Source organism: Ranitomeya imitator, chromosome 6, assembly GCF_032444005.1.
Source record: "Ranitomeya imitator isolate aRanImi1 chromosome 6, aRanImi1.pri, whole genome shotgun sequence".
Classification (NCBI taxonomy): Eukaryota; Metazoa; Chordata; class Amphibia; order Anura; family Dendrobatidae; genus Ranitomeya; species Ranitomeya imitator.
Genome location: NC_091287.1, coordinates 52,311,357 through 52,383,445, shown reverse-complemented (window position 1 = coordinate 52,383,445; position 72,089 = coordinate 52,311,357).

The following is a 72,089-nucleotide window of genomic DNA, read 5'->3' as shown; positions in this document are numbered from 1 at the left end:
GAATTTAGAAAACAAATAAAACAAAAAATAGGCTTTCTATGGCCCACTGAGTGAGAGATGACGCACACAGGAGTCAGGAGTGGCACACAAGCCCAGAGGCCAATATTTATCTCCCACTGATTGATTTAGTGATTTTTTCAGGTAGATTTTGGAACCCAAATCAAGCAAAAAAATAAATAGGCTTTCTATGGCCCACAATTGGAGAGAGAGAGAGAGAGAGAGAGATGGCACACCCAGGAGTCAAGACTGGCACACAAGCAGAAAGGGCAATATTAATCTCCCACTGATTTGATTTTTTTTTTTTTTCAAGGAGACTTTAGAAAAAAAAAATAATAAAAAAGAATGATTTTTTCAGGAAGAATTTAGAAACCAAATAAAATAAAATGATTTTTTTCAGGGAGAATTTAGAAAACAAATAAAACAAAAAATAGGCTTTCTATGGCCCACTGAGTGAGAGATGACGCACACAGGAGTCAGGAGTGGCACACAAGCCCAGAGGCCAATATTTATCTCCCACTGATTGATTTAGTGATATTTTCAGGTAGATTTTGGAACCCAAATCAAGCAAAAAAATATATAGGCTTTCTATGGCCCACAATTGGAGAGAGAGAGAGAGAGAGAGAGAGAGAGAGATGGCACACCCAGGAGTCAAGACTGGCACACAAGCAGAAAGGGCAATATTAATCTCCCACTGATTTGATTTTTTTTTTTTTTTTTTTTCAGGGAGACTTTAGAAAAAAAAATAATAAAAAAGAATGATTTTTTCAGGAAGAATTTAGAAACCAAATAAAATAAAATGATTTTTTTCAGGGAGAATTTAGAAAACAAATAAAACAAAAAATAGGCTTTCTATGGCCCACTGAGTGAGAGATGACGCACACAGGAGTCAGGAGTGGCACACAAGCCCAGAGGCCAATATTTATCTCCCACTGATTGATTTAGTGATTTTTTCAGGTAGATTTTGGAACCCAAATCAAGCAAAAAAATAAATAGGCTTTCTATGGCCCACAATTGGAGAGAGAGAGAGAGATGGCACACCCAGGAGTCAAGACTGGCACACAAGCAGAAAGGGCAATATTAATCTCCCACTGATTTGATTTTTTTTTTTTTTCAGGGAGACTGTAGAAAAAAAAAATAATAAAAAAGAATGATTTTTTCAGGAAGAATTTAGTAACCAAATAAAATACAATGATTTTTTTCAGGGAGAATTTAGAAAACAAATAAAACAAAAAATAGGCTTTCTATGGCCCACTGAGTGAGAGATGACGCACACAGGAGTCAGGAGTGGCACACAAGCCCAGAGGCCAATATTTATCTCCCACTGATTGATTTAGTGATTTTTTCAGGTAGATTTTGGAACCCAAATCAAGCAAAAAAATAAATAGGCTTTCTATGGCCCACTATTTGTGAGAGAGATGGCACGCTCAGGACTGGCACACAAGCCCAGAGGCCAATATTAATCTCCCACTTTTTTTTTTTTTTCCAGGGAAAATTTATAAACCCAATAAAAAAAATAATAAATAGGCTTTGTATGGCCCACTATCTGAGAGAGAGAGATGGCACGCTTAGGACTGGCACACAAGCCCAAAGGCCAATATTAATCTCCCTTTTTTTTTACAGGGAGAATTTATAAAACCAAAAAAAAATAAATAAATAGGCTTTCTATGGCCCACTATTTGTGAGAGAGATGGCACGCTCAGGACTGGCACACAAGCCCAGAGGCCAATATTAATCTCCCACTTTTTTTTTTTTTTCCAGGGAAAATTTATAAACCCAATAAAAAAAATAATAAATAGGCTTTCTATGGCCCACTATCTGAGAGAGAGAGATGGCACGCTTAGGACTGGCACACAAGCCCAAAGGCCAATATTAATCTCCCTTTTTTTTTTCAGGGAGAATTTATAAAACCAAAAAAAAAAAAAATAGGCTTTCTATGGCCCACTATTTGTGAGAGAGATGGCAGACTTAGGACTGGCACACAAGCCCAAAGGCCAATATTAATCTCCCACTGATTGATTTATTGATTTTTTCAGGTAGAATTTAGAACCCAAATAAAGCAAAACAAAAAATAGGCTTTCTATGGCCCACTGAGTGAGTGATGATGCACACAGGAGTCAGGAGTGGCACACAAGCCCTGAGGCCAATATTTTTCTCCCACTGATTGATGTAGTGATTTTTTCAGGTAGATTTTAGAACCCAAATCAAGCAAAAAAATAAATAGGCTTTCTATGGCCCACTGAGTGAGAGATGACACACACAGGAGTCAGGAGTGGCACACAAGCCCCGAGGCCAATATTTTTCTCCCACTGGTTGATGTAGTGATTTTTTCAGGTAGATTTTAGAACCCAAATCAAGCAAAAAAATAAATAGGCTTTCTATGGCCCACTGAGTGAGAGATGGCACACACAGGAGTCAGGAGTGGCACACAAGCCCTGAGGCCAATATTTTTCTCCCACTGATTGATGTAGTGATTTTTTCAGGTAGATTTTATAACCCAAATCAAGCAAAAAAATTAATAGGCTTTCTATGGCCCACTGAGTGAGAGATGGCACACACAGGAGTCAGGAGTGGCACACAAGCCCTGAGGCCAATATTTTTCTCCCACTGATTGATGTAGTGATTTTTTCAGGTACATTTTATAACCCAAATCAAGCAAAAAAATAAATAGGCTTTCTATGGCCCACTGAGTGAGAGATGGCACACACAGGGTTGGCACTCTAGCAGAAATGCCAATCTTAATCTCCCACAAAAAAAAAACAAAAAAAAACAGGGACTGTCCTACAATTACTATCTCCCTGCAGTAATCTCAGCCAGGTATGGCAGGCAGCAATAAGGAGTGGACTGATGCACAAATTAAATAAAAAGTGTGGACAAACAAAAAAGATAGCTGTGCAGAAAGGAAGGAACAAGAGGATTTGTGCTTTGAAAAAAGCAGTTGGTTTGAACAGCGGCGTACACACAGCAATGCAGCTATCAGGGAGCCTTCTAGGGCAGCCCAATGAGCTACAGCGCTGAGGAAAAAAAAAAAATGTAGCTTCCACTGTCCCTGCACACCGAAGGTGGTGTTGGGCAGTGGAAATCGCTACAGCAGAAGCGGTTTGGTGGTTAATGGACCCTGCCTAACGCTATCCCTGCTTCTGACGAAGCGGCAGCAACCTCTCCCTAAGCTCAGATCAGCAGCAGTAAGATGGCGGTCGGCGGGAACGCCCCTTTATAGCCCCTGTGACGCCGCTGACAGCAAGCCAATCACTGCAATGCCCTTCTCTAAGATGGTGGGGACCAGGACCTATGTCATCACGCTGCCCACACTCTGCGTTTACCTTCATTGGCTGAGAAATGGCGCTTTTCGCATCATTGAAACGCGACTTTGGCGTGAAAGTCGCGTACCGCATGGCCGACCCCGCACAGGGGTCGGATCGGGTTTCATGAAACCCGACTTTGCCAAAAGTCGGCGACTTTTGAAAATGAACGACCCGTTTCGCTCAACCCTAGTTCCCAGTTTGTTTCGAGGTTTTGGCGAGCCTTTTGTGGTAGGATGGGCATTGACTTGTCTTTTTCCTCGGCTTTCCATCCTCAGACTAATGGCCAGTCCGAACGAACCAATCAGACCTTGGAAACATATCTGAGATGCTTTGTTTCTGCTGATCAGGATGACTGGGTGTCCTTTTTGCCTTTGGCTGAGTTCGCCCTTAATAATCGGGCCAGCTCGGCTACCTTGGTTTCGCCATTTTTCTGCAACTCTGGGTTCCATCCTCGTTTCTCTTCAGGACAGGTTGAGTCTTCAGACTGTCCTGGTGTGGATACTGTGGTGGACAGGTTGCAGCAGGTTTGGACTCATGTAGTGGACAATTTGACCTTGTCCCAGGAGAAGGCTCAACGTTTCGCTAATCGCAGACGCTGTGTGGGTCCCCGACTTCGTGTTGGGGATCTGGTTTGGTTATCTTCTCGTCATATTCCTATGAAGGTTTCCTCTCCTAAGTTTAAACCTCGTTTCATTGGTCCGTATAGGATTTCTGAGGTTCTTAATCCTGTGTCTTTTCGTCTGACCCTTCCAGATTCTTTTTCCATACATAATGTATTCCATAAGTCATTGTTGCGGAGATACGTGGCACCTATGGTTCCATCTGTTGACCCTCCTGCCCCGGTTTTGGTGGAGGGGGAGTTGGAGTATATTGTGGAGAAGATTTTGGATTCTCGTGTTTCAAGACGGAAACTCCAGTATCTGGTTAAGTGGAAGGGTTATGCTCAGGAAGATAATTCCTGGGTCTTTGCCTCTGATGTCCATGCTCCCGATCTTGTTCGTGCCTTTCATGTGGCTCTTCCTGGTCGGCCTGGGGGCTCTGGTGAGGGTTCGGTGACCCCTCCTCAAAGGGGGGTACTGTTGTGAATTCTGTGGCAGAGCTCCCTCCTGTGGTCACAAGTAGGGTTGAGCGAAACGGGTCGAGATTTTTCAAAAGTCGCCGACTTTTGGCAAGGTCGGGTTTCATGAAACCCGACCCGACCCCAGTGTGGGGTCGGCCATGAAGTCGGCGATCTTTTGAATCTGGAATCGGAATTCCGATACCGATTCCCGATATGTTTAAGATATCGGGAATTGGTATCGGAATTCAGATTAAAGTGTAAAATAAAGAATTAAAATAAAAAAGCCGCGACGTCACCGCGACATCACGGCAAGGTCCTAGAAGCGCGGATTCGAAGGAGGAAGGCTGCCGGTTAGTACCAGGGCGCGTCAGAGGGTAAGTATTGCGATATTTTTTATTTTAATTCTTTATTTTACACTTTAATATGGATCGCAGGGCCTGAAGGAGAGTTTCCTCTCCTTCAGACCCTGGGAACCATGGAAACCCAATGCACTGCATTGGGTTTCGAGTTTCGTCCGACCCCGACCCCGACTTTTTTATAGGATCGGCCGATTTCACTCGACCCGACTTTTGAAAAAGTCGGGTTTCGTGAAACCCGACCCGATCCTATAAAAGTAAAGGTCGCTCATCCCTAGTCACAAGTGGTACTTCGGCTGATTCTCTCTATGAGCTTCCGTTGGTGGAGGAAAGTGGTACTGCGGCTTCTGAGTTTCCTCCCTCAGGTGATGTGGTGAGGTCGTTAGGTGCTGCTCTACTTAACTCCACCTAGTGCTTTGATCCTGGCCTCCTGTCAATGTTCCAGTATTGGCCTTGTTTTCTCCTGGATCGTTCCTGTGGCCTGCTGCTCTGCATAGCTAAGTTTTCCTTTGCTATTTTGCTTGCGGTTTTTTCTGTCCAGCTTATCTATTTGTTTTGCTGGAAGCTCTGGGACGCAGAAGGTGTACCTCCGTGCCGTTATTTCGGTACGGAGGGTCTTTTTGCCCCCTTTGTGTGGTTTTTTAGGGTTTTGTGTTGACCGCAAAGTTACCTTTCCTATCCTCGCTCTGTTCAGAAAGTCGGGCCTCACTTTGCTAAATCTATTTCATCTCTACGTTTGTCTTTTCATCTTAACTCACAGTCATTATATGTGGGGGGTCTGCCTTTTCCTTTGGGGTATTTCTCTGAGGCAAGGTAGGCTTATTTTCTATCTTCAGGCTAGCTAGTTTTTCAGGCTGTGCCGAGTTGCATAGGGAGCGTTAGGCGCAATCCACGGCTGCCTCTAGTGTTGTTGGAGAGGATCAGGGATTGCGGTCAACAGAGTTCCCACGTCTCAGAGCTCGTTCTATGTTTTTGGGTTATTGTCAGATCACTGTATGTGCTCTGATCGCTATGTCCATTGTGGTACTGAATTGCCTAATCATTACACATTTCCAACCTACAAATATCGGCTTGCAGCCACCCCAGATGTGGAACATCATATTTAATGTGTCATTTCTGGTGTCATTTTTCCAATTGCCCTGGTGTGGTGGCAATCGGGGTAATTGTTTTTAGGGTTAGTAATGGAGAGGAGTCAGTCAGACACACCCATTATTAACTTCATTTTTAACCCAATAGTAAAAATAAATAAACACACACAGAAAAAACCTTTATTTAATTGAAGACTCTCCCACACTAGCCCTCATACACCCATTTATTAATAAAATTATTCCACAAAAGTAATCCATGTCCATCTTTGTCTCCATCCGCTATGCACAGGCGCCGGCTGGTGAATACTCTCATCAGCGTTGCCTGCTCTTGCAGCTATCAGTAGTCATCAGCCAGCACCTGACCAGCAGTAACTGTGTCACCACTGGTCACAGCTGCTGACTCACATGCTGTCCTCTGTGTGACAGTGTGGGAACAGCAATACCCAGCAACTGTCCCCAGTAGTGACTTCAGTAAGGTTACCACTGGTCAGAGCCGCAGTTTCCCATGCTGTTACACAGAGGATAGCATGGGAACCGCCTGATATTCGGGCCCCTTATTGACATGAATGGGGTTCAAGTGTGGGATCAAGTTCGGATACCGTTCTGGTGTCTGAACCAAACTTTTTATTAAAGTTTGTCTGAACCCAACAAACATGAACATCCACGGGTCTGCTCATACCTACTTGCATCATATTTTTTATGTACTGTAGACACTTTTTGTGATTTGTCTGCCTAGACGATGTAATGAAAAGAGGTATGAATTATTGGAAAAAGGGCCTGGCTTAATATGTGACACCATACGTCTAAAATTATGGCACACATTTCTCGTACAAAATAAGCCAACTAATAGGTGATGTAAATTTACTAGATATTCTTAAAATTAGACAGATTTATCAAGTAACATGAATCGCTACTTCAAAGCCTCAGTAACAAATAACATTAATTCATTTATTTTAGCACATAAACAACGCTATTTGATAATTGACTACCAGCATCCATATTTCATTGATCTTGTCAGCACAGCACACTATCTACAATAAGTACAAGTAAGTACAACAACACTGTAGGATAATTGAGTAGTGCCAGATTGCTGCCCTTCTCTATATATTGCATTCACTGTGTACTCTTTACGTCTCCAAGAAACCTCAGTTTAGCGCAGGTGATCACTGTATAGCTATTCCTCAGTTCTCGCCACTACATATTTTTGAACCTGAGCTGCTCCAACTCCATTCATTGTTTACATCCAACTGGAGCCGGAGCTGAAAATAGCTAATCAAGATGAGGGTGTGGGGGTGCAAAATGTTGGACCTTCACCAGTCTCCTATTCTAACAATAGGTCATCAATATGAGTGATTCCATAATTTTTCCCCTATGCTTGGTTAAAAAAAGGAACCATTACTGACTACTACATTTTTTGTTCTTGATTTCTTTTAGCGTTTCTTAAAGCCAGAAAGTTGCCATTTGAAATTACTTTAGCTTTGTGCCATGTCTGTGATCTGCTTTTTTTTCTACAAAATTGAACAACTGAATTAAAATCCTCCAAGGCTGGTGATTCCATAATTTTTGCCAGGGGTTGTATATTAAAATACTTAGGAGACCATGTATCATTTCCTTTGCACTTCACAAATAATTACTATGTGTTACTTGCCACCTCTGGAGTCTACCAGCGGTAGCCGGTTTCCTAAGCAAGGAGCACAAGCTTGCAAGCTCTTTTCTTTAAAACCTTCACGTCCTGCTCTGAAGCTGGCCAGTGCTCGGGATACATACAGCTTTAATGACTCTGCGCTCCTGTAATGCAGCAGAGGCAAAGATGCTAATGCTTGCCGCACGGGAGGGTGCACGCTCTGGACCAGCGACGCAGCCATGCCGTTGGTCTGGACTGTTAATCTTTAGAAGTGCACCACCTTCAGCAAGCAAGAAGTCAAGAAACAGGAAAGTGATGTGCTCCTGAAGAAAGAAGTCTGGACTAGCGACGCAGTCATGCCGTTGGCCTAGACTGTTAATCTTTAGGAGCGCAACACCTTCAGCAAGCTAGAAGTCAAGAGACAGAGGAGTGATATGCTCCTGAAAAAAATTAGAAAATCCCTTTAACTTTATTGACAAACAAATTTACAACGGCTACGTGTATCCATACCGGTCTAGTATCTTCATCGGGCTATGGAATTGACCCCAATTGGTGGAAAATCACTGCTTCAATATCTTCCATTACATCAATAAAAGATTTCATTTCTACCAACCTTTATTAAATTCATTTTCCATTTCTATTATATTCGCAGCTGTTCCCTATTTAGAAAAACAAATCAACAATGTTATTCCATAGACTGGATCAGGTCCTTGTTTTGCATAGAGACATATTAACTTTATCATGAAAACCAACAAACCATGACTAATTTATATACTGCGGCACGGGCAGACTAAACTGAAATAAAGTTGTTTTTAGAAGCAGAAAGTTCGTATGTGTGTAACTATATCACACATGCTTTTATTTTACAGAGCTGAGTTATAGACAGGTGTTAACCAGATGTATCGCCTGGGCCAAAAATTCCAATATAGGGACTTGATCACCATGTGCTTTGGGTAACTGTACGCTGAGGTTTCAGGTTATAAAGTAAAACTATCCACAAGTGTATACGTATATTTTTCCAGCTAAAATAAATAAAATGTCGTCAACATGTCTTAAAAGTTCTACATTAATTCCCAAAAGAAAATGTGTTGAAAAAAAATCCAATTGATCTCTTAAAAGGTACTTTACCAGGTCAAATTACCAATAGATAATACTTGCCAACTATCTATTGCTGCCATCTGGGAGGAAACAGTGTGTAAAGCTGATGAAAATTGCTGCCATGTAGCCTAGACTATGCCTTCTGCTCATTCCATGAATGAGTCTTGCTTTCGAAGAGGATTTAGTGACCTCTGAGAGATTTGACAATTTTTCAGATAGTCAGGGAGGTCTAGTTAGTATCCAATAGATCGGCTATCGGTGTAATCTGGTTTAGCAAGTACATTTATGCCTACTAAATGGCCATAAATGTGTTAATAAGGCATGTAGGGGGTATGCCACGTGTCCCAATTGTAGTTGAATGGCTGAGAGGGCAGTAGGGTAAAGTTTTGAAGACTTTTTCAATTTCAACTTTATAAAAATCTTTGGTACGTCACTTTGTGGGTGCTTGCATCCACTAATTCAACATTATTATTTGGCCATCTGTGATGTAAATAGTTATGTAAAGATGAATAAAACTTGGCACTCAATGTGAGAAGAAAAAGCTTCTTAATTTATTGATGCATCCAGACAAACAAAACTGCTAAACGTTTTCGGTCCACACCGGACCTTCGTCAGAGCGTTTCTTTGACATTGACTGGATATGGAAGCTACAATGCATGGATGAGCATCAGACAATAGTAGACATACATCAGCTGCAGTGTGCTGGAGGATCAGAGCACAAAAGAATGTAGAGCTCCACGGTAAGGCACAGAGCCTAGAGGGGATAACGGCGCTGGATCCTGGATGAACGATGTGCAAGCAGAGAGGAGCATCGCCAACCCCGGGGTGGACACCCTACTTGAGCACCGCCAACCCCTACATTGATCGAGTGCCGTGTTTTCTAATTGTAAATAGTTATGTACCAGCTATAAGCTAAGTTCACATGAGCTTGGAAAACATCATCTTATTTTCATCCCGAAAAAACACAATTTTTCATCTGAAATGTCACCCATATGGCATCCATTTTTAAACACCGGCAGTAAAAGTAACTTACAAGACTGTATATAACAATATAGTTTCCTGCGTTAAGAATTGCAATGTATCTGTAAAAAAATGGATGTTGACCTGTATGGGATCCATAGACTGGAACAGGTGAATCTACTGTGAAATCCAGAAGAGACTTACATTTATTTGTGAAAAAAAAATTGGCTAAAGTTTTGCAATTTTCAAACTTTTATTTTTTTTTGCCCTTAAATCGGAGAATCGTGTCACACAAAATAGTTAATAAATAACACTTACCACATGTCTACTTTACATCAGCACAAATTTTTACAAATATATTTTTTGCTGGAAAGTTATAAGGGTTAAAAGTTGACCAGCGACTTCTCATTTTTCCTACAACATTTTTTTTTTAGGGACCACATCATTTGAATTGACATTGAGGGGCCTATATGACAGAAAATACCCAAAAGTGACACCATTCCAAAAACTGCACCCCTCAAGGTGTTCAAAACCACATTCAAGACGTTCATTAACCCTTCAGGTGCATCACAAGAATTAATGGAATGTGGAAGGAAAAAATAAGCATTTAACTTTTTTCACAAAAAAATTCCTTTCAAACCAATTTTTTTTACTTTCAAAAGGGTGAAAGGAGAAAATGGACCACATAGTTGTGCAGTTTGTCCTGAGCACACCAATACCACATATGTAGGGGAAAACCACTGTTTGGACACATGGCGGAGCTTGGAAGGGAAGGAGTGTCATTTGACTTTTTGAATGTAAAATTTGCTGGAATAATTGGTGGACGCCATGTTGCGTTTGTAGAGCCCCTTTTGTGCCTAAGCAGTAGAAACCCCCCAAATGTGACACAATTTTGGAAACCAGATCCTGCAGGAAATTTATCTAGATCTGTGGTGAGCACCTTCAACCCCCAAGTGATTCATCAAAGTTAATAACAAAAATGTTTTTTAGCCCCAAATTTTGCATTTTTAAAAGGGTAACAGGAGAAAATGGACCCGAAAATTCACTGTGCAATTTCTCTTGAGTACACTGATACCCCATATGTGGTTCGAAAGTACTTTTGAGACGCAAAGCTCAAAAGAGAAAAACGCCATATTAGAGGTCAGATTTTGTTGAACTGGTTTGAGGGCGTCATGTCACATTAGTATGGACCCTGAGGTGCTAGAACAGCAGGACACCCCATAAGTGACTCCATTTTACAACTGCAACTCTCAATGAATTCATCTAGAAGTGCAGTGATCATATCAACACCACGGGTGTGTGACAGAATTTTACACCATTGGTCAGTGAAGAAAAAATAATTACATTTTTACCACCAAGATTGTGTGTTAGCCCCAGATTTTACATTTTTATACAGGAAAATGGGTAAAAATGGCACCACAAGTTGTCCAGCAATTTCTGCTGAATGTAGAAATACCGCATATACAGAAGCACAGTACTGCTCAGCCACATGACGAGACTTGGGAGGGACTGAGCTCTATTTGCCTCCTGGAGCACAGATGTTCCTAGAATAGTTTGTGGACTCCCTATACAGAACCCCTAAATGCTAGAAAAGCAACCCACCCCCCTTCAAATGACCACATTTTGGAAACTATACCACTTAGGGAATTTATATACAGTGGGGCAAAAAAGTATTTAGTCAGTCAGCAATAGTGCAAGTTCCACCACTTAAAAAGATGAGAGGCGTCTGTAATTTACATCATAGGTAGACCTCAACTATGGGAGACAAACTGAGAAAAAAAAATCCAGAAAATCACATTGTCTGTTTTTTTAACATTTTATTTGCATATTATGGTGGAAAATAAGTATTTGGTCAGAAATAAACAATCAAGATTTCTGGCTCTCACAGACCTGTAACTTCTTCTTTAAGAGTCTCCTCTTTCCTCCACTCATTACCTGTAGTAATGGCACCTGTTTAAACTTGTTATCAGTATAAAAAGACACCTGTGCACACCCTCAAACAGTCTGACTCCAAACTCCACTACGGTGAAGACCAAAGAGCTGTTAAAGGACACCAAAAACAAAATTGTAGCCCTGCACCAGGCTGGGAAGACTGAATCTGCAATAGCCAACCAGCTTGGAGTGAAGAAATCAACAGTGGGAGCAATAATTAGAAAATGGAAGACATACAAGACCACTGATAATCTCCCTCGATCTGGGGCTCCATGCAAAATCCCACCCCGTGGGGTCAGAATGATCACAAGAACGGTGAGCAAAAATCCCAGAACCACGCGGGGGGGCCTAGTGAATGAACTGCAGAGAGCTGGGACCAATGTAACAAGGCCTACCATAAGTAACACACTATGCCACCATGGACTCAGATCCTGCAGTGCCAGACGTGTCCCACTGCTTAAGCCAGTACATGTCCGGGTCCGTCTGAAGTTTGCTAGAGAGCAATTGGATGATCCAGAGGAGTTTTGGGAGAATGTCCTATGGTCTGATGAAACCAAACTGGAACTGTTTGGTAGAAACACAACTTGTCATGTTTGGAGGAAAAAGAATACTGAGTTGCATCCATCAAACACCATACCTACTGTAAAGCATGGTGGTGGAAACATCATGCTTTTGGGCTGTTTCTCTGCAAAGTGGCCAGGACGACTGATCCGGGTACATGAAAGAATGAATGGGGCCATGTATCGTGAGATTTTGAGTGCAAACCTCCTTCCATCAGCAAGGGCATTGAAGATGAAACGTGGCTGGGTCTTTCAACATGACAATGATCCAAAGCACACCGCCAGGGCAACGAAGGAGTGGCTTCGTAAGAAGCATTTCAAGGTCCTGGAGTGGCCTAGCCAGTCTCCAGATCTCAACCCTATAGAAAACCTTTGGAGGGAGTTGAAAGTCCGTGTTGCCAAGCGAAAAGCCAAAAACATCACTGCTCTAGAAGAGATCTGCATGGAGGAATGGGCCAACATGCCAACAACAGCATGTGGCAACCTTGTGAAGACTTACAGAAAACGTTTGACCTCTGTCATTGCCAACAAAGGATATATTACAAAGTATTGAGATGAAATTTTGTTTCTGACCAAATACTTATTTTCCACCATAATATGCAAATAAAATGTTAAAAAAACAGACAATGTGATTTTCTGGATTTTTTTTTCTCAGTTTGTCTCCCATAGTTGAGGTCTACCTATGATGTAAATTACAGACGCCTCTCATCTTTTTAAGTGGTGGAACTTGCACTATTGCTGACTGACTAAATACTTTTTTGCCCCACTGTACAGGTGTAGTGACAATTTTGACTCCATGGGCGTTTTCCAGAAACAAACAGCAATTGATATTGCTGAGTGAAAATTGCTTATCTGCTATTGTAGTGCCCGTACATTGCAGTACTTAGTATTTTATAGTGCCTTTTTCATCCACTCCTGATTTTGGTGTACAAATACTAATGTAAAATACTGACCCAATACTGAATGTGTGAACGTGTCCTAAAAAAGTATTTCTTTGCTAATACAGTATAAACGTGACTCTTCTTGATTTGGTTACATTTAAACTTGTTATTATAGATTTTTACAACTACAATGGATTTTTTACTATATATTTGTATTAGATATTAAAGAGTAACCATCATTTTTTTTCATACATCAATAGTACACATGAAAATAAAAAACTTTGTCACATATATTATTGGAGAAACCTGCTTCTTTCTCCTTCTGGACTGATCTTTCATTCTTAAAATTCTCAAATTCTTGTGTAAAATCTGTCTTCAGTGAATTCAGATTTTCCAATCACTGAGATAGGAGATGACAGTTGGCGCTCATGAAATTCTATGAAGAACTGTAGCGGTCATTTCAGGAGAATGTCTCCATAGAGTTGTGGAGGAGGAGCACCAACTGTCCTCTCCGATCTCAGTAATGCGAAAATATATATTCACCGAATACAGATGAATCAAACAGTCAAAGATCAATCCAGAAAGGTTATTCTGCCAAGATATCTTACAAAGTTGCTTATTTTCATGTGTACGACTGACTTATAAGATAAACATTGAAATGGTAGTTCCTTGTTAAAGAAAAAAAAATACAAAAAATGTCAAAGAAAAAAAGGGCTGAGTTAAAAAAAAAAAACACAAAAAACTTAGAGGAAAATACAACAGTTTCTCTAAGTTTTAGAATCAGAAAGAAAAGTTTAAGAACTTTTTTTTGGTCTTTGTATCTGGTAAAATAAGCCTCAAATGAACTCTGTAGCTGGAGAGAGTAAAGAGATGTGCACCATTTAGGAGAAATGTGAATTTACGCCTAGAATGAGAATAGACAGGCCTTACTAAACCCTTCCCGGGAGAACCTTAATAATCTAAAGTGAGCTAAAAAGCAACCATGTAAAACCACAACAGAATTCATTATAGCCGCTTGCGGAAAAGGCTGGCGGTGCAATCATGTCATTCCCAGTAGGTGCATGGCAGGAACTTTTCAGACGCTGTGATTGCAATTGCTATGTCACTATCTACCTCCACGTTATAATGCAAAACACCAAAATCAAGTAATTTTTAGAAGTTCATATTCCTAGTTAATAAACAATGTCATAAATCGTATCCAATGTCTTCCACGTCAGCTTTCTTTATCTATGAGGACTCTTTCATTTAAAGCGTTCTAGGTTTAATGAGTTGAGACTCCAAAGAGCAATTAGCTTGATTGTGAAACTGTTTCCCTTAACATTAGGGGCTCTCATTTGCTATCTGTTTAATTAACTTTACGACTGGAGAAAAATGTTTTGTTTACTTTAAAAAAAAAAAAAGTGACAAAAAAATTGTTAAAATTTCTCTGTAGTTCGGTTTTAGCCACTGATGGGAAAAATTCTATCAAGGATGTTAATGATGTGTGCCATCCACTGCTGGAGTTGACTTGCGAAATCCAATCCCCAAGTGCATCGTAAGATAAATGTGTTTTGTATTTTTTTAACACATGGAAAAACAACATGCTATCTGCTTACAGGCCATGTACAGTTGATTACACAAAATTTTTAAAGACCGGGTTACTTTCCCCCTTAAAAGATGGAAACCTTAAAAAAATAATTGGATTTGATGTGGGGGTCTTACAGCCTTTCTACTTAAAGCACATTAGCTGCGATGAGTTGAAAGGAAGGGGTCACATGACTTTTGGATTACAAAGTTTTTCGATCTACTCACATAAATTGTTTTGCAATCAGTGGAACAACTAAAGCAACATGAACCTACTTTTATCAAATAAATATGTGAGATCATCAAAGCCATAGATATATAACTTTAGACATTTCCAAATAGGAATAAAATTGTTTTACAATTAATGTAGTTTTCAAGTTACATAGTAACATAGTAACATAGTAACATGTTAAAGCTCATTATTGTATTTTCACAATTTTTTTCAATTTTTCACTTGTGTTTAATTCTTATTTTGATTTGCACCCTTTTTAAAGTCTATATTTTAGGGTTTCGATTATTTTCCTGTTTTCTTTTTTTTAAGTTTGCCATTGTGGGTGGCAGAGTTGCCTTCTTGACTTTTTATTTTTTTTTCTAGACAGCTTATCAAAACATCAGACAGAAAATATTATTATAGATTATTATGGTTACAAGTAGTGTTGAGCATTCCGATACCGCAAGTATCGGGTATCGGCCGATACTTGCGGTATCGGAATTCCGATACCGAGATCCGATATTTTTGTGATATCGGGTATCGGTATCGGAAGTGTAAAATAAAGAATTAAAATAAAAAATATTGTTATATTCACCTCTCCGGCGGCCCCTGGACATCAGCGGGAGGATCCGGCGTCCGGCACGGCTTCTTTCTTCAAAATGCGCGCCTTCAGGACCTGTGGAATGACGTCCCGGCTTCTGATTGGTCGCGTGCCGCCCATGTGACCGCCACGCGACCAATCAGAAGCCGCGACGTCATTCCTCAGCTAAAGTCCTAGAATGAGCGCCTTCTAGGACCTGAGGAATGACGTCGCGGCTTCTGATTGGTCGCGTGGCGGTCACATGGGCGGCACGCGACCAATCAGAAGCCGGGACGTCATTCCACAGGTCCTGAAGGCGCGCATTTTGAAGAAAGAAGCCGTGCCGGACGCCGGATCCTCCCGCTGATGTCCAGGGGCCGCCGGAGAGGTGAATATAACAATATTTTTTATTTTAATTCTTTATTTTACACTTTAATATGGATCCCAGGGCCTGAAGGAGAGTTTCCTCTCCTTCAGACCCTGGGATCCATGAGGATACATTCCGATACTTGATGTCCCATTGACTTGTATTGGTATCGGATATCGGTATCGGCGATATCCGATATTTTTCGGGTATCGGCCGATACTATCCGATACCGATACTTTCAAGTATCGGACGGTATCGCTCAACACTAGTTACAAGTGATACATGTGTACAGCTCATGAGGCCACATTCACATGTTCAGTATTCGGTCAGTATTTTACCTCAGTATTTGTAAGCCAAAGCCAGGAGTGGGTGATAAATACAGAAGTGGTGCATATGTATCTATTATACTTTTCCTCTGATTGTTCCACTCCTGATTTTGGCTTACAAATACTTAGGTAAGAAACTCACCAAATGCTGAATGTGTGAACATATCCGAAGTCTGATATGAAGACATCAGCTGCAGTCACTGTTAACTATAAAATTATGATACTTACAATTAAAATAATCTGTATACGCTTTTCAGATTTTAAAAAAATCATGAACGTCTTCATTTTTTTGTGTGACAGGGCAAAAGATGCCCTATTTTTACAGACTGCCCTAGAATTTCTGATTGTTTGCAGCCCCGACAGGGTTTGGAATTTCCAGATTCCACAATTTAAACTTTTTAAAAAAGTCTAAACATTTTTGCACAAAAGTACTCCAGGAACCCCTTAAAGTTGTTTTCCCATGAGCAAAAGTTCATTTTAAGCAATACATCTTGGAATCTTTATATATTTATTATGCATTGCTTATATAGCGCTAACATAATCCGGAGCGCTTTACAGTTTTGCACACATTATCATCGCTGTCCCTAATAGGGAATAATAATAACTTCCACAATTGGCTGTGTTTAAATAAAATGTTCCTGTGCAGAGATAATCTTATAAATGTTCAGGTACCACCAAACCACCATAGCAGCTTCAGGTTGAGGTACAGCCAGAGCAATTTCTGCTTCAGGTACTGCTGGAGCACTTTCACATTCATTTTAGAATTTCAGACTAGACTAGCTCAGGTACATAGGACTGGTACTGACACAGAATTAGCTGGGCAGGTCCAGGGACCTGACAACGGGATAGCAGCTTGCAGACTTGTTAAATACTATTTTTGCTCAGGCACCTCCCAACAGGTGGAGGTGACTTAAGTACTAAGTGCCATTGGCTGGGTTAACATTAGGAGTGCGCACACTGTCTTTCTAAGAGACCGTGACCTCACACATGCACAAGTCCGGGTGCACAGGAACCGGAGCAGGAGGCGTGACAGAGCAGCCCGGCCTGAGAAAGTCAGCGTTTCAACAGGATAAGACAAGACAGGACTTCCAGGGTGGGATATGCTTTTTGTAATTGTCCTGATTAGTGACATCCCTGCACTCCTCTGCCATTACTAATAGTGTACTTTTCTCTGTATGCTTACCACACAGTTACATCAGGGAGTTTTTTCAACTTTCTGCATTACTAGTACATTTTCTCTTCCGATTCCACCTTATACATAGTGAAATTATCACCTAAAGCTTTCACTGAGCCCATTCGATGAATCTAACATTAACATTTGACACCAGAGGTAAACGGCTTGATACATCAGCTACTTGTAGTGGAGGTTTAACATAAGTACAAGAAATGTGGTTTGTATTATCAGTAACTTTTTAATACATCACTAAAAGCTTCACAACTTGAAGAAAAGCCAGATATTATTATAATACACTGTTTATTGCCCTTAGCCTGCCGGGATCCTTTACATTTCATGCTTTAAAGGGGCACTAATAGCATTTTATGTATTATCTTTTGTCTAAACTTCAACTACTTTGATGACCCTGGAACATATATTTCAGTTTGTGACGGCACATAGTGTAATTCTAAGCGTTCTAAAATACCGTAACCACATCACTATACATCTTCTTACATAAATGTCAACAAAGGAATATTCACAAGGTAGGGCGGGGGAGAAATAAGAAATGTTTCTAATTTTCCTATATAGAATATATTTCCATTCAGTGAAGTGGGGATTTGGAATGATGTCCATTAAAAGTCATAAATCATGCGTATTCCTAGAAAAATACATATTAGGTAATATTGCTCAGAATTTTATGTAATGAAAAGACCACCTAGAATATATCCCAGCTGTGGGTAGGAATGAGAAAGAAGCATACTGCTTTAATGCAGTATGTTATGCTCAGTGCACCATTTCTTGGGTGGTTTTTTAACATAATTTACAAGAAAAGTGAAGAATTTTGTATTTCATTATTCCCATGCATAAAATATTTAATGTAAAGTTTAGGTTGGGATTACAGGGTGACTTTGGCAGCAACACAAGTTGTTAGGCCAAGAATTGCCATGTGTCACTGCTACATCGCAGTGCAATACTAGTAGATGGGGTTTCTTCCCTAGGGTACTGTGAATGCGACAAGCAGGTCGTAAATACTTCAACTGGATACAATCTTTTACAACTTACTCCTTGCAGTTGCAGTACCCTCAGTGTCACAATGAAACCCCATTCACTGCGATGTAGCATTAACATCTGTCAAAATCACAGCTAGCAGCCAAGTAAGTGACACATCACTGCAATCAGGGTCTCTGTCTCTACATCTTGCTGCTCTCAGATGGGGGAGCAAAAACCTGGTGACAGATTCCCTTTTATTAGCAGAGTTTGGTTTACTATTGAAAAATATTCAGTGTAATTTATATATTTATTTAAAACCCTGCTCTTTTCTTTAAGAAGTCGAGTGGGCGGTACTAATCAGTAATTGACAGTCTTCTCTAGATCTTTTCCAGCAAAAGTGGTCATCAGTCTGCTCAGCCCCTTCTGATCTATAACAATCTGCCCACAAATGGCGCTGCAAGGGCAACGTGACAGGTTCCCTTTAAATTAATTTTCTTAAGCAAATTGATTTACTCTTTTATAGCTAGTACAACTGGAGAGCAATATGCGACACAGGGATTGACAGAGGGAATTCCTACCCATTTAGAACCTGCTGTAAAGATTTTTCAATATTGTCACAAAATACACAATGATTTTATAAAAGTTGTGAAAATTGGGCTATTTTTTTTCTTGTATAAGGGTATGCTCCTATGGTCAGGAATGGCTCAGAATTTGCTCAGGAATTTATGGAGGTGAAATCTGCACCAAATCTGCACCTGAGGTCACTGGCAGGTCACCTGCGTTTTTGATGCATTTTTACATGCGTTTTTGATACGTTTTTTCCGCATGCGTTTTTGATGTGTTTTTTCATTGCATGCGTTTTCTATCACTTGAAATAAATCTAATTGAAAGTTGACTTCTGGGAAGAAAAAAAGTGATTTCCTGTTTTCAGATGTTCCCACAGTCAGTAAGCGCTGCGGGTTGGACGCTGTGTACATCTGCAGCATCCAACCTGCAGCGTCCAGCCGTTACAGCATAGTGGATGGGATTTCAAGAAATTCCATGCCCACTGTGAAGAGCAGAACAAAAATGATTACCTCAATGAACAAAAATAAAAAAAAAAGAATTTGTGATAAATATTGACCTGTCCATTCAAGGACATTTTAGCTATAGTATGAAATCCTGTTTTTCTTGTCTGTGGAATTGCCTTTGTACTGTTTGTTGTGAAACTGCCCCCCACGAAACTGTTTTCTTTTCTTTTCTTTCTTTCCTGTTTTGTCTCTTTGTTTAAACATGCAAAACTTGTATAACCACTAAACCTACTGAAACAACTATATAAAGAAGGGATAGCACTTTGAAGGCAGGCGTGCTTCAGAGACTTCCCAGTGATACACTATACAAGACGTGTCTTGTGTATTATTTCTGGTGATTCCCCACTTCCAAAGGCTGCTCCGACTGAGTGTGATCCCGACATTTCCTGGCGCCCGAACAGGGACCCGAGGTCTGTGTATTCCTTCAAGAACACCGGCAGAATACGAACGAAAAGAGAATCTGGGATAATGGACGGCAGATGAACAAAAACCTGGCCAGGTAAGAGACACTGTTAGATCTCTTATATCTGCCCTGCACTGTCCGTAAGATTTTCTGTGTCGTGTTCTTTAGCGGGTAGTTCTAGTAGAGGAGGATACCTATAGCTCGGGTTCTTGAACTATTTAGGAATTGATCACCTCACGGAGTACGGCATTGAATGAGAGTGAATGTGAATAGAAGGTGTGTGGAAGTTGGGAATAGCCCTATAAGCCGCCCAGGGGGTTGAAACAGAAGAAGTGACTGTCCCACTGGGCAACGTGGTTGCGTCCTTTCGGGGAGACCTCCGCGCCTATGTTCAATCTCTGATCCTGTCTTTGACAAAAACCTGGTGACGGATAAGTGTATGATAGTATGAGCCCAGGACAGATAAATTAGCCTGGGACAAGAATACATTGTATGTGATAGTATAAGCCCAGGACAGATAAATTAGCCTGGGACAAGATACGTTGTATGTTCTTTTTCTTTTTCTGTCTGGTTGCATTTGTGTTGTTTGCTATAGGTGTAGGAATCAGGATTTTCTTACATCAACACAGTTTAAACATCCTAGCTCCTTAGGAAGAAGGTAACGAGGTATTCTCATACCCAAACGCCACCTAGGGCAAGAAAAAGACATCCTAGCTCCTTAGGAAGAAGGTAACGAGGTATTCTCATACCCAAACGCCACCTAGGGCAAGAAAGCTCAGGATAAGAAAATGGGGAATAAGCAAACAAAGTCGGAACCAGAAGAATTAGATATCTATACTATCATAAAGGAGAGAAGTGGTGAAGATGCCACTAAGGGGCTGAAAAAGATTTTTAGTAAGTTTGGAGTTACTAGGGCAGAAGCTTTTAGTAGAAAACTATGGGAAGGAATTCAGGAAAGGAAAAAAGGCATAATCAGAGACAAGAAATGGATAGATCAGATCCAAGCATTGATTGATGTCTCTAGGGTAGCAGAAAATGAGGGATGGACATATAATCAACAGAGTAAAAAGTGGTGTATTAGACCCACAGGCTGTGGAGAAAAACAAAATGTGGAATCTAAAAATACCCCACCCCCATACCTTAACCCACATGCCCATCTTTTCTCCAAACACCACCTCAAAGTTTAGCCGGACCAGGAGGATGGGTATGTCCGCACTGTGGACAACAAAATCCAGACTGGAAAAATGATTGCCTAGCCTGTGGTACACCTAGACATGGCGCTGTACTTGCCCCTGTTAGGGTAGTACCAAGACCCTTTAGGGAACCTGGTGCTGACGGAGTAATGGGAACTAGATATCACCAAACTCGACAATATTTCCCTTGGTCCCCCGCTGAAGGCATGTCTTTCTTGCATAACGCACCAGATCCCACCCAGTGCCCAGTTAGATTTGCACAATATATACAGCAAATTATGCAGACTCACGCTGGAGTTTGGGCAGATGGAGAAGAATTATGTAGAATGAAAATGACTCCTGGACTCTTCCAGGAGCTATTAGCAAATCTACAGGTACATAGGCCCCAAGCAGGAGATGGTGCCTTACAAACGATAGAATCAGGTACACAATTTGTAGATCACTTAATGGTTTTCATGAGGGAGAGACAGAGGCAGAGAGGAACAACGGGAGTGGTGGCTCAGAAATCTGGACAATCAGTAGACGAATATTATCTAAGTGTAGAAAATAATTTCAGAGATGAAGGCATGGATCTAACCGCTCCAGGAATGATGAGGTTAGTTACAAAAACCTTTATAGATGGATTGTCTCCAAAAGTGAAGGAAAAGCTTAAGGCCGCAACCCCTGATTGGAGAACCTTGGAAGACCCACACCTGGCTAGACAGAAAGCTGTAGGGATAGAAATGGACTTAAGAGAAAATTCTAAGCCAGTAAGAATTGCACAGGCTAATACTGGCTCTGCTAATCAAAAGTTTACTTGTCATTACTGTAAGAAGCCAGGACATTTCCAAAGGGAATGTAGGAAGAGAAAAACAGATATAGATTCAGGAACCTTTGTACCCAAAAATAGGATAAATAACCCAGTGCCTGATCAAACAGACAGCTCAGAATGACTGAAAGTTATGCAGGTCTCTCTTCCTTCTAGAAGACCAATAATACAAGTTGAAGTTGAGGGTAAAAATGTACCTTTTCTGATAGATACGGGAGCAACATCCTCCATTTTAAATCAGGACTTTTTACCATATCCTGACAATATATCCTCAAAGGTTACATATGCAGAAGGGTATGATGGTAAAATTCAGGCGTTGCCCTTCACAAAATCTTTAAATGTGAGCTTTGGCCCTAAAACTTTTGTATCCAAATTTTTATTTGCTAAAGGTGCACCTACCTGCTTGTTGGGTACTGATGTCTTAAGTAAAATGCATGCAAACATCCATTTTAGAGAAGATGGCACAGTTATGCTGACCATCCCTGAAGATGCAGAAACTCTGGAACCATATGTTAGAATACAGGCAATGGAGGATTTTCCCGAAATTTACACTCAACAAGCAAAAATTTACTTGTCTCGGGTTCCTGACAGCCTATGGGCAAAAGGAGACACTGATGTAGGATTTTTATCAGTAGCTCCTATACTGTTAGAAACTGCCCCGGGAACCATATTACCTCAGCTTAGGCAATACCCCATCAGCGCCCAGCAAGAACAGGCGATTTCTCAACAAATTCAGGATTATGTGTTACAAGGTGTTTTGGTAGAAATCAGGTCACCCGCCAATACACCCTTATATCCTGTTAAAAAGAAAGTGTCCTCCAAAGAAACTATGGTGAAATATCGCATGGTGCACGACTTACGGGAAATCAATAAGGTTTTGGCACCGGTCACCCCTGTGGTACCGAATCCTCATACCTTACTGTCTCAAATTCCCAGCACTGCTGCATATTTTATGGTAATTGACTTATCAAACGCATTTTTTTCTGTGCCACTACATAAGAACTGTTGGCATTTGTTTGCCTTTACATTCAAGGGTAAACAATTAGCATGGACAAGATTGCCACACGGTATGGTACACTCACCAACTTTGTACTCTGAAGCAATGCAGACCGTGCTAAAAAATTTCATCCCAGAACCAGGAGTAGTCATTCTACAGTATGTAGATGACTTACTTATTTGTTGCCCTGATGAGCAGACGGCAGTTACCTCAACTGTTAATTTCTTAATTTTCCTAGCGCAAGAAGGCTGTAAAGTAAATAGACAGAAACGCCAGGCTTGTCAACAAACAGTCGTGTTTTTAGGTCACTGCATATCACAGGGCATCAGACACCTCACACCTCAACTTACGGAAGCCATACGTAACATGCTTGAACCCAGGAATCACAAACAGCTGCGTGCTTTCCTAGGTATTGTTTCACACTGTAGACAGTGGATCATACATGCAAGTCAACTCATGCAGCCTTTATATGACTGTATTGCCAACACACCATATTCACTCAGTGAAGAGGCTAAACAGTCATTTTCCTCTTTGAAAACAGCACTGGTATCAGCTCCGGCTTTGGGACTCCCAGACTACACTAAACCTTTTCAATTGATGGCAGCTGAGATATCCTCACATGCTACAGGGGTGCTCACACAAAAACATGGAAACAAACAGAGACCTGTGGCATACATATCAGCTCATCTGGACCCTGTAGCTAGAGCCGCACCTTCTTGTGTAAGAGTAGTAGCCGCAATTTCACTGTTATTAGATAAAGCTTCTGAGATTGTTCTTGATCACCCACTTCTAGTTCAGACCACTCATGATGTACATGGCATTCTTAACCAGGTCCAACCTAAACATATTTCAATGGCCAGACACCTCCGTCTCCAATGTTCCCTACTACTGCCGCCCAACATTTCCTTTGCCAGGATTCAGACTCTTAATCTCGCGTCTTTGCTCCCTTTAGAGTCTGAGGGGGGTACCATACCTGAGGAAACTGCACTCTCCAACTCCTTTGAAACTGCACTCTCCAACTCCTTTGACCCATCAAAGTCAATGCATGATTGTGTACAATTAATGGAACAAGAGACTCAGGGCTTATGTAATATCCAGAAAATCTCGAAGGAGGCCACAAGTTGGAACCTGGTGATCAAGTCTACGTGAAAAGACACACCAGAAAGACTCTGGAACCGAGATTTGACGGACCTTTCCAAGTCCTGTTAACAACTCCAACAGCAGTCAAGCTTGAAGGAAAGGCATCATGGATACATGCAAGCCATTGCAAAAAAGCAGTATAAGACTCATGATATTGATGTTAATAATGTTAACCTCAACGGAGGCATGGGAAAGACTGAGTTCTCTAGCCCCTTTGAACAATAGATTCGTACAACATCATAGAAAATTAGTGCATGACTTGTTAAATAATACGCAACCCCTGGCAGATTGTTGGATCTGTACCCATTCACCAGTATCAGCCACAAGTATACCTTTTCTAGCAGTTCCCGTGTCAGCTGAAGAAATATTCGCTTGGCCTAATTGTTCAGACAACCTGGCCAACAACCAACCTGGCAATACTAGACTATGGAATACTACAATCGCCATACCAATTGTGGGATGGGTAGAATTTCCTTGGTGGCAGGGCAATCTTACAGGAAAAATAGACAACTTACAATATTTAGCATTCAAGGGAGGAAAATGGGTACCTAGGAATAAGACTGGATTAACTGATTTAGGACAGGTCCCCACTGAAAATCTACAGCTCAGTTTCAGTACAACCACCCCTTCCTCTGATGCTTTCAAACCTACAGTATTGGAAAGATACATACATAATAGAAAATGGGAACATTCTGAGTTGTTCCCCCAAGGTGATGCAAACAGTTGTACAAGTAAGCCGGGGAACCTGGTTTGTAATGAATCCAATGAGTATGTCAACGGAATGCATGTATGTGGGAATCCCGCAGCCGGGTACTGTAGCCCCTTTGGACAAAAACCCTCTTGGTGTATGCTTCAGAATGTATCTAGTTTTGTGGATTTGGCTCACAGATTGGTATTGCAGCACTCAGCTTTGTGGGATCTGCCTGAGGGTACATTTTGGATATGCGGAGAAGGAGCATATAAATGGCTTCCCGTAGGTATAAAGGGTACTTGTACATTAGGACGCCTAACCCCGGCTACTTTCATAATTTCAAATAAACAAGTGAATGTGCAAGCCGTGCCCAAGCACACACTGTATAAAAGAGCTGCAGATAACTCACCACGTCCCTCGGGGAGGCCGCATATAGTACAAATGGGAATTCCCAACAAAATTGCTAGTACCATTTTTATTTATCCTATGTTAACACAAATGTGGGATAAATTAGTTAGAGCCACGGATTATCTAGATGATCAGATTTGGGATATATTGGACATATTAAATACTAGTATAGCTGTACAGAATCAGCTTATAATAGTCACTAACCAACATACCCTGGTATTGGATTACCTAACTGCCTCACAAGGGGGTATGTGTCAAATCATCGGACCCACCTGCTGTCATTATATAGACCCGAATAGTACTATGAGTATGAGATTTAAATTAAAAGACGTACAACGACTCAGGGATCAGTATGACAAAGACAATGACCAAAATAAGGATAGCTGGTGGTCAGATACCTTTTCTTTTCTTAACTCGGCCAATTGGTTCAGAGGGATCGGTGGGTGGGTTACCGGGATTATGCAAAGCCTAATACATACAGTTATGGTTGTTGTAATTATATATGTATTATTCAAGGTTGTACTCAAGGGTATCTCGGTATGCACAAATAAATTTTGTGTAATGGATGCGAGAATATAAAGTTTTTTTTTGTAATATCACAAAAAGAATGACTAAAATGATCGACAAGGTTTTGAATGGAATATGTCAAAGGGGGGATTGTGAAGAGCAGAACAAAAATGATTACCTCAATGAACAAAAATTAAAAAAAAAGAATTTGTGATAAATATTGACCTGTCCATTCAAGGACATTTTAGCTATAGTATGAAATCCTGTTTTTCTTGTCTGTGGAATTGCCTTTGTACTGTTTGTTGTGAAACTGCCGCCCACGAAACTGTTTTCTTTTCTTTTCTTTCTTTCCTGTTTTGTCTCTTTGTTTAAACATGCAAAACTTGTATAACCACTAAACCTACTGAAACAACTATATAAAGAAGGGATAGCACTTTGAAGGCAGGCGTGCTTCAGAGACTTCCCAGTGATACACTATACAAGACGTGTCTTGTGTATTATTTCTGGTGATTCCCCACTTCCAAAGGCTGCTCCGACTGAGTGTGATCCCGACACCACTATGTGTTCACCGATACCCGCGTCTCACCCGCAGAGACAGACATGCGGTGCGTCTTTCCAGACAGCAGCATGTCAATTTATGTAACGGAGTCGCTCAGTTTCCGCTGCGTAATTTACCCATACACTTTCATTAGATGCGGTAAAACCGCATTATCTTCCTAATCACATGCCTATTAAGTGCGGGAACACAGCTTACTACGCATGTGTACTAATTTAAATAATGTTAAATCTTGTGACGCAGCCAGAAGTACATGACACAAAAAATTGAGGAAAGCACAAAGAGAGGTCCCCTCCTTTTTAATAAATGAATAATAATTTAAAAAATAATAGCGTGGGGGTCCTCCTATATTTGTTAACCAGCCAGAGTAAAGCAGCCTACTGGGACTGGTATTTCAGGCTGGTAATGATCCAATATCCATGAACCTTACCAAGCTGATAACACCAGACCACAGCAGTCTGTTTACATTTGATGGTTAGCAAAAATAGTGGGACCCCCTCCCCAAAAAATAGCGTGGGGTCTCCCTTATTTTTGTTAACCAGCCAAGGAAAAAGACAGCTGCGGCCTGGTATTTCAAGCTGGTAAGGATCCAATATCCATGAACCTTACCAGCCAGATAATACCAGGCCACAACAGTCTGCCTACCTTGAATGATTAGCAAAATAATGGGATCCCCTCCAAAAAAATGGCGTGGGTCCCCCTATTCTTGTCAACCAGCCAAGGAAAAAGCAGACAGCTGTGGCCTGGTATTCTCAGGCTGGTGAGGCCCATGAATCTTGGCCCTCAGCAGCCTAAAAATAGCAGCCCCAATTGTGTCACTTTACCCGGCTCTTCCCACTTGCCCTGTAGCGGTGGCAAGCGGAGTAATATTTGTGGGGTTGATGTCACCTTTTTATTGTTCGGTGACATCAAGCCCATGGCTTAGTAGTGGAGAGGCATCTATAAGACACCCATCCATTACTAATCCTATAGTTGTATGGTAAATGAAAACATGGCCAGAATAAAGTCCTTTAGTTGAATTAATATTCTTAATTAAACCATACTTACTGCATCACCTAATTCCACCGAAGCTCCCGATCTCCTGTAATGAAAATGAAATAAAAATCCTTACCTGTCTGCCAAGAAGATATGCATACTGTCCCACGATGAGTCCAGCTTTGCTACATCTGGATACCTTTGGCTGAACGGTGGCAGTATGCCATCATCCAGCCTGATATCCTCACACAATGGAGATGATCACCGGAGATAACTCGCGACCGCCGAGGACTGTGCAGGGCAGTTCTTGCGGTCAGCTGACCGTGAGAACTTGGCTAGTGACCAGAGATAACCCTGAAGGTCACGTGCATGACAGTTCTCGAGGTCAGCTCAGCTCATCACGAGAACTGCAGTGGACATGAACTTCAAGCTGAAAAAAGGTAAGACATTATTTAAATTAGTACACATGTGTAGTAAGCTGCATTTTCGCACTTAATGTGACTAAGAAGATAATGCGGTTTTACTGCATCCAATGATAATGAATGGGTAAATTATGCAGTGGAGACAGAGCATCTCCGCTACATAAATTGACATGCTGCAGTCTGCCACAGGGCAGTCGGATGCGTCTCAGGAGGCATAGTGGAGATGGGATCCCATCCACTATGCTGTAACATCTGGCTGCTGCGGGTTGGACACTGCGGATGTACGTGTAAGGAGGAAGACCGGACCGCAGGTACCTTTGCCGAGATGGGTCCGGAACTGTTGGGACTGCCTCCCTTGTTGCCTCGGGTAGCAAATGAGGAGCGGGACCAACCTCATGACCCTGGTAGGAAGGGCAGCTGAAAAATAAAAGCGCGTGCAGCGGCGGGCAGTTTGGTGGGAATAAGCAGCAGCCGTGCGCAGCCGGGTGAGCAGCGTGCTCCGTCCTCTGAGCACCAGCACCGCGGTGGTCTGCATTGTTGGTCCCCACAACTTCCAGTGGGACTGCTGCAGAGAGAAGTGCTGTGCGCTCAGTAGCTACCAGAGACAGAAGCGCCGTACGCTCAATAGCTTCCAGAAACAGAAATGGCGTGCGCTCCATGACTGTGAGTACCACGCACGTGCAGAGGAGAGAAGGCCGAGTACCGGACAGACTTTTGCAGCCTAACTTGCCACTTACTTCCCACCCATTTACTTTGGACCCTGAGAGTGCCGTGGCCTTGTCTATTTCGGCCAAAAGTGCTTATGGACTAGGGGCTCAGCAGAAGGTACCGGAGACCGCCTGCTGCCACCAGAAGATGGACCATCACTTAAAGGACCCTCATCTGCTGCAGAAGACCATACAGGATACAATTAGTTCTTTCATTGCACTGCTATTGTTTTACAATTGCTACCCCTATTATCCCTCCTTTAACCATTAACCTCCCTGCGAGGAGTGAAATTCCCTGTTTATTAAATTGTTAAATCTTGTTAACCTTTGCTCTGCCTCTTGTCTGTCACTGCATCCACCATCCTGCTTACATACACAGCGTCCAACCCACAGCGTTTACTGTGATTTGAAGCTTATCTTTTCAGCACATTTTGTATATCTTACATGAGGTGCCAAATGAGATGAACAAATGTATTTTAGTGAAATTGCATTGTCCTCAAAGTTTGCAGATATTTGTATTTCCAGAATATGAATTTTTTTGCAAATCACAAATTCAGCAAAATGGCAGCCAGCTATGGACAATTGGAGAAAATTTTACAGGGAAATTCCATTCGCAGCAAACTTATTGCCTGGGAATTGAATGTTCCTTACTATTTTCTGGGTCTCTGCAGACCTCAGATCTTAATAAATGTAGTATCTAAAAAAAAAGAATTCCCATCACTCACCTTTCAATCATTTCCTACTCTTCTTACTCTTTTACCCCTTCCCCTGTTCCATGCATTCTCTTGTGACTTTTCACTCCATGACAGGAATTCTGGACGTCACTGCGCACTATGCTGTCGTGATGCACATTGTAACGTCACAACGACATGGCAAACAGTGACATCAGACGCCTAGTCGAAGAATTGAAAAGGCCGAAGGAGGATACACAAGATGAGAGAACAGTTAAAGAAGAGGAAGAGACAATCAGACGACGGGCTGCGCGATGGGAGGTCAGGTGAACCGTGAGCATTAGGGTTTTTTTAACAACCTACATTTACTGTATTATGCACTCAGGTCTCTCCAGGACATTGTAAGGATCATTCAATTTTCGGAGAATAACTTTAATGTTTTGCTGCACATAAAATTTCCCTATAAAATCTACGCAATTTGGCAAATTTGAATATTGGTAAATTCAATCTTCTCTAGGTGCCCACAGAATCTATTAAAATCTCTTCCCCAGTTCATGCATATACGTACATACAGTGGGTATGGAAAGTATTCAGACCCCTTTAAATTTTGGACTCTTTGTTTCATTGCAGCCATTTGGTAAATTTAAAAAAGTTCATTTTTTTCACATTAATGTACACTCTGCACCCCATCTTGACTGAAAAAAGCAGAAATGTAGAAATTTTTGCAAATTTAATAAAAAAGAAAAACTGAAGTATCACATGGTTATAAGTATTCAGACCCTTTGCTCAGACACTCATATTTAAGTCACATGCTGTCCATTTCCTTGTGATCCTCCTTGAGGAGGTTCTACTCCTTCATTGGAGGCCAGCTGTGAACTCCATAATCCTTAAATGGAATAAGTTTGGGACCACCACAATTCTTCCTAGACCTGACCGTCCATCCAAACTGAGCAATCATGGGAGAAGAGCCTTGGTGAGAGAGGTAAAGCAGAATCCCAAGATCTGACCTAAACCCAATTGAGCATCTCTGGAGAGACCTGAAAATGGCTGTCCAACAACATTCACCATCCATCCTGACAGAACTGGAGAGGATCTTCAAGGAAGATTGGCAAAGGATCCCCAAATTCAGGTGTGAAAAACGTGTTGCATCATTCCGAAGAAGACTGATGGCTGTACTAGCTCAAAAGGGTGCTTCTACTCTATACCGAGCAAAGGGTCTGAATACTTATGACCATGTAAGATTTCAGGTTTTCTTTTTTAATAAATTTGCAAAAATTACTACATTTCTGTTTTTTTCTGTCATGATGGGGTGCAGAGTGTATATTAAGGAGGAGAAAAAATGAACTTTTTTGAATTTACCAAACGGCTGCAAAGAAACAAAGAGTGAAAAATTCAAAGGGATCTGAATACTTTCAGTACCCACTGTGTGTATATATATATGTGTATATATATATATATATATTTTTTTTTTTTCTTTATGATAAAATGATCTGTGGGGAGAGCAATATACTGTAGTAACTGTTGAGTATAGTTTCACTCAGTAAGTACAGCTACCAGGATATGTTCTGGCTCTGGACAATGCCTAAGTATTTCCTGTTTTCTGTGTTTGACAATTTATAGGAAGGGAAATCTTGACAAAGAAACAGATTAGTAGATCCTAAAAGGAGTAAGGCTGGAGGGAACATGCATCTTCAGGCTTCAGTTTTTCAGCAACAGGGAAACAAATAGTAACTTGTTCAACTGTGCTCGAAATAGAAACCCATGCCTGAATCTAACTTCCTGAAGAAAAGTCCCAGGAAGTAAACTTTTCCCTGAAATGTGTGCTTTTGCTATTTTACAACTGCATAATAGTGAATATTCTGTATAGTGTCAGTGTTTTTCTTTTTGTTCTCTGGTTCGTACAGAAATTTGTTTTATGAGATTGTTTGAAAAATACTACAGTGTTATAAAAAAAAAGGAAAACTTCGTCTTTAAGTGTTATGACAGTTAGGAACTTTACAGAGATGTAGTATTGTAGTTCTAATGATGACTCATGCAGGGACAAGAAACTTCCAGTTTATATATAGAGCTTAGAAAGATTCAGCTAGTCTGTTTTTCATAGTGTGATTCATTGAAAAAGAGAACAATTAAGTTACCAGAAGGGGAAAATGAGCAATTGTTATTTCACAGTGCTATGTAATATGATGATTGCAATATGTTAAGAGGATAAAAACTTTGATGGGAGTGCTTCATTAACAAAGTAAAAGCCCCAGTCCCCATGTCATACTATGGTAATGTTCAACCTGTTTTCTGCCATTTACAAATGTGCAAGGGCCGGACAACTCTATTCTCGAGATCTGTGAGACTCACGCTGGTTAGTCTCTCACTGGTTTGCATTTTTGCTATATTCATTCAATAAGCCAAAACAAATTTATGTTAGCCCAAAACTAGATTGCTAACAGTAAGCACCATTTCATGAGTACACTATTTTATTACTATGGATTATGCTGATGTTATAAAAATATAAGGAATATTTAATAAAACTCTATAAAATGATCTGTGAAAATTCTGCAATTTTCTTATTCATGCAGATGTAAGCAACAGAAAGGAAAGTTTGGAGATCGTATGAAAAAATCACATTGGGACGGGAAAAAATTCCAGAAATGTGATTGTAGCAAATTGAAGCTGGATATATTCAACACTTGACTACCATGGACAGAAAGGTGGCAGATGAGACCTGGGAAGAAGTGTTTTTTTTTTCCTGAAATAAACACTACTTTTGTTATGTAACAGACCCTGCCAAAAGTCACTTCATACTCTTCAAGTCTAAGAGAAATATTCAAGCTTCCCCACTCCAGCTGTCTGTCTAGCACTTCAGAGTCTTTCAAACAAGCACAAGAGGGAGAGAGAGAAATAAATGTCTGGAACATAATGGGACCAGTCATTAGCAAAATCGTCAATTCTAAAAGTTAGTTATCACTATTGGTTTTGTAGCTGTTATTATATTGAATCATTATATCTAAATTTTAAAAAGTTTATGGAAGTATACATTTTCCTCATGGTTCCTTTGGGGTAATATTTTCTACTTAAATATCACACACATTATGTATTCTTTATAAACCCAGATTGGACATAAGATCATAATGAAGTGAATAACTTTGACTGTGTTCTCACAATGGTGCCTGACAAGTGGCGGAATAGATTTAGTAACAGTCAGTTCTTGATCTGGACGTGTTGAAATCAGAAAACATTGGCAAGTATAAAAATTTGAGCAAATTTGACAAAGGCCAAGTTATGATGACTAGATGACCATACTGTGGTTAGTACAGTTGTCCAAGTAAGGACACTGGTGAGCTAGGAGGGGGTTCATTGCTGCACTAAGGGGTCCAAGGCTGCCCAGTTTGCTTGATCTGGTCCAACAGTACTGTTGTACAAATTGCTAAAATATTTTCTAAAAAAGAGAAGACCTCCATTTGTAGATAGCTGGTTTGGGGTTCTTGTCCTTCCTTATTCCAAAATAGGAGACTGACTGGCTGGGTGAAAGGCCATCAATGGAGAGGCAGAGGTCTAAAGTATTTGGTATTTTTCTCATTGGAGGCTGCCAAGTTAATGTGTGGAGACTTATAGGCCATGTAATGCTTTTTCCAAGTCTCCCTATACAACTTTGGTGATCTCTTGACTGAGAAATTTTTCACTTCAGACCCAATGTCAAACCCAGTATATTACAATTTGCTGTATATGAGGCATATGGAGTGCAGAACTGCCGAGAAACCTATGATGACTACTGTCCACCACTTAAAGAGCCTTTAGTGGGCAAGTGAGCATAAGAAGTGGTTCATGTAGCAAGAGAAAAAGATGGCTCGATTGAATGTATTTTTTAAATCATTTTGATGACAGGGTTCATATGCATCACTTGCCTTGAGAAGAAATTACACCAGAATACTCTGAGCAATGTTCTGATGGATAATCTTGACTCCTGGCATCCATGTTGATGTTACATTGACATTTAACATATACCTAAATATTGTACAGATCAATTACACCTCATCATGGCTATTGTATTTTCTAATGACAGCATCAGAGATGATAATTACAATATTTTTCAGATTATAAGACACACTTTTTTCCCAAAAATTTTTTGGGGAAAATGGGAATGCGTCTTATAATGCAGATATACCTTACTGGCCATGGTGGAGCAGAGTACCAGGGTTGCAGGTTTACTGCTGGAGGAGGCAAGAGTGGAGTGTTGCTGCAGGCCACAGGCTGGGTTTAGGGGGTGTTCCGATGTGCACCGCTGTGGGTGTTCAGTGGAGTGGGGGCTCTGCCAACATTTTGTGAAAGCCCAGAGCCCCCACACTTACGGTACATGGTTTTCTGTGCTGTGCAGAGCTGAGATCTCATCTCTCGAGATCTTGGTGCCGAGACCTCCATCTGTGCATGCGCCGCCCCCGGCAGCCATTTTCCCGAAATCCACCACACAGTAAACCATGTACTATAAGTGCGGGGGCACTGGGCTTTCATAAAATGTCATCAGATCCCATGCACCACTGAACACCTGCAGTGGTGCACATCGGGACACCCCCTCATCCCAGCCTGCGGCCTACAGCAACGCTCCACTCTTGCCTCCTCCAGCAGCAACCCTGGGACCCTGCTTCACCGCAGCCACCACCCCCGGTAAGCAATAAGACGCATAGATTATAAGAAGCACCACCATTTTATTAAAAAAAGTTTCTTCCTACTTTTCTCCTCAAAATTTGGGGTGTGTTATAATCCGATGCGTCTTATAATCCGCAAAATACGGTATACCTTGTGACTGCCTAACCATGCCTCTTAAATAATATGTTGGTCATATATTGCTTTAATATTATAAATAAGTGTCATATAAAAATTCAGGCTTGATGTGCATATATAACTTTTCTTTTATTATTTTTCTAGCCCCACTTTGTGGTTCTGAATATACAAGTTCTTAATTTATTCTGTTTGCTACTTTCCCGTACGCTCATTATTCTACTTGTTTTGTTTATTTTTGTGTTTTACAATAAAAATGTAAAAAATGGGCTATTTTTATTTCTGCAAACTCTTACAGAAGCCTAACTATTGTATAACTACTGTGCTGGCAGTCCATAGCGTTCCGCCAAGCACTTACAAACCTACAGATTTTGCGATACTATTAGAAGAGAACATTTACTCTTGAATTATTGTAAAGGATGTTCTGAGTTTCATAAACTGATGTGCAGCAAAAAGATGAAGTGCAGTCATTATTTCACATAAATGTTAAAGGTCTCATTCTGTCTGTTCAAAATGAAAGCCTCATCACTCTGACTCACTGTTGTGGAGAAGGTAGGGAGGTCACGCGCTGGGCACTACCCTGAGGAAATCTAAGTATACTGAAAGTGTTCTTTCTTCTGACCTGACTACATGGGTGGCTGGCTCTTTTGGTTACAGGAGAAGTCTATAGTGAGGGTAAAACAAAATTTTGACTTTGGCACAAATTCTTTTGCTGTTTTTTTTTTGTTTTGTTTTACAGGAAACCTTTGAAAAATCTTCTTTCGGGGCCGAATCTTCAAATGCTGAAGAAGGATGTCTTTGATGAATGAATGTGAGAAAATTTAGATCTTATTTTTATTGATCCCTGTAAGATGATCAAAAGAAAAGACAAAACGGAAGAAATGAAGAGAAGGGTGGATTAATGTATGAACTTTTGTCCACATGTAGAATTTTAGTATAAGTTATATTTATGAAGCACTGCAAATATAGTAAAAAAGAGGTCAACTTTTTTGTATTATTTTTAATGTCAACCTAAAAGTTTTTAACTTTAAATCGTGTTCTACAAAATTAAAACTGCAGTAAAAATGTAGTGAAGGTGAATTACAAAAAATACTGCTTTGGTGCCCGATCCAGTTGTCATTGCCATATAATGTGGGACATTCTGAGACGTTGTGCCTGCTCCAAATTAAATTGTAAAATTCAAATGCATGCATGGAAGGGTCAGTCTATTAAATTGAGCATCAATGCAGTTCTCTCTTTATTATCTCATAACATCATCTTATATAGGAAATTAATAGTCATACATGGTATCAATATAATTGGCTCAGCTTATCTTTAAATATGCCTTGGCATTAGCATACATACATCTCATTGGCTAAAGGTGATTGTGTCTACACCCAGCTGAATAGTTTGTGTCTCTCTACTCCTTAGATTTCGTTTCTCCAACTTTCCTATATTTTCTCTAAGTCCGTTAGACACAGACATTGCTAAGGGACCAATGTTAGCTCACACACAGAGAATATATGCAGAATATCTACAAAATCCTGCTGTCACACGGTAAATGTAAATGCATTATTTCTCCACAAAACTTTCATAGAGCACCAATGATGGTTTTGCCAAGACTGTAGTGATGAATTTTAAATCTTCATGTGTGAGTTTTCAAATTATGTCAGTAGGATCAATCCTCCTAAACCGTACATTTGGGCATTCAGGTAATAAAAAAGTTGAACAAAAATAATACATTGATATCTGTGATCCGATATCTTTTCACAATGAAATCCATGTTTTTCTTAATATGTAAATAAGCAATTAAGATCTACGGACTGGACATAGATCTCTCTCTGCGAATCTGCCTCCAGAGCTTATTTTAATTGAACGAAGTTATTGCCAGTGTGAGACATAAAGATCAGCAGAGCAGGCTGTCAGTTTTTACATGTCTCACACTGACAATTCTCACTTTCATTTAAAATAAGCTCTGGAGGCAGATTCTCAGGGTGATCTATGACTAGTCCATAGATCTTAACAGCTCATTTACATATAAGACAAATGTGTATTTATCTTGAATAAGACATCAGATCACAGATATCAAAGTATCATCTTATAGGGCAGCACAGTGGCTCAGTGGATAGCATTGCAGCGCTGGGGTCCTCGGTTCAAATGCCACCAAGGACAACATCTGCAAGGAGTTTGTATGTTCTCCCCGTGTTTCCGTGGGTTTCCTCCAGGTTCTCCGGTTTCCTCCCACATTCTAAAAGACATACTGATAGGGAATTTAGATTGTGAGCCCCAACGGGGACAGTGATGATAATGTGTGCAAACTGTAAAGCGCTGCGGAATACGTTAGCGCTATATAAAAAATAAGGATTATTATTACTATTATTCAACTTTCTATGACCTACATGCTCAGATTGACAACTTAAAAGGGGTGATCTTACAGACAGATTTATTTTAAGAAGCATGACTTCCAAAATTGTGAGCAATGTAATATCAGTGCTCTCAACTTAGGTTCAGCAATTATTGTTTTGATTAGATTTATTAAGATTATTATTATATTAGATTAAATTATAGATGCTTGTAAAGAAACACATAATTCCCTTTATGCTACAATCTTTATCCATCATATATATATTTACAGGACATAATTTATACCAATAAATGTATTGATTCTTAAGTCTGTAACTATAACAAGAGGACATCCTCTACATCTAGAAAAAATAAGGTTTTAGCGTAATCATGGAAAGAGATTCTTTACTGTAAGAGCAATAAAATATTTTGATGAACATGATCTAGTGGGGTCTTTATGACTTTTCCAAAACATATAACATTACAAATTATGCATACTACATTGCTAGGGAGGAGGGACTGAGCCAAATATTTATAAGTGCCTTACTTGGAGTTTGGAAGGAAATGTTCTGCCTAGTATGAGGTTTCACAGTTAACATCAGGGAGATCCCTCAGATCCCACCACTGTCGTCACTTTGTCAAGGAAACGCAACTCCACTGCTTCCAATCATCAGGGCAATTATGCAGTTGACTGGAGAATGATGGACACGGCAATGACTGCTTCCAGAAGACCTTAAAGGGAACCTGTCACCTGTATTTGGCGGGTCCTTTTTTGGGTCATATGGGCGGTGTTTTGGGGTCTTTTATTAACCCCTTTTTTCCCGCTGGCTGCACGCTGGCCGCGAAATTGACTTGCCGTTGATTCGCTTTCCTCCCTAGTTAACGCGTGCGCAAAGCAATCTTGCCTTGCGCACGCGCAGTATGCTTTGCCCAACTGTGGGCAAAGCTGAAAACCATTAGTGCGCATGCGCCGGCGCACTATGTCCCGGAACATAGCAAAATACTTCCGGGACATAGTGCGCCGGCGCATGCGCACTAAGGGTTTTCGGCTTTGCCCTCAGTTGGGCAAAGCATACTGCGCATGCGCAAGGCAAGATTGCTTTGCGCACGCGTTAACTAGGGAGGAAAGCGAATCAACGGCAAGTCAATTTCACGACCAGCGGGGAAAAAAGGGGTTAATAAAAGACCTGAAAACACCACCCATATGACCCAAAAAAGGACCGGCCCAATTCAGGTGACAGGTTCCCTTTAAAGAGGTTTTCCACTACTATTTTCACCCTCTTTCATTAGTTTTAACTCGTTCTAACTAACAGTTTTCTAATACACTTTTATCTGTTGTATAAAGGAGGCTATTTGGAGTCTTAAAATGCTTCAAATATAACAATCTTTATTAAATACAAATGTTAAAAAACATACATAGCACACAGTTAACACATTTAATATGCATGGCAAACAGAAAGTTGAGCTAGTGACTGCATTAGTGCCAAAAGATGAGTAGAGCAAATCTCACATAAACTCAATGGCTGGGATCAATCGCAGTAGTATAAACCGTGATGCATAAAAAAAAATATAGGCAACGGTAAATTTGCAAATAAGCATGTATACATATGGAACCTAAATATGAGCATGTGGAAAATCCCATAAAAGGTAATGGTGATAATGTTGAACCCTGAACATATCAAAAGAAAGGAAGGCACCAGAGAGGCAGTGAGCTCCAAAAGGAAGATCTCCTGTGTCTTTTTAAGTATTTTAATACTCCAAATATCCCCCTTTATACAACATGTAACTATATGGAGTTCATGGTTCATCTAGGACACTGGTCCCCAGTTAATTCCTTCAACATGTTTTTGTTGCACTTTATGGGTTTTTGTTTAATGACTTTTATTACCTGCCCTACTCTGGCAAGCTCACCTCCCTGTGGGTCAAATATCCATTTGTTTTGATTTTGGCTGTCCTATTTCTGATCTGGGGATCGGACTCAGATAAACAGAGCAGCGCATGTCATCGGTGGGAAGACCACGTCTCGGTGAGTGGCAGCAGTCTGAGCTAGCATGCTCAGATTAGATTTCATTCTGATCTGAGGTCTGTTCAACTGACAAGCCCTGCAATGTGATGATCATTAGAAAGTATATCACAGGGCTTGTCAGCTTTAGGCACAGCACTTCAAAGCAGCAATCAGTCAGAGGAGAGTGAAGCTTTGCGTGAGCTGGCTCAAGCGTAGTGCTGACTGAGTCTGGTGTTGCTTGGATGTGAGGTGCCTTCAGTTGACCAGCCTTGTGATATATTTTCTAATGATCAGCACATCATAGCACTTGTCAGCAGAACAGCAGATAGGAGAGTGAAATCTGATGTGAGCATGCATGCTCAAACTGCTGTAACTCATCGAGATGTAGCACCGCCCCAACCAGTGGCATGTCCTCTTCTGTTCGTCCATTTCTGGACCCCATATAAGAAGTAGTGAAGAAAGAATCCGGCACTCATTAAGTTGCAGAAAAATAATATCACATTTATTAGCAAAATAATCCAAGCACAGTGACGTTTCAGCAGAAACTGTCAATGTAACAGCGCTGTGAGGAATAGGAATTCAATGCCCATAGGATCAGATGTTCAAATCCTATGGACATTGACCTCAGCGCTGTTACGTGAAGTGTACCATATGCATTCTGTCTGAAGAAGGTCCCTTTGACGGGAGCCTCGCTATTTTTAGATTGCTTTGCTAATATACAGTATCTGTTCATATTTTTCTACAACTCAATGAGTGCCGGATTCGTTCTTCACTGAGAATATGGAGTGGTATCCTATCCTGGCACCATATTTTTATGCAGCGTGACGTACATCCTATCTACATATAAGAAGTAGGAGAGCCAGAATCAAAACAGAAGGATATATGACCCACAGAGATGATCTTACAGGAGAACGGCAGGTAATAAAAGTTTATTAGAAATGTGTTAGTTGGGAAGAGTTAGAACAAATGAAAGAGGGTTAAATCAGTAGTGGAAAACCTCTTTAAGAATTGAGTTTGGAGACCACGTATGTACAATCTGGATGGGATTATGTTTTGTTGATCTTAAAGGGCAAAAGTTGGTGAAGATCTCCATTCCACCTCAAGGGCCTAGAACTCATATGACCCCTTATTATTACAATATTTAGGAACCTTGCTCACTAAAATAATGTCATTCTGAAGACAGATGAGACAGTGACACCTTAAGTCTGAAAGACATGCTTTGCCGTCTCTTCACATCTAAGATGTACATGCATGCATGACCATTTCACTATCTCTTCTCAGTTGAAAAAGCCAAAATGGATCCACTGGTGGTAGATGCCTCATAACTCCTCAATAAGAAATGGAGCCCATGGTCCAGTATGTGGACATTGGTTTTCAAAGTGAATAGCTATAATTCAGACAAAATAAAAATTCCAGTTTTGGCAATTTTTTCTTCATTTTTGTCATCTAATGAGACATGATCATAAGGTAATCTGATATTATTTAAAATAATTGGATATCTTAAACAGGAAGTGTTTTGTCACTTTTTAAGAAGCAGCAATAATTTTCTTATTATTCCATTATAGACTCACTAATTTTTATTGCCCAGTTCGTTTTATAGATATAACCTGTCCTTCAACATTTCTGCTAATTACAGCATTGACAATTAAAGAATTTGTTGGGTACTTGTAATAAAATTCCTATTATTATCATTAGCTTGAACTGGCGAGAGACAGTTAATTGACATTTACGTTGTATGTCATTATCTGGCATTTCAATTACCGCTTTGCCGGTGTATTAATGATCTGTGTGATTAACCAGCAGATTTCATTATCATTGTATTGAATTGGTTGGTCCTGTATATATCATATAATGCAAATAATGGAGTAAAAAATATTATTACCATAAGTACATAATAGATCAAGTTCACAGAAGACTTATAATCTGGGAAAGATTATTTAATTACCTCTACGGTTGTAATTTTCCATTATGTAATATTTCGGGGACAAAAAGAGAAATTTAACTGATTAAAAAAATATATTCATATATCAGGAAATTATGTTTTTTTGCCAATTAAAGGGGATGCCTAAAAGAATAAAAATACTTTCTATTGTGCTCAAAATGTTACAAAATAGCACTTTTATTTTTCAAATGTCCCTCAACGAGTAAAGGTTTTGTTGCAGATATACAAAATGCCCTCCTAGCAGCTCCACTTCCGCATTTGTCAGAGAAGAAAGCTTCTAGTGTTATGAAGAGGACTGGCTGGCGCATTTCAATAACTAAGCCAGCCCTTTTTCTCTGTCTCAGCATCAGCTATGGTAGGGAAAGGGATTTACAAAAACCAGAGGCAAAGCCAGCTCACCGACAACCACTGCATCTTTGACAAAGATTGCATCAGATCGAAATGCGTCGCTCAGTTCCCTGTGTTAAATATTTTTGAGGCGCACCAGACTACTTGCATCAATTTAATATGGATTAATAATGATAATGATATTTTAATGAGCTGGAACATCATCCTTTCCTGCAGGGAAGGGGATTGGCTTAACCAATGAAATAAGGCAGATAGAAAACCCCTTTACACTCTATAAAATGTGGGTAAGCTATACAGTACTATATGTCACCTGCACTTTTTCTTTTTGCTTAATGCTTTTTATGGAGAAAAGTGGATTTGTCAAGGCGTAGCCATATGTTTACAACAGCTGATGATTAATTCTTCATTTTTTTTTTTGTCAACTCCCATCTCTCCCTTCTCCCCCATACACATGAGTGTTCAGCTTATCCAAATGATCATGTGTTATCAAAGGCAAGAGTAGATGAAGTTGCTAAAAAGACAGATTTGGGAGCAGCCTATTTCCTAAATGACAAAAGTTAGGCTTTAAAATTATAATTGTCCCACCCTTACCTCCTCCAACATGATCTATCAGGGAAGATTTGAGAGTCCCGTGTACATATTAGACCAGGGGTCCCCAACTCCAGACCTCGAGGGCCGCCAACAGTGCAGGTTTTCAGGATTTCCTTAGTATTGCATCGTGGTAATGTGATCATCTGCACAGGTGATGATTCCAACCCCTGTGCAATACTAAGAAAATCCTGAAAACCTGCACTGTTGGCGGCCCTCGAGGCCTGGAGTTGGGGACCACTGTATTAGACTGTCGGCCAATCCCATCAATATTGGTGGGTTCAGATGACTTTCATTTTGTGTATATGGGGACTTTAAAATGGGTGCTAGGTGGGTCCCAACTTGTGGGATTTGCACCGATAAGCAGAATGGGGAGCTTTTATCCCTTTTAGAATAGAGCAGCGGTGCACATGCTCTACCGCCACTTCATTCATTCCTTATGGGGTTGCTAAGAGCTGTGCTCACCTTTTTCCGGCAGCTCCATAGAGACTAAATGGAATGGCAGTCAGGCATTTGACCTACTGCTCCATTTTGAACAAAAATTCCCCATTCTGTCAAATGGGGCAATCGAACCCCCACCAATCAAAAAGATATTACCTAACCTAATCGATTAACTTTTTTCCAATGAAAAAAAAACTTTAGATTTTTTGGAACTGGTTAAAAAAATTGTATTTAATTTATATTAGCTTGAGAGATGCCAATCAAACACTCTTTTGGAATTTTACTGCATGATTGGTGCCCAATATTTATGAATAACATATGCAGTGTGAGCTTTTCCAGCATGACTCCAGAATGTATTCCATTAATGTGATGTCATGGGTGCCTTATCAATAACGTTAATATAATAAGGGGCTATGTAAGGGTTCACATAAAGTGATCAACTTATATACCAGCTGTGGAGATACTCATACAAATCAAATGCTTCATGTTTTCATTTTATATTTGATAAATTAGATATTAAAGGAACAATTAATGTGCAAAAATTCAGATTTTTCTTTGTGCTGATTTTTAAACAATACGATTTTGTTTGCATTTCATCAATTGAAATAGAAATCCTGCTCAAAAATTCTAACATTTTTTGATTACTATCAACAATTAAGTCAAGCTGGAAGGGATTTATGCAGAGACATAGTTTTATATAAATGGTTAACGCTCGGCATTAAGGTACAAGCTTTGCGAAATCAATTCTGAAATTGTATCTCTGTCCAATGAAGATTTTAACTAGTTCAGACGTTGAAATCAGAAAAGGGCTCATACTTGTATTTTCTACCATGTTTTGGTAAGTGCCGTATTTAAGTTACATTTTCCCTATTTCACCATAATTATTTTTTTCTTTTTAATAACATTGAAAATTGCAAATTGAAACCATTTTTTAATCAAATGACAAAAACAATTTGCGAGGCAGGCACTTTGGGAAAAATGACTCTTTGGACAGGCTGCGTAATTTGAAAATATGAAGTCTTGGTTAAGTGTAGCAGAACACATTCATTTAAATTTGAGAAACAGCGGCGCCTTACAGCTCTTATAATACCGCTGAAATTCATCTTTACAATACTTTAATTAAAAAAAAAGTCATTTGTTCAGAAATCTTTTCAGCAAAGTTATACACAAAAAAACAGGTGTGTGTATACTTTAGATAGACAATTTAATTATTATACTATATTCAAGTCAAAATTTTAATTTCTTTATGCAACTAGAATAAAAAAAGCCTGAAATTTTGAAGTTTTAAAGAAACGCTACAGTTAGAAGATGCACAAATTAAAAAGATATCCCAGTAATTCCTCCTTTTCTCTCTTACTTTTCCTTATTCTTACTTTGCCTCATATTAAACATGAGGAAGGTATATTAATTATTATTATGATTATTAATATTTAACTCCTTAACAATATATGACGCACTGGGGTCACAAGCCGAGCCCGCATCTTTGTCACTAGACTTTGGCTGAATTAATCAGGCTGTCAAATGCCGCTGTCAATCTGTGACAGTGGCATTGACAGCTCTCAGGCAAGGTGGAGCGCTGTTCTATTGCTCCATCAGTGCGACAGGGACATGATCGCGGAGCGCCGATAAGTTGCCATGAATGGGATCTGTTGAAGATCCCTGTGCCTGTCATGGTGATACCCTGGTGCCCTTGTCGACGCCCTTCATAGGAGGCCTTCATTTTTGCAATTTACATCAATGCTGTGGCATTTTTGTGTATAGTACAAGCGATCAGGTTCAAGACCCCAAAGGGGACTAACAAATATTGAAAAAAGTAAAAACAAAAAGGTTTTAAAATATATGAAAAAATGTTCTATTCGCCTCCCTTTTTCCCATTAAGAAGTAACAAATAAAAAAGATTGAAATAATACACATACTTGGAATCGCTACAATCATAAAAGTCCGATCTATTAACATATAAAATAAATTAATCGTATCAGTAAAAGGCAAAATGGGGGGGAAAAAAACAAAACTGCACAATTGTGCTTTTTCTGTTCAAATAATTTTTTATTATAACTTTGAAATTTAATATTAGCATGTGGAAATAATCATATAGTCAGCTCGCAAGGGAATAAGGGTAAGGAGAGGGAGGGAGGTAGGGGAGATGGGTTTGGGGAATGGTAACCTGTGATCATACTTATTCAAATAATTTTATTATATCTTTGAAATTTAATATTAGCATGTGGAGTCAGCTCACAAGGGAATAGGGGAAGGAGAGGGAAGGAGGTGGGGGGGGGTTTGGGGAAAGGTAAGAACAACATTGTGGACACACTGTCCATTTTAAACAAAATTTGATAATGATTAACAATTTTTAACAGATTAACATATAGTAACATATAATAGCATATAATAATAGCAAAGAGCATATAATAAGTCGTAATAACCTCACAGGTATGTAGAAGCCATCATCTTTCCTTTAATGCGATAGATTGGAGTTTACCTCTACCCATTTCTTCCATTTCCTATCATGTTTCGTATAGTAATTATTTACTATTGCGAAGTTTTCTTCGTATGTCTTGTGTAAGTTTATTTGGTCTATAATTTCAGTAAAAGCCGGTAAAGTCGGATTCTTCCAATGGAAAGCTATGGTTTGTTTGACCACAAGGCAGATATGGATGATAAGAGATCTCACATTTGTGTCTATTTTTTCCCAGTTCAGGGACAACAAGGCCATTGCAGGGGTAACTATAATATTACCTGTTAATAATTTGTTAATTAATTTTATGGCTTGCCTCCATAAGGGTTTTACCCGGGGGCATGACCAAAACACATGTAGCAAACGTCCACGCTCTCCACATTCTCTCCAGCATAATGGAGATCCTCCTGACGGCAGATGAGAAAGGCGAGCCGGAGTATAGTACCATCTTGTTATTATTTTATAATAGGCCTCTTTCAGTGTCATGCAGACGTTTGATGCATAAGTAAAGTGGATTGCATTTTCCCACTGTTCTGGAGTGAACGTTACATTCAGATCCCCTTCCCATTTTATCATATGAGCTAACTTATTGAATTGTATGTCATTGTTAAACCACCGATATATTTGCTTGTTATTCCAAAATAAATTGTGTGTGGGATTTTTTAGTAAATTAATAGTTGCTTCAGATATTTTTGGTTTGTTTGTAATGAATTTTTGAACTTGGTCCTTTAGTACCATGTAAGGGAAAAAGGCTGAGGAGGGTATTTTAAATTTTTGTTTAATAGAGCTGAAGGTAAGAAATTTAACCCCATCGTGAATATCATTTAATTTTTGAATCCCATTGTCTCTCCATATGGGGGAGGGGTTAATATTTTGGGTAAGCATGATAATCTCTATAGGGGTATTTTGGAGGAGGATTTTCCTGTTGGAGCCTCTCTTTCGTTTGGACAATTTATTCCAGGCATATATAATGGGAGAAAAGATAGGGTGATGGGCGTATGCCTTATAAGGTCTGTTGAGGATATGGTCAAAAACCAATTCTTTGGGAGATTTCCTATGGTTAAGTTCAATTTCAAGGTCAAGCCAATTCGGAGGATCTTCTTTCATGAACCAATACTGGCTTTGTTTTATTAAATTCGATAGATATAAAGCTGTAATGTTTGGTAAGCCTATGCCCCCAAATTCCTTGCATTTATATAGAATGTTTGTGGAAATGCGGGCCCTTTTTTTATTCCAAATAAACGTATTTATTGTTGATTGGAAGCTAGTCAGGTAGGAAGTGTTGATTTTTAGGGGAAGTGTTCTCAGTATATAAGAGATTTTTGGGACAATAAAAATTTTAGTTGCCAATACTCTGCCCCACCATGAGAGGTCTTTTGTACCGAGGAAACCCAGGTCTTTGTTTATATTTTCCAAGAGTTTGTTCAAGTTTTTCTTCATTAATGTGTCTAAGTTTTTTGAAATGATTATACCTAGATAGTCTAGGTCTCCTTCCGACCAACTGAATGAAACTATATCTTTTATTTTCTTTGTTTCTAATTCCGTCAAGTAAAATGGCAATATTTTGGATTTATTTTCGTTTATCTTAAAAAGGGTAATAGTTGAAAAAAATTGAAGGTTTTTTTGTAGCTCCGAAACTGATTCATAGGGGTCCGTCAGGGTAAACATCATGTCGTCAGCAAAGAGCCCTATCTTATAATGGCGTGTTCGCGTTTGTAGACCTTTTATGGAATTATTTTGCCTAATTGATTGCGCTAGTGGTTCCATTGATAAAATAAAAAGCAGCGGAGATAAAGGGCACCCTTGTCTTGTACCATTTGAAATGTTAAATGGTGTAGAGGAGTAGTTGTTTGCATAAATTTTGGCTGTTGGTTTTGAATAGAGTGCCATTACGCTGTTGATATATTTTTCATTAAACCCAAATTTTTGAAGTACTGATGTTAAATAAAGCCAGTTTAATCGGTCAAAAGCCTTTTTGGCGTCTAGAGTAATAATTACAGATGGCACTTTAGAGGAATGAATCAATTTAATTTAGTTGATAAGTCTTCTAGTACCATCTGACGCTTGACGACCTGTTATAAAACCCATTTGGTCCCCATGAAACAATAACGGCAAATAGGATTTGAGCCTATTTGCAATTAGCTTGGAGTAAATTTTCAGATCTGTATTGATTAAGGAAATTGGCCTGTAATTATTAACAAGGGTTAAGTCCGAATTGTGTTTGGGAATTAAAATAATTGTCGATTCTAACATTTCTGCTGGGAATTTACCTGAGGAACTAGCTATATTAAAAAGGTTTTGTAGATGTGGGGAGAGTAATTTGGTGAAGGTTTTATAATATTCGTTTCCAAAACCATCAGGGCCTGGCGATTTAAAGTCCTTGAGTTGAAGAATGGTTCTTTCTATTTCTTCTAGGGAAAAAGGGGAGGCTAGGTTTTCTAAATCATCAAGGGTCAATTTTGGAAGGCTAATTGAGGTCAAGAATTTTTCAATGTCAGAAACATTTGGAAGTGGGGTGGAGGGCTGGGAATGTAAATTATATAATTTGCTGTAATAATCTGCGAAGGAGTTGGCTATATCTTGGGGATGAGATACCGTTGTACCATTTTTTTTTTTGTATTTTGGTGATCCTGTTTGCTTGTCTTATTTTTTTCATTCTATTAATCATGTAACGCATTGGCTTATTAATTGAGGAATATTGCTTCATTTTGGAAATTTTGACCATGGTGTGGAATGATGAAAATATGATTTTCTTAAGCTCCTGCCTGAGGTTCAGTAGCTCTATTTTAATTTGAGTAGACAGGGGGTTTAAACTTAGTTGTTCGTTTTCTTTGTCTTTTATTTTATTTTGAATGTCTTCAATCTGAATTCTAAGCAACCTTTTCCTTTTTGCAGAGATTTGGATCATGATACCCCTCATGACTGCCTTATGGGCACACCAATGGGTGAAAGGGGATGTTTCAGTAGGTGAATTCTCTGTGAAATAATTTGTTAGTGATTTTTCTAATATTGATCTATGGTCAGGGTGGTGTAGTAGGTTAGCGTCACATTTCCATAGTGAATTTTTATTAACCGAGTGGCCAATTTGGATTTCTGCTGAAACTGGGGAGTGGTCCGAGAATGTTTTCCTTTCTATTGTGATTCTATAGATTTTAGGGAGCGTAAAAATGTCCGATAAGATTAAATCAATTCGTGACGCTGATTGCTGAGGGTCAGAGAAATGGGTGTATTCAATTGAAGTGGTGTTTAGACACCGAAAGATGTCAAATAATTCATTTTGGTGTATCCAATTGTCTAAAGTATGTGGTCGGTATCTATTTGGGGTGGAGGAATCCATATTTGCATTTGGTACCAAATTAAAGTCTCCCAACCAAATCATGGCACCTCTCTTGATTGACATTACTTTTTTATTTACATTGTTCAGAAAACCTATTTGACCTGTGTTGGGGGCGTAAATATTGATGATTGTGCAAATCTGGTTATTCAAGGAACAAACAAGAATATGAAACCTCCCTTTAGCATCTTTGATCTCCTCTAGAAATTCAAATGAGATAGATCCTTTAACGATTGTGACCACACCGGCTTTCTTTTTTGTGTTGTCCGACTTGTAAATATGTGGGAAATTTTTATGCGAAAATTTTGGGTTGTCTGAGTGTTTAAATTTGGATTCCTGTAAACAAATTATATCGGCATGGCTTTTGGATAGTTCTCTCCAAAGGGTGTGTCTTTTGTGTGGACTATTTAAGCCTCTAACATTGTAAGATAATATCTTTAAACTCATTGTGTAGCAGCAAACCTGTGAGGATTAAGAAATCAATATACGTTAAGTAAGAGTAAGAACAATAAACAATAAACTGTAATGTCCACTTGAAGTGGTCCACTACGGTGAACCTGACTTCACCTGTTGGGGGAAAAGTTTGTGTTACTAGCTCCCAAGCAACACCTTCTTGGTTGTTGAACTTATACCCATGTAACATTAACAAGAACGACCAAAAATAGGTATTAGCTTCTTATCGGGATAGTTTCCCATTTAATTAAACAATAAACTTGAACAAAAACTCTTCATGTTTTACCATCAGAGTCAAGGCGATCCTTATGTCGTGGTTGAAGAGGAATACTGATGGAGTGCAAGAAGTCTCTGCCTTCTTCTGGAGAATTAAGAACGATAAAGTTGCCTTTGTAGTTGACTATTAACTTGAGTGGGAATCCCCACTTATAGGAGATTTCATTGTCCCTGAGAGGTATGGTAATGCTTTGAAAAGTTTTCCTCCCTTCAATCGTTTCTTTGGAGAGGTCAGCATATATTTTTAGTTTTTCAAATGGCTCAGGGAAATGTTTATTTTCTCTAAAGTAATTTTGGATTCTTTCTTTTGTTTTGAAGAAGTGCACTCTCATGAGTGTGTCTCTGGGTAGGTCTTTAGGGATGGTGGGCGGTTTTCGCAGCCTATGTATTCTGTCAATTTCTAGCTCTTGCTCTGTTAGGGAGGGAATAATTTTCCTGAATAATTTTTTGGTAAATTCCTCCAGTTTGTTTGGGCCTATGGTCTCGGGGATGCCCCTAATTTTAATATTGTTTCTGCGATTTCGATCTTCTAAATCCGCTACTTTGAGCTTCAGCTTGTGCAACTCTTTTGTGATGTCTTTATTTATTTTAGAGGTTAGATCTGGCCTCTCTTCTATTTTTTTAATTCTGTCCTCAAACCCGTCCATCATTTTGCTGAGGAGGGACAATGAGTCTTCTAGTAATTTATTTTGTTTATCAAATTTTTCATTCATACCATTTTCGAATTTGTCCATTTTCTCTGTCAATTTAGATATAAGAATCCCCACAGAATTCAGATCAAATCCCTGGGTATCGTCTATGTTTGGGTTGCTTATTTTTTGCTTGGATTTAGCTGGACTCAAGTTAGGAGAGGTTTCTGAGACCTCGTCAGATGAGTCATGTGGAGTAGTGTATTTTTCGGCAATAACCTCTGGAATTTTCCTCTTTAAAGAGGTAGATGAATCCATCTCTATAATAGTAGTGGGGGAGGATTGTTTTACTTCATTTTGGTTAGAGAGTTTTTCGTGGTCTGAATCTTCCTCATCTTTTATTGGGGACCTGGACCTATTGGGACTTGTTTTAGTTATCAAGTCTTTTGATGTATTTCGCCCTACCCCTTTAAATTTTGGGGCTTTTTGAGAATTAGATAAGGCCATGTTTGAGAATTGGGGTTTGGCCGAGGATTTACTCATAATTATCCCCGATCCATGCTCTAGAATTCAGATAGTAGTAACTAAGACAGTCACAGAATAGGGTAGGAGGTTTGCCCACACTCTAAATCTCCCAGCAAAGTTGGAGTTATATAGAATGATTTATATGTTGTCGTGGAAGAATTTTAGGGAGGATTAATCAGAATTCTCTACTGGTAACTCTGAAGTAAGAGACAAAGGGTTGCTTATTAGAATAACCCTAAGGATATAATTTAGGAGAGAGAAGGTACTATATAGGCAGGCAGTAGTTATGACTATGCAGAGATGCAGAGGGGTGTGTAAACTAATACTATTCACCTGGGTTTGATCCTACCAGAGAAATTAGGTTATAGCTCTTTTGCATTAAAAGCCCTTCAGGCTCCTAACTAGTCGTCAGCAGGATTAGTTGTGTTGTAGTCTCCTCTTCTTGCTAGTGGATCTGGCAGGGTCTTCAAAGCCAACGGCGTTCCGGACCGTCGGACTCCGTTAATCTCTCTACCCCCTGTGATGCAGCATCCAGCATAAGCTGGAACTCACCACCTCCAGAAATGGCGCTGAAGCAGTCCGGCCGGCTGTCTAAGTCCTCAGCTTGTGTTGCCGCGTTGTCGTCTTCCGGTGCAGGGACTTTCCCAGCCAGGAGCTGGAACTTACCGCCGATTAGATTTGCAGCTGATCGGGTCCAGCTTGGGTTGTCCAGCGCAGCTTTAACAGGAGTCGGTCGTGTGTGTCGCCAGGTCCGCCGCTGGCCACCAATAAAATGGCGGCGTCTTCTCTTTTCTCCTATGATGCAAAGTCCAGGGGAGTGTTGGAGGTGGCGAGAAGCGCTGTCTGTCACTTCACCAGATCCTCCCTGAATCCTTAATTGTTCTTTTCTGCCTCCGCCTTTCAGACCGGGGAGGCTTGGTGCTGTATAGAGATGGGCAGGTAAATACTCCTATTGTGTCAGATGACGATTTTCTAAGATGGCGCCCGGAGAGCTGGTACTTCTCTAATTAGCCGGGCCGGTGTCGGGGTGAAGGTAATAAACTCTGTGACCCGTTAATTTTTGAGGGTTCTTCTGTTGTCAGGTGGGTTGTCACAGTACTGGGTGGACAAGTTGAGGAATCACAGTCAATTTAACAGGGAGAAAACCGGCAGGAAAAACAGCTGAGGATTCCTGTCACAAAGATTGACAGGCCTCAAAATGCTGACAGGAATTTCTCTCAGAAGAGACAATTAAGTCACAAATTTAGGCTCTCTGTTATCCCAGAGAGATACTGGGAACATATCCTAGATTATTTTTACCAAAGGATGCTGTTTTTCCACGGTTTGAGTTGATTTCAGACGATGTCACTCAGGAGCTTAGGCACCGCACACCTTACACCATTGCTGCCTAGGCTACGCCCCCACAATTGTGCTTTTTCAGCTGCTGCAACAACTCAACAAAAATGTAATAAGAAGCGATCAAAACATTATATCTACCCCAACAAGGCATCAATCAAAACAAGCCCACATCTAGCTCCATATCCTGAAAATTGAAAACGTTACATCTCTCTAAAATGGCACCACCAACCCAATTTTTTTTTACAACTTTCTGAATTTTTTCTCACCACTTAAATAAAGCAATCTTAGTCATCTCTGTAATCATAATGAGCTGTAGAATCATATTGCCAGGTCATTTTTACTGTAAGATGAAGGCCGTAAATAAAAACTCAAAAAAACAATAGCGGAATTGCACTTTTTTTCTCTTTTGTTCCACTTGGATTTTTTTTCCTGCTTTCCAGTACATCACCTAATAAAATGGATGGTGTCAATGAAAAGTAAAGCTGATCGCACAAAAAAACAAGACCTCACAAGGCTATATAGACGGAAAAATAGAATAGTTATAGCTCTTGGAATAAAGGAAGGAAAAAACAAAAGTGAAAAATCAACAGGTCATAAAAGGGTTAAAAAGTCATGCCTGTATTCTGCCTACTCCTCCTTCTCCTGTATATTGCTGTAGGGCAACTCGCTGCAGCAGGAGCCTCCCCTATGGGTCCTATTACCCATAGGACAGAGAATAACTAAGCCCCACCTCCTTGGACATCACCAGATGAAGATACAACTGATCGCCAAGAGATTAGCCTATGATTACTCTGAAGAATTTGTCTAAAAAAGACTGAGCACCATACAGAAATTGCGACAGACTAAAGGTCTTTTTAGATAAGCCTATAAAAAGGAACGAGCCTTCTATACAAAGTTCAGCTTGTGCAAACAAGTGGCAATCACCTGATAAATTGGCAAAAAGGCGTTGAGATCATCGTTAATGGCAGGACCTCTTCCTATGAAAATACTAAGATGAGCTACCGGTAATGATAATATTTCATGCACACAGAAAGATAGTACTGATGATATTTGTGTGCTTAGAATTTCAGGTCATTACACAATTGCCGATTGGCATGTATCTACGGCCGCGTTCGGATCATCTAAAGTAGCAATTCCAAGTGGGCATCTATATTTCTTGTTAAATGTAATCATTCATTTATGACTGCATCAAAACTAATATTGGAAACATTCAACTATGGAAGAAAAAGTGAATTTTAGCAAAATCAGCAAAAAACAACATAGCAAGAAACCAGTTTGTGATGACCCTATTAAAAGAAAGTAATAGTAAATTGCGGCTGCTGCTATATGGTTCACTATTATGGTCACAACCTCATATTTACTGATGATGTTGGGTTGCTCACCTCTATTTCGTCATTTCTGATTGAAATATGGAAGAATATGTTCTTTTTTCAAGGTTCATAATGTAAGATCAGTGGTGACCATGCCTGGCATTTGTGGGACCAATTCTGGAATCACCGAAGCCGACCTATATACTGCACTATGTAAAGTGGATTTCCTTATTATTAGGCACAAGGCAATGTATTTAGCCATAATACATTGTAGAATGAAACATCTTTTAACATACCAACCATATCAGTGAAGAATGATTTTCTAGGAAGGTGGTGAATATTTTTTACATTTTCCATATGACTATTTAGATTAAAAAAAAACACATAAAAATTACAATTTTTACTCTGGTCTCTTAGCCTAATAATAGGCTGATACTTTCTATTCAGAAGAGATATTTATTTTAGTAGTGGTCTCCTTATTGTCATAGCTAGACAATATGGACCTGTATATAGGTAACACAGGTCCTCACTATACAAATTAGGTGATGTCACAGCTCACCAACTCCTCCTCCTCTCTACGCAGTTACCACTGTACAACTCACAGATCATGCCCACAACACTTTCCCATAGAAAACAATGAACATCTGTTAAATATTGCTGTTTATAGCCCAGGTGCAGTGATGAGCGAACCTGACAAAATTAGAATATGACAGCTCACTTGAGTTTGGCCAGGAAACTCAATTTGCATTACATTTCTAGACCCCAGAGTATAATAAATGTTGGTTGAAAAAAAACCTCTCTGTTTACCTATCTCTCCACTCCCCATCTGGCCTCTTCTTTCCTTCAGTGTGCGACATCTAGCATCTTCACTCTGTGAAAGGGCCTCATGATGTACAATAGCCATTGTCGACTTTACACCGGAAGCCCTGATGTAGAATGAGGAAGGTGAATGTCGCACAACGACAGAACGAAGAGCACAGATGGAGAGCGGCAGTAATGGGTTTGATATTAGGAGTATAAACACGTATTCTCTTTTTAAATCCTTTACTAATCTTCTATATGCAAATTGCCTCTTCTGAGAAAAAGAGGACTTAAACTCTATAGCGCCACCTGTTGTAAGTAGCGATCCTACAAGTCACAATCAACCCTTTAAACGAGTCATGCAATATGACTTAGGATAAAAGCCAAATTAGTATCTCAATTCGCAGACACGGTGTTTCGGGCTGTTGGCCCTCGTCAGTGCGAAGCATGAGAACTAATTTGGCTGGGTGAGAGGCTCTGGACTGGGGTCTAAGGGGTATCGTTTCTCCTTATGGAGAGAGACATACCATCTCTGGCTTGTCAAGGTAAGGAGACTTATTCGCCATGCAATGCTCCTCTGGGAAATATAATATGCAAATTGCCTTTTCTGAGAAAAAGAGGACTTAAACTCTATAGCGCCAGCTGTTGGAAGTAGCAATCATACAAGTCACAAGCAACCCTTTAAATGAGTCATGCAATATGACTTAGGATAAAAGCCAAATTAGTATCTCAATTCGCAGACACGGTGTTTTGGGCTGTTGGCCCTCGTCAGTGCGAAGCATGAGAACTAATTAGGCTAGGTGAGAGGCTCTGGATTGGGGTCCAAGAGGCAATTTACATATTATATTTCCCAGAGGAGCATTGCACGGCGAATACCTTGACAAGCCAGAGATGGTATCTTACTAATCTTCAAAATGTAGCCAATGGACATGCACTACAGTCCTGCAAGATAAAAGTGCACTGCTATCAATTCAGTCATTATGCTTTCCATACACACAACATGACCCAGGGCCAGAACTTGTGATGCAGTAGGGTGCCCTAAGTAATCTTTTCCCACTGTGGAGAAAAACATTTCTACACCACTGGTACGATCCAACCGACCCGGCGGGTGCTCATACCTCTATACAAGAGTATAAAGAAGATTATACGGACAGGACAGCATGTGATCACTGCACAAGCAGGTAAATGTTTTAACTCACAGAAAGAATCAACTGTGATCCGGTGCTGTCCTGTCTGTAAACTCTCTTTTGCTTCCTCCCCTGCCCAGGAGATGTGGTAAGTTCAGACCATGTACAGTCAGACACAGCCATTACCAGAGACACATTTATAAGATTATCTCAGCACAGGAACATTTTTTTTAACATATGTTATTGTGGAACTTATTTTTAATCCAAGATCTATAGATTAAAATCTTCATTGTTCATGGCAAAACCCATTTAAATTTGTTCTCACTTGCCTACCCTAGCCACAACGACATTCACATCTGCTACGTCTACGAGGAAGTCCAGAGTTTCCTGTTTGTTTCATGTTTTTTACCTTTGTATATTGTTGTAAAATTACAGTTCAGGTTTGAGATGGATATAGACATTGTTGCTAAGAATTTACTCCAGATGAAATAAATAAAACAAAAAGGTAAAAATGAAAATTGCAGAGTTACAAAATATAACTCTGCAATGTATACGTCAGGCAGGATTTGGCAACGGCGGTATTATATGGCTCCAGATCCTGGATACATGTTGTAGAAAACACTGGTGTTTATTTTAATCAAATACTAATCACATTGTGTATATACCAAAGATGAGGTCACAACTTCCCCATTCATCAGGCTCGACTTTCATTGTAGACAGAGGAAGCTGCTTTCAATTGTTTTTGCATAAATGAAACATTTCCACATGTAAATTTAGTAATCTAAGATTTTATATACAATGAATCCTCTCCAAAAGACTCTCCTTTGAGTAGACCACCCCTATCCTCCAGACCAGATTTTCGGAACAGATTTTCCTGTAGCAGATTTTCAGCTTCACCATTTGTTATGCAAATTAGTAATTTTTGCTGAAAAGACCACCAATTTTGGTTATCTTAAAGACGTTTCAATGTAGCTTTCTTTTTAATCATCAAAAGAGAAAAGTCAAATATTTTGATAGAATATTCAAGTGGCCCCTGAATATATCATTAGAATGTTTTAGCTTTTATAGAATCTTGGATAAAAATAAAGTGATCAAATACCCCGTAGTAAGTAAATAAATAGTATTAGTATATGTAAATAAGCTAGGGTACTTAGTTAACACTATCGTGATCACAACAGGGTGTACCCAATCAGGATGGTCCTGACTTCTCCTAGTTCACCTCGCTAGGGGCAGACATATCATTGGTGCAACCTGTGCAGCCGGACAATGGCCTAAGAGGAAAGGCGGCCCATGTACACCTCCAAAGCAGGTGGAATCGAGCATTATGATGAGTTATTAGACTACAAAGGACCAATATATTGCACTTGCATAGGGGTCCTCTTCTGTCTGCGTCCACCATTGCACCACGCTATGTGTCAGCAGAACTCAAAATAAGCGAGGGCAGAACAGAACCCAGACCTGACTGTTTGTCACCTGCCTGTGGAAAGCTGTGTAGAAAAGATGCACAGCCCAAGAAGGGGAAGCCATGCCCCTGTATGCACAAAGTGCAAAAAACTTGATATGCCTGCTAATGTCTACAGTGTAAATGTGCAGTTACATGTGTAGAAACCTGTGTTTAAGCTCATTTCAATAAGTGTCAGTAACTAAATAATAGTAATGGCAGATGTTTATAACACAGGGTACTTAGTTGACACTATTTTGATTAAAAAAAGCATAAAAAGCACAGTGTGAATTTGCACCTACACAACGCACTTAAACCAACATGTGTTCCCACTAATTTCTTTCATTTACCGTATTTTTCGGACTAAAAGACGCACTTTTTCCCCCCCAAAAAAGGGGGGAAAATAGGGGGTGCGTCTAATAGTCGCAATGCAGGCTTACCTAGGTGGCAGAGGTGCGGTGGCAGAGGTCCGGTGGCAGAGGTGCGGTTGCGGGGGTGTGGCGGCAGAGGAGGCGCAGTAAGCGGGGTCCCTTTCCCCGGTATGGTGATGCAGCAGGCCCGGTATGCAGCAGAGCCGGGTGAATCTTCTTGTTATCGGTGGGCGCGGCCATTTTCCGGAGGCCGCGCGTGCGCAGATGGAGCGCTCTGCTTCCCGGGGCTTCAGGAAAATGGCCGCCGTGATCTCCATCTGCGCACGCGCGGCCTCCCGCGGCCATTTTCCCGAAGCCCCGGGAGCAGAGCGCTTCATCTGCACACGCGCGGCCTCAGGAAGATGGCCGCGCCCACCGATAACAAGAGGATTCACCCGGCTCTGCTGCATACCGGGCCTGCTGCATCACCATACCGGGGAAAGGGACCCCGCTTACTGCGCCTCCTCTGCCGCCACACCCCCGCAACCGCACCTCTGCCACCGGACCTCTGCCACCGCACCTCTGCCACCTAGGTAAGCCTGCATGGTAAGCCAGGGACCCCTCTCACGCCATACCTCTCACTGCACCTCCTGATCCCAGCACCTCCTGATCCCAGCACCTCCTGATCCCAGCACCTCCTCATCCCAGCACCTCCTGATCCCAGCACCTCCTGATCCCAGCACCTCCTGATCCCAGCACCTTCTCATCCCAGCACCTCCTGATCCCAGCACATCCTGATCCCAGCACCTCCTGATCCCAGCACCTCCTGATCCCAGCACCTTCTCATCCCAGCACCTTCTCATCCCAGCACCTCCTGATCCCAGCACCTCCTGATCCCAGCACCTCCTGATCCCAGCACCTCCTCATCCCAGCACCTCCTCATCCCAGCATCACCCCACCTCTGCCGACACCTTGCCTCCTGTGACCCTGCTCTGCCACCGCCATCCCTCAGGTAAGATACTGTAAATTCGGACAATAAGACGGACCCCCATCTTATAAAAAATCTTTTTTTCTGCAATTTTCACCCCAAATTTGGGGTGCGTCTTATGGTCCGGTGCGTCTTATAGTCCGAAAAATACGGTATACAATCTACATAAAAAATGGAGTCACTTTGAAAATATAAATTATTTATATTGTACGTATTTCTTTGTTTGTATGACACTCCAGAGCTGCATTCTCAATTCTACAATCTTCTTAAACTCTGCGGAAATGACTTATAAAACTGTATGTATTCAGAGGTGTAATATGCTCATTGACCTCTGAGGAAAACCTAATATGGCTGCGTACAAAGTGGAGCCAAAAATACGTCCATGTGCATGAGATGTAACTCAGGTTAGAAATGGATTTTCTAGAGTTATGAGTTCAAAGGAGATGTAAAGCATCCAGGTTTAATTAGTGAAAGAAGTGGGAAACTAAACAAGATTCATAAAATAAGAACCTTTACACACTATTTTAGGACTTAAGGTGTACCTAGGATATCGTTCTGCTGCTCAGTCAGAGCTTCTGTGTGGTGCAACACTCCGGAACGTTGGACAGTACAATTGATGCAACAGTAATACCACCCCAGGAGAGTATCAAGAAAAACTCCAACTAATTAAAATTGGAATCATTTATGATGGTCTCCTAGCATGATACAGTTGCCACATTCATTGTGCCACCAAGTGTTCTACACCCAAAGCACTGACCAGAGAACAAAAGTGTTATGCTGTAAAGTGTTTCTCGGGAATAGAATAAAATATCAAAAGAAATAAGATGTCATAACCAATAAATTCCTAAATACTTCTTGTTAGCAAGACACAATTATTTTGTCTAAAGAAGGAATTACTGTAGCACATTAGAATGGCCGCCATCTTGCACTGACCTGTCTTAGGTCGGTTTCACATTTGGATATGTGTGGGCAGCGTTTGATCTGCATAGATCCGCATGTGTCTTGCTTACCTATCTTTAACATGGTGTACGCAGGGACATGCGTTTGCATCAGTTCGCATGTGGATGCGTACGCATGCGTTGTTTCGCAGTGTCCGGTGAGGTCTGCCGAACGCAACATGTTGCATTTTTTGAAGTGGCAATTATGTGCAGTCAACCGCATGCGGATGATTGCGGATGGAGTGCATTAAAACAACGCATTACTGTCTATGGGAACACATGCGTACGATGCGCTTGCGTACTTCGGACTGCGCATGTCCAGGAACTGTTTTGAGACGCGCCCATTGAGACATGCCTTCCTGGAAATATCAAACGCATGCACATAATCAACGCAAACACAGTCAAAAATGCATACAAGCACATGCACACGCAGCTTTTTTTGCCATCATTCGTAAGCTGATGCAGATAAAAAACCGCTGCGTAAACATGCGTCTGCATGCGTTTTGGCATGCATTTGCGCATGCAGATGATACGCTGTAAACAGAAACGCTAATGTGAACCTAGCCTTAGAAGGTTAATAGGGCAGGTGCCTGTAAGCATGTGCAGTAGCAAGCTTTGCTGCTGTGACCTATACAGTCAAGGCTGAAAGTGTTGGCACCCTTGAAATTGTTCCACAAAATGAAATACTTCTCCCAGAAATTTATTGCAATTACACACATTTTGCTATACACACGTTTATTGTATGTATTGAAACAATACAAAAAACAGAGAAAAATTGTGGGTAAACAACTTTGTTTCAAAAATGTGATGCTTATTCAAACTCACCTGTGGCAAATAACAGGTGGGGGCAATGTGAAAATCACACCTAAAGCAGATAAAAAGGGGAGAACTTTTGCTTCGTGTGTCTGTGCGGGCCACACTAAGCATGGAGAACATAAAGAGGAGAAGAGAACTGACTGAGGAATTGAGAACCAAAGTTTTCAAAAAAATATCAACAATTTCAAGGTTACAAGCCCATCTCCAGAGATCTTGATATTCCATTGTACACAGTGCAAAACATAATCAAGAGGTTTACAACCCAAGACACATTAGCTAATCTCCTTGGAAATGGATGGCGGAGAAAAATTGATGAAATGTTGTAATACAGGATAGTCCTGATGGTGGAAAAGCAGCCCCAATCAAGTTCCAAAGAAATTCAAGATGTCCTGCAGTCTCAGGGTACATTAGTGTCAGCACAAACTATCCATCAACATTTGAATGAAATGGAATGCTATGGAAGGAGACCCAGGAGGACCCCACTGCTGATACAGAGACATAAAATAGCTAGACGGCAGTTTGCCAAAATGTACGTGAGTTAGCTAAAATACTTCTGGGAAAGCATCTTGTGAACAGATGAGACCAAGATAGAGCTTTTTGGTAGAGCACTCATCCTACTCTTTACTGAAAATGGAATGACGCCTACAAAGAAAGTTACACTACCTACAGTCAAATATGGTGGAGGATTAAAGATGTGTTGGGGTTGTTTTGCTGCCTCTGGCACTGTGTGCAAGGCATCATGAAATCTGAAGATTACCAATAGATTTTGGATGGCAAAGAAAGCTGGATTTGTGTCCAATGTCATGGGTCTTCCAGCAGGACAGTGACTCCAAACCTTTCTTCAAGAAGCACCCAAAAATAGATGGAAACAAAGTGCTCGAGAGTTCTGAAGTGGCCAGCAATGAATCTGGATCTAAATACCATTGAACACCTGTGGAGAGAACTTAAAATTGCTGTTGGGAGAAGGCAGCCTGCAAAAATGAGAGCTCTGGAGCAGTTTGTATAAGAAGAGGAGATGTCAAAAATTCCAGTTGAGAGGTGTAAGAAGCATGTTGACGGTTACAGAAAGTGATTGATTGCAGTTATTTATTCCAATGTATAAGCAGCCAAATGTAAAGTTGAGGTTGCCAACATTTTTGCCCAGCTCATTTTTGGGGTTTTGTAAGAAATGATGACTAATTTGCCTTTTTTGTGTGTTTTTCCAATACAAGGGAAATAAACGTGCATAAGAAGGGCAGCACGGTGGCGCAGTGGTTAGCACAGCAGCCTTGCAGCGCTGGGGTCCTGAGTTCTAATCCCACCCACCCAGGACAACATCTGCAGAGAGTTTGTATGTTCTCTCCGTGTTTGCGTGGGTTTCCTCCAGGCACTCCGGTTTCCTCCCACATTCCAAAGACATACTGATAGGAATTCTAGATTGTGAGCCCCAATGGGGACAGTGATGATAATGTGTGCAAGCTGTAAAGTGCTGCGGAATATGTTAGCGCTATATAAAAATAAAGATTATTATATTATAACAAAACATGTGTGATTGCAATAATTTTTTGTGAGAAATACTTCATTTTCAAGAAAATTTCAAGGGTGCCCACACTATCGGCCATGAATCTAGATAACATAATGATAAGTTGAGGTCACAGCAGCGGAGCTTCCTTTTGCAGATGCTCACAGGCACCTGTCCGAACATTCTATGGCAGGTCAGTGTAACAAGACAGGGGGCCATTCTGGTGTACTACTGAGATTACCTTGCTAGACAAAACAAAACATTTAATGGATGGGATTTGAGGTAAGTTGAGTCAGCACCTGTTACTGTTAGGGGTCAAGTTCTTGCCTCTGCACATCTCAGGCCATCTCCGCTGCGGTCTCCCATTCTTCTCCTGCCGCAGTGGAGGCTGCTCAGCGGAGATGTCGGTCCCAGCGTCTCGCTCAGTCTGACTCTGTGAAAAGGATTACTGCTGCTTTTCCAGCTTCTGCCATTGAAGCCAGTGCTGGGCAGCGGTGAGCAGACGCTTTTGGGACTAAATCCTGCTTTTCTCCTTCTGAGCATGCCCAGGATAAGATCTCTCATTGGAGATCGAGGGTCACATGCTTGGATACTGCAGCAAAGCCCATTGGTTCTCCAGGAAGGTCCTGAAGGTGCTCAGGCTTTGTGGCAGCCTCTCATTGGTCCTTCTAGGAAGGTCTTGTACTTTCTGCAGCTATTAAAGGCTCGCATGGCCGCACGGCCATGCGCTAGTATCTTTCTAAGTTATGTGCTTTGCGCCAGTGTGGTCATGTAAGATTGTGTTCAGGGACCCGGCTGAAATAAGCCCCTAGAATGCTGGCACCTCTGGTGAGGAGATTGTGTGTTTTTATGTATTCAGGGACCTGGCTGAAATAAGCCCCTAGAATGCTGGCACCTCCGGCGAGGAGTTTTGTGTGCATGCATGACCACTGACTGCTCTCTGTTGGGCAGTTAGCCTGTGCTCCTGTGAAGTCTAACAGGGCGCAGTGCTTTGCTTTCACGACTACTCTGTGAAATAACAGAGCTAGTTTATACTGCCAAATAGTGCCACCATTTGCTAGCAGCAGGTTCTCCTGCACAGTGGACCCCGGGCTGCGAACGCATCAGTAACAATAAAACTTCTATATTTACTCGGTGCGTTCCGCTAGCCCTAACAGTTACTCGATTTTGATTTTCATTCAATTCAGATTTTCCTATTGTATCTCTGTATAGACAACCTAGAGTCCATGTTAACGGGTACCTGTCATGTTCCCAAACACCTTTAACTTGCAGATATGAAGTTAAATAGCATTTTGAAGCTGTGCAGCTGCTGTACTCGGAGGAAATTAACTTTATTCCTCTCGACAGCCTCTGGCTTTCAGTCATAGAGGCACATCCGTGCAGTTTCAGTGTGGCGGCCACAAAAATTTAGAACACTTTTAATCTGCAGATTAACACCCATATCTGCAGATTAATAGCATTTGGGGACATGATATGCTCCCCTTAAACATTTTTGCTTAGTTCTTGCCTTGATATTATTAGGACTTTACTTATGAATAATCTGTTTTATCTTCACACTCAATTTTTTTAATTGTTTTATGAATGCAAAGTGTCATCAAACCAATTATTATTACCAATAATTACTTATGGTATTCTGTCTTCTGTTGATTGGCAGAATGAAGCATTTTATAGTTTTATTAATCTTCCAATGATACAAATAGCCATAAATTTAAACATGTCACCAAAAATTCCTTTGGTATATAAGAATTCATGTCCTTTCTCCCTGGATGAGTAAATGCTAGTGGCAGCTTTCGACATCGGCATAGCTTTCCTAATAAAGGTGTTTTGGTGCAGGGGACTAATAGGAGAAGTCATTTCTTGTTATGGAGTTTTGAACTTCAAAGTTCACCCTGTACTCTGGCATCAATCATCATCCTGATTCTCATTAAGATCAGCAGAGACCACAGATCGACTGTGACTACTTCACAAACTAAAAGCGAGATAACAAAGTGTGTGGGATGCGAGTTAACGTTGTTCCTTACAACTTCATTTCGAGCTGATCAATTTCAGCAAAGCTGGATTTAAGGCTTTACAAAAATCAATTACTCCTGTACATCAAACATAAGTAGGGCTGGTAGGCAAGTTCTTATATGGTAGGTATGTACTGAGGCGTTTGGAAAATATTTGATCAGAAGCTAAAGAAAGAATAGAGAGAAGTTACTTATCTCTAGAGTTTAAAACCAAAGAGCATCTTGTCAGCTTTATGGCGTTCTCATGTTTACACATTTTTTCGTGTAATTATCATTAAGATCTGAGTAGGTCTTTCCACATGTAAACAAGTCAGGACTTCTAATGAGTAGAAATTGAATATCGGACAACACACAAGAGGTATTACATGAGAGCTGACATCATAAAAGTACAAGCAATGGTACACGCAGGGGACTCATGTCTTTAGCTCATCTTACAATTTAGATGTTTAGATTTTGGTTGAACGATGGTTCAGCAGCTTAATCGGCAGGCAGCTACTTTGCCCGATTCTTCAATATATAGGAGTTCTCTTCCTGCCGAGCCCTCCTGTGTTCTCTATGAGCTCGCTCTGCCAGACTCCTCCGACAGCAGCTTATTGCTGGAGAACAAAAGGATTAGTAGTCCTTGATCAGGCATGCTGGATTCTTATCTCCCCCAAAAATAATTTTTATTGGGCCCCATACACATTAGACTGACTGCCGATGTCGTTGTTAGTCTATTATCACAGGCGGTTTTATAGGAGGACAATCTAAAGGTAGTCATACATATTAGACTACAGTTGTTCCAACCTGCTGATTTTGACAGTACTGGCCAACCATCTGATGTACATGGGACACTAGGGATCACCCAGATTATATTTAAATACCTTAAATGGCATTTGTTCCCAAAAGCTGCCCACAAAGGTGTCTGGCCCCTCTTTTCTCCCTTTTGAAAACAAATGAACACCCTGCTGAGCTCCCCCTTGTCTATGAGGCTATTGGATGAGATAGTTGTCAACTGAATGAGCATGTGACCTCTAGTTATCTCATGTGCATGGACATCTATAGGAGGGTAAGCAAGTGTAGAGTATTGTGTTCTACTTCTTACACATCAAACCAAACAGAATTCAGAAGGATCAGAGTTTGCAATGGAGTGTAAGATGAAGGTGAGAGATGATATAGAACTTCGCCCCTTTTTACTGTATGAGGATTATTATGTTCTGTATACTTTAAGTAGCTAAAGTTTCGATGATGAATAATGTACATGGGGATGAAGTGAAATGGTGATAGTCTCAGATACAAATCACAATTGTATCCAGTGGGTTGATTTACCACTGGATTTATGCAGGACTAAAATTTAAAGGGAACCTGTCACCAGACTTGTCCCATATGATATAGGACGAGTATCTTTCAGCCATCACATGTAGCATTCTAATATGCTGTAAGTGCATATATGCCCCCCAATCAGGCCTACAAGACAGAACAAAACCTTTTATAATACTCACCTATAGGGAGGTCAAGTCTAATGGGCGCCGCCTTCCTTCTTGTGATGCCATCCTCCTTCTGTGCTGCAAAGTACTGAAGGGTGCATGCGCCTGGAAAGATCAAAAAGACCCTGGTCAGGACAGAGAGTACACCTGAGTGAGAGTTCGATGCCGGGGACACTGTGTGGGTGACGTAGGACGCATCATCCACACCAAACACAGAAGAGGGATGGCGTCCCCAGATGAAGGGAGGCACCAATCATGACAAGCGACAGCATTTGGACCAGACTGTCTTGCAGGTGAGTATAACAAAAGGTGTTTTCTTTTTAGGCAGGCCAGATTGAGGGCAAATATAGAGTGAAATTGTTTTCACTTAGGTGATATTGTTGGAAAAAACAAATCTAGAACTATATTTTTAATTTTATAAGTAATTGACCTAAATGACATTAATTCAGCTTCATTGCTTTGGACGTCTTCCATTCACACAATAAAAAATGTTTCTCAGATATTTGAAACATGAACATCTGGTAAAAAACATTATTAGAAAAAAAAACGCTGTCTTTTCCTTACTGAATAAGAAGCTCTTAACTTGCTGGATTTTATTTTGTTACATTTCAATACTGAATCTGCTTCCCTGCCTTACTCAATGCTAAAATGTGACAAAGTACAGTACTATAATGATCTAATTGGCTCTATAAATGGATTTGTGAAGTGTAAAATGAACCTTCAGTAGAGTCAAGGTTGTGACTTTCCAAAACGACAGTTGAGGTCGGTGACTATGTTGAATTGGGAAACCTAATGCCTGCTCCAGATATAATGACAGTTTGATTATTAACAAGTGACTGAACTCAGGAAGGCAGATAAACCGTGCTCGTAGCTTATGTACTAAGGGAGACTGCTGACTGCTCGGAAAATTATGGCAAAGTACTGTTATTAAACGAAGAACATTGTGCTTGTCCGCACTAAGATGTCACATTGGATAGAAGGCTCCCTTTCCTTGCCGCGTTAAGTAGAGCTTGGGTTGACTCTCTCAAGCTGCTAACCTTGAAAAAAAAAACATTTTAAAAGTAAGGCAAAGTCGTTTGTAGACATAAAAGTTGAAATTATTATTACGTGCCAGAGTTTTATGAATGTCTTCTAATTAAAAGATATTTTGAGAAGCAAAACAACATTTTTGTCTCCTCCCACATAAAATCAAATGTGTATCATTGGCAGTGACTCTCCATGGTCTGTTCATACAGTATACAGTGAAACGCCTACTAACAACCTTCTTTTCGAGAAGACCACCCTTGAACTATATCAGATTTTAAACAATTTTCATTCCCTACTATTATCTTATTGATAGACTGTACGGTCTGGTCCATCGAGGCATGAGCTTGGAAAATGAAGGTTATTCACATCACCTGTCAGTGGTTTTAATGTTCTTACTGATCAGTGTATATTATTGGTAAAAGCACCAAAAAGGAAGGTTTAATTTAAGTGGATCTTTCACCAAATTTTTCATATTAAACTGGTCATATTATGTAATAGTGGCTGCAGAGCATAACAAAAAACATTTTGGGCGTTCTTATGTCACCTCTCTGTTGCAGAGATATTAGCAATTAAAGTGTTTAGCACCAAATGAGTTAACTTTAGCTAAGTTAAAGTGGGTGTTTTCACTAAGGTCCTGTACTTCTCCCTGTATGAGTTGATTAGATGGCTAAAGTGAAAGTCTACCTTTAACCCCTTTATGACCTATGTATAGGTGCATAATAGGTCACCTCCTCCTGTTTGATGCAGACTTTGGTGCTGAGCCTGCATGTTTTTCGACACAAGACATATGTCCCTAACAGCCGCGGGTGGAATTGTGATCCCTCTGTGGCTGTTAATATGTTAAATGCGGATGTCAGTCTCCGACAGCGGCATTTAACATGGTCGCACCGCAAGCATGACATAAGACCAGCCCATTGGCACCCCTGTTACATGATTCCGAGGCGTCGATGGGTTGGCATGACAACCCAGGGTCTGCAGGAGACCCCTGTGTTTGTCATTGCTGCTCTGCTATGAGGGAAGCTAAGTGATCGAATAGCGGATGAGCATTTTTGCTACACATAGCAGGGCAGTCTACAAAAATTAAGCCCTCACCCAGCCCGAGATAATGAAAAATGGAGACTCTATGGATCTTGGAAAATGGCTCAATTTTTTTTTTAGCGGACCATATTGTGCACAGAGAATGCACTCTCTCTGGATCTCTGTGTAAAGGACCCCCCTCTTTTGTTTACCTCCCCAGATGATTTGGAAGATGAGACACATCAGGAGTATACAGGGGGTATTGTTACTAAGGGGTACCAGGAAGCCGTCACAATGGGGTGAACTTTTTTCTTTTCCCCCTCCTTTGTACAACCAGGACCTACTGACAAGTCTGGATCATAGCCTGGGCTTATCTATCAATGAACCGGGTGAGATTGTATCTTTCTTATTTTTATAGTTTTCTCTTTTTCCTTACATAAGAGTAAGAGTAATTCACATAGAATGACTACAGACTTATGAATCCTCCCTGCTTATGCACTGTACACTGAAGGGATTCGCCGGCTTCTGACCCGGATCCGGAGTGTATGTATGAATTGTTATTACTGAGTCCTCGCTCCATATGCTTGTATGGAACATAACATTTCTATGTGGAGTCAATCTACAAAAAATCGTTTTATAAGCATTGTTTACTTGAGTTACCGCCATTCCTAATTTTTCAGGTTTTCACTGGAAATAATGTAGACAGTGTAGCAGAATTCCTATAAAGTAACGGGAGAGTTATCATTTCTTCAATGACTAGTGCAAAGATGATACATCTCAGAATTCATGTTACCAAAGGAAATGTTGTTGAAATATTGAAGCATGAATCTACTGTACATTAAATGCTGGGGGATTTCTTCTGTGAAGGTAACTGAATTATAAATGCAGCTGTGGGCCATAATATAATACTGGTAGCTCTTCTCTGAAGTTGCTCCAGTATTTCAATGTAGTTTTTAAAATGTGGTGTCCAGAACTAGACACAATATTCCAGATGAGGCCTGATTAAGGAGAAGTAGAGGGGGATAATAGCTTCACATGATCTAGACTCTATGCTTCTTAATACATCCTAGAACTGTGTTTGCCTTTTTTGCTGCTGCATCACACTCTTGACTCACGTGCATCCTGTGATCTATTAGTATACCCAAGTTTTTTTCACACGTGCTACTGCTTAGTTATGTTCCTCCCACTGTGTAGATGTAATTTTCCTTTTTCTTGCCCATGTATAGAATCTTGCATTTCTCCCTGTTAAATACCACTATATTAGTAACTGCCCATTGTTCAAGCTTATCCAGATCCTTCTGAATCCTTTCCTTGATTTCTCTAGTGTTAGCTATCCCTTCTAGCTTTGAAAAGTCTGCAAATGGAATTAGTCCACCTTCAGTACCCTTACTTAGATTATTTTCAAAAATGTTGAACAACACTTGAACCAGGACAGAGCCCTGTGACCCTCACATTTTATTCATCCTGGCCAAAAAAGAGTACTGGTTGTTCAAACTGCTAGTCCCATGCTGCATGGAGAAGTTTCTCCTTCCTGATGGGGAGAGGTCTACTAAAATAGAGCTATACCAAAAGACCATTGTGGAAAATATGTTGAAAAAATTCCCATCACACAAACGGCGGGAGGCAAACTTCCTTGCCCAACCAAGGAGGAGAGGCAAAGGAGATGCACACCAGGTACAGCAGAGGCAGGGGTACACTGTCTAAGGCCTGGGCCAATTTCATGACACTCTCCCAGAATCCCTACCCTGATTATTGGGTATTTTTTGCAAGGAGTGAAAAGCTTTTAAAGATGGTCAACCAATACCTGGTTGACAAAACCAGTTGTTAGGAGTCGAGTTTCCTCTGCTGCACAGGGGAAATCTCGATCCGTGTCTGCTGCGGTCTCCCATTCGGTATCGGCCGCAGTGGGCTCTGCTCAGCGGAGACATCGCTCCCAGCGTCTCGCTGGGGCTGTTTCTGTGCATAGGGTCACTACTGCCTTTTCTGGCTTTCCTATGGTACCCTGCACTGATCTGCAGTGAGCGAGCCTCTCTGGGACTAAGTCCTTGTTTGCTCACACTGAGCATGCCCAGGGCAGGGTCTCCCATTGGAGGTCGAGGGCCACATGTTCGGTCACATGCTCAGGTGCTGCAGTACATTCCATTGGTCCTTCTGGAAGGTCCTGAAAGGGCAAAACATGCTCAGGTACTGCAGCACTTTCCATTGGTCCTTCTGGAAGGTCCTGAAAGGGCAAAAACTTCAGTAGCAGCTTCCTGTGCTGCAACTATATAAACTGCGCATGACCGCACGGCCATGTGCTAGTATCATCTTATGCTATATGCTTTGCGCCAATGTGGTCATGTGTTTGAATGTGTTCAGGGACCCGGCTGAAATAAGCCCCTAGAATGCTGGCACCTCCGGCGAGGAGATTGTGTTTAAGTGTGTTCAGGGACCCGGCTGAAATAAGCCCCTAGAATGCTGGCATCTCCGGCGAGGAGTTTTGTATGCATGCATGACCACTCACTGCTCACATCTGGGTAGTTGGCCTGTGCCTCTGTGAAAGTCTAACAGGGCACAGAGCTTTCCTCTCGCGGTTACTCTGTGAAGCTAACAGAGTTGGTATATACCGCCATATAGAGCCACCATTATTTAGCAGCAGGTGCTTTCCTGCACGGTGGATCCCGGGTTGCGAACGCACCAATTCCATTTAATAAATTATATATTTGGTGCGTTCCGCCAACCCTAACACCAGTGTACTTCCTAATTCATCTGCGACCTTCATCTATTGGGTCTCAAAGCTTTGAGGTGTTATGTTTCCCTGCCATCAATGTCTTTCTGAGTGGGTTTTCAGTGCCGCAGGGAAGGTCGCAACAGACAGGCACTTTCACCGGTCAACAGAAAATGCAAACAGGCTCACTCTGATAAAAATGAGCAAAGCCTGGACTAGCCCCAGCTTTTCCACACAACTCGATGAAAGCAGCACTTAAAGTGCTTTTAATCTTCAATATTTGAATGAGGCACACCAGTTCATAGAATCATAGAATCATAGAATATTTGAGTTGGAAGGGACCTCCAGTGTCATCATGTCCAATCCCCAGCTCAATGCATTTCAGGATTCACTAAACCATCTCGGACAGATGTCATTCCAGCCTGTTTGAAGACTTCCATTGAAGAAGAACTCACCACCTCTTGTGACAGCCTTTCCAACTCATTGGTCACCCTCACTGTCAAAATGTTTTTTTCTAATATCTAATCTGTACCCTCTCACTTTCAGTTTCGTTCCATTGCTTCTCATGATTCCATGTGCAAGTGAGAATAAGTTTGATCCCTCTACTCACTGACATCCCTTCAGATATTTGTAGACAGATATTAAGTTGTGGCACCACAATTAAAGTTTCTTAATTTTTTTATGAGGCACTCCAGTTGGTGCCTTCAAGATTGTATCGATGACCCTCATTAGAATATTTTTTCTGGCTTTGCACTGTGTCCAGGGTCTTTATGAGTGTAAAAGTCCCACAACTACACTTTCTTAATTTTTTATGAGGCACTCCATTCGGCGCCTTCAAAGGTCTATGGATGACCTTCCTTAGAATCCTTAGAATTTTTTTCTGCCTTTATGACGGTAAAAGTATTACAACTACACTTTCTAATTTTTTTTATGAAGAATGTGATGAGACAATAAAAAGTCCTAGCAATTTCTAAATATACACGTAACACAAAAAACAGATTTTAACCCCATAGTTGACAGAGCTAATTTTGACCTTAATGACCAGGCCAAATTTTTTTATTTTGCCAATTGTCACTTTAAGTAGTAAGAACTCTGGAATGCTTCAACGGATCTCAGTGATCCCAATTTTGTTTTGTGACAGATTGTACTTCATGTTAGTTTTTAAATTTTGGTGGATATGATTTGTATACATTTATGAAAATATTGAAAATGTGGCAAAAATTTTGAACATTTCACAATTTCAAACTTTAAATTTTGATACCCTTAAATCAGATAGCTATACCACACAAGATAATAAATACATAACATTTTGCACATATCTACTTTACATTAGAATACATGTTTAAACATTTTTTTTATTAGGAAGTTAGAAGTGTTCAAAGTTGTTCAGTAGTTTCTCATTTTTCCAACAAATTTTACAAAATAATTATTTTTTAGGAACCCTATCACACTTGAAGTGACTTTGAGGGGTTTATATTACAGAAAATATCCAAAAGTGACACCATTCTAAAAACTGTAGTCCTCAAAGTCACTTTAGGTGCTTCACAGTAATGAGTGCAATTACTTTTTTTCACAAAAATTTTACTTTAGCCCCAAATGTTTTACTTTTCACAAGGCTAACAGGAGGAAATTTGTTGTGTAATTTTTCCTGACTACGCTGATGCCCCGTATGTAGGGGAAAACTGCTATTTGGGCTTACAGCAGGGCTCAGAAGTGAAGAAGTGCCATTGAACTTTTTGAGCGCAAATATGGCTGGAATTGTGAGAGGACACTATGTTGTGTTTGTAGAGTCACTGATGTGCCTACACAATAGAAACCCCCCAGAAGCGACCCCATTTTGGAAATTAGACCTTGCAAGGATTTTATCCAGGGTCATAGTGAGGATTTTTAACCCAAAGGTACTACACAGGAATTGATAAGACTAGGTCATCATATTGAATGTGTTGTCAATAGTGTTGAGCGCAAGTGCTCGCAACTCAAGTTTGCAGCAGGGTGCATGGGGTATGCAGCAAGCATTGCAGGTGCTCGAGCGACCGGGTAGCAAGCTCAAGTAGTGAGTGACCACTTATGCTCAACATCAGTCATCATATCGTCATCATTTTTTGTTCATCTTTTGAAAAACTCTAATCTCAACGCTATCCCTATCCATAGCCCAGCCCTACTAATTACTGGCTTTTGATCACTGTGATAGGGTCTATCACAGTGATCAAAAGAAACATGTTTATGATGTCAGAATAGAGAGAAATGATTTTAAAAGCTGGCACACTTTTACATGATCATCGTTATTCATTGAATAACAGCAATCACGTGATCCAGCCCTGATCATGTTTTCCAAAGCTGGGACCGCAGAGATTTTTGGACTTTGGGAGGCACTATACCCTTATTCCCAATCACCATTTTAAAACAGCAATGAGAAAATAAGGCCTCTTAGCGGCCACTGTTTTAGTGAATATCGACAGTCATTAAGGGGTTAATAATAGGTCTTTTTCTGATGATTTATTCCTTTTATAGAGGTGCCTCAAGACCTTTCTTCAGGAGCGCACTGCTTTCCAGCCTTCCAACCAGCTATTTGCGAGGACGGAGGCAGAGCACTCCTGTTGATTGACAGTTTGTACTGCATGGTTGCTTCGCTGGTCCAAACACTGTACTCTCCAATTTAGCAAGAAGTTAAGACACTGTGAATCTAGCTAGATCCAGCCAGTATTAGATAAGCACTAGCAAGATGTAAAGCTTAGAAGCCTAGGAGACCAGCCAAAGCTGATAGAGTCTTATCCTATAGATAACCAAGAGAGCTTTCTTAGAATTGCTCACCTGATTTTATTGGATGAAGAGCATGTAGCGATTTCGGCTGCTGCAGATCCACAAGCCGATCAACGGCCGTATGACAATATAAACTGTGCAGGAGGTGTGGGTTAAATCCGCGCTGCCTTAATGATGTTGTATGTGGAATTTCCTGAAGAAGAGGTCGCACTGACCTTGAAACGCGTTGAATAAACCAACGTCTAAACTTATTATCCTTGTAACTTCATCATTAAGGCAGCACGGATTTAACCCACATCTGCTGCACAGTTTATAAAGCTGATAGAGAGCAGAGGTGATGTGTAAGCTAGGCAGCAGACAAAACTTTATAGAATTAACGATCCCTCCATTTTTGAGAAATAAAAAAGACTTTTAAAAAAGAGGTTAATTGCAAAGTTGTTTGTTTTTACAAGCACTTTGCAATTTTACCCATTTGTGATACTGGTAACTCACGTTTAGGTAATTAGGTAAGCTGCAAAATGCAGTTTAATGGTGGACATTTTTGGCAGTAGTAATGTAAAAAACACTATGAATATTCAACAGATCTTTTATTTTATTATTTTTGTTACTTATGTCTACGAACTCTTAAGACAGAAAAACGTTAACAATATTGGATTTAGTTTATGTGCACACAATGTCTTTTTCAGGTGTGTTCTGCCTGGAATCACCTGAAAAAGCACTGCGAAACTGCTGCAAGAATGAACATAATGTACAGCAATGTAAATCAACATTGCTGTGCACTAGTTCGTTTTTTTACTACTTTGATTAAGGATTCTGAAACGGCTCTATTTGGCACCTGCCCAGTTTTTATGAAAGTTGAAAGTATAAGGAAAAGAAGAGGTTTTCACTTAGCTCCACCGGCTTCTTAAAGACATTGTGTACACATACCCATATACCTGTTTTGGGACACGATAGGAGTTTTACTTGATGGAGCTCCTATTTTCCTGTGTTCATTTTTTTCTAGTTGTTTCAATTACTTCTGTGCTAGTCAAACTAACTTTCTGCTTGAGTTCTCCCTAAAAATTGAATTCTATATAAATTATCATAGGCCATAACTCAATACTTGGAGCTTAATATTCTATCACATGATAAAGAGAATTATAAATATATTTTCAATTCTCTTCTAATCTTGAATAGGCTTATGCAATATATTCGGAATTTACAAAACCCAGGCTGGCAAGGTCCATCACTAAGTCAAACGTTCACAATATCTTTAATTAGCATATGACGAATTAATGATTCCATCTGTAATTATCTCCAAGGTAATTTCCCCTGAAATGAAAATATAGACGCTATTAGATTTTTTTTTTTTAATCCCACACACCTGTAGGTAATGTGCGGGCAACGTAAAGACAGTATGAGTGATTGCTGGGCCTTTTTTTTTTTGTCAGTAAGTGAACTGCAGGAATTTATATTGAGCATTAAATTGATGATATATAAATCTTATAGATGCATATTTCAGGTCAGAGGCTTTAAAAAGATAAAATCATGAACCTTTCAGGTTTTTTTATGGCAGAATCTAGCCTTGGGAATTATATATCTAATATTTATTTTTTACTCAGCCAACATCCACAGTGCAAACTATTTAAGAAAAGAGGAAAGTTTCGCAGAAAGTAACACAATAAAGTAACTTTGTACACCCGCTTCCTCTGCAGAATGTGGCTATCCTCCCACAAGCTGACTTTGCTGTAATTTGCTGTTTGCACATATGTTTTTAGCTATGACAGGTGTCCGTTCATATATTTATGCCAAAAGAATTGGCTTTAAT